A 72,089-nucleotide genomic window follows, 5' to 3' on the forward strand; every position below is an offset into this window, starting at 1 on the left:
ATTCCACAAAAGCATTATACCCGTTTTCAACAGGGTACAGGGTATAAGAAAAGAGATTCAGAAACTAGACATGACAAGATCAACTCTGCCGTTCGTCCTTTGCATGAGGATTCGAGGAAGCTTCCTTCTCCCTGTCACAGACAATTCCACAAACCCATTATACCCGTTTCGAATAGGGTACAGAGTATAAAAAAAAAGGGATTCAGAAACTAGAATGTGGCCTGCCCGGCAGTATTCAATATTTGAATTTAGTAACTGATACACATAACAATGGCCATTTGCCACACACACACACACACACACACGAGCTCGAGTTCGAGCTCCAGCTGAAGCTGAAGCTGTGGCTGTTAGTCGGGTCAGGAGCGGGCGCATATCAAAGAAGCCATTAGATGGAAATCGTTTTGCGAAATTGCCACAATAAATGCTAAAATGTGATTGTGCTTTAATAGTGCCGCTTGACATTGACTTTGACTGGCTGCCCCTCACTCACGCTCAGACTCACACTCACACTCACACTCACACGCTTTCCTTCATTCTTTCACTCAACGTGTGTGTGCGTGGCTAGACACACACAGAAACGCACACATGTAAAACCTATGCCTGCAACAGACAGCACGTGGCAGCCGGCAATGGCGCATTCGCTCCAACTCGTCCATGTTGGAAGCCAAAAATTGTGTTGTCTGCCTCTGCGAAACGCTCGCGCCTCCGTTTTTTTGTCAGACAGTGAAGCCTTTTTGTCAAGGAATTGTTTCTGTGCTTTGTTGTCTTTGAGAGGACAAATTATGCTGCATATGGGCATCAAATGATATATTTAGAATACAAAAAATTAACTTTGGGGACCTTGACAGCATTTTAATTATTTGTTTAGGTTTGTAGATCAATAAAGGTTGTTCCATTGGTTAGCTTTTGCAGTAAAAGCATTTGGTAGACTTTAAAAAAGTCATGCAAGTATGTGTATTTATATAAAGAATCAAGGAAAAACTCTTAATAAGTTACTTTAAGTGAAGCTAAAGCACGCTTATAAAGAATTTTGATCATTTCCACCTGGAAAATAGGCGGAAAGGAACATTATAAACTTTTCGTTTACTAACCGATTGGCTTCAAAATTATTTTTAACTCTCTTTATGAGAATTAATAGAAGATGTATTCCACACTTTTCGTGAAATCCACCAACGTAGGTGGAAAATGCGGGTGAAAGTTTATACAAGTGAAAGTTTAATTGCGCGCTTTCAGTTTTCAACGACTTTTAATTCGGCATAATGTCTATTTAACATCAATTTCCTTTTCAATTAAACATTTGTTTGTAAAATATAAGCTGAAATGTAGAGCTTAAGATATTACGGGCAGATTTTCATTTCACGCGGTCGGAAAATGGGTGACAAAGTGTTGTAGCAAAAAACTTGACCCGCGGTAAGCCGAATAATGCCTGCTAATCATATATTATATCCTTAAGTTACAAATTAAATAAATTATAGCTCAGTGCTCTTTCAGGTTCAATAGTAAATTATTTCCCTTCCTTTCTATTTGGCAACCATTTCCATTCTATTCTTTGTGCGCCGCATTGTGGGCTGTCAATAATCATTGTGCTGCTCATATGTGTCCAGCAAATTGCTCTACTAGATTAGAGTGTGTATAGAGTGTGTGTGTGTGTGTGTGTGTGTGTGTGTGTGTGTGTGTGTGTGGGTGTGTGTGCCTGTCATTGCGTGGGTAAACGGCAAAGCCATTGACTTTGACAGCGACAGGCGAGTTGGCAGCGATAAGGAACTCCACTCGCGAGCCAACTCTAATCGCTGGCCAGCTCAGAGCTGAGCTAGTTATGGCGTTTCAGGCCATTTATTTGATAGGGCCTGAAAGAGAGAGTCAAAATAAAATAGAGAGAAGTAAAATAAAAAATAATTGGGCATTTTGTTTGGGCCATCTATCAAAATGTATCAAAATCTCGCTCGTGCGCACAATGCGCTGACAAACGGGCCAACTGGCTTTGGCTTTAAAAGGTTTTAATGCGAACAATGGCAGACACACACACACACAGAGAGAGAGAGAGACAGACAGACTCAGCGAGCTGCCAATCTAAGCGAAAGCAAATTGAGGCGGGATAACCGCAGCTCGGCTTGTTTTGGCCTTCGCCTTGGCCTTAGACGCTTGCCAACAAATTCACACACAGCCGTGTTAATCCACACTAATTTGTTGGCCATAATTCACTGCGAGCTAAGCTGCTTCAGCTTGAAGTCCAGTCTCTCTCTCTCTCTCTCTCTCTCTCTCTCTCTGTCTCTCCCTCTCTATCTCTCTCTCTCTCTCCTGGTCAGCCTTTTGTTTTCACTCGCATTTTCGCATTCGCATTGTGATGAATATCAGGCAAATTATCCTTTTTAATTGACAGCTGTTATGTGGATTTCGGCGAGATAAAAAAAAAACGAACAGCCACAGCTAGGGCTACATTAAAGCCTGATTATGCGTTAAATTTATATTTTCGGGGAAAAAACAGAAAAAAACAAAAAAAATACCATATAAAATATGAGCGCAACGCACAAGGACTAACAAATGGGCCAAAAACTCTGGCCATTTCCTAGGGCCGTAATTTCTTGTTGTGCGCCAATAAAGGCGTCGCTCGGCTGAGGGATGAGCGCGGCTGTGAGGGGGCAGTCAACGCTGCTCAATATTATCCTTCGCAGCGCATTAGGCTGGCCACTTTTTATACTCGTTCACAAATAGAAGGCGAGCATATTGGTTTTTTGTCTGCGTTTGTTTGTTTTTCTTTCCGCCTGTCTTCAGTGTGCAGCTCTGTTGAAGCGAGAGACTTGCAATTGGGTATAGATATTCTATTATTCTATAAAAAAGGGAAGAAGCTTATCATTTTCTTTCGATATCTTCTAACTTTCTCTTCGTATCGGGTAAATAAAACACCTCCATCGTGTCGGTTATGCTATTAGAAAATTGGGTATTCTCTTAATACTATCCCTCCCTCATTACAAAACTTATTAATTTCCATTTGCAAATTTAATCTCTTGTGTTTTGGTATATAATCACATTTGGGTCTCACAATTAAGCCCCGAAAACTTCATGCAGATCGGACTATAAGCACCGAAGTTAATCAAGCAAGCAAATCTTTACGCAGGGTATCTCTTAGTGTGGCACTCTTGTTTTGTCTCCTGTCTCCAGCTCTCTTGTTTTTCCAACGCTCGCCGAAGCGATTGCGTTGGCATAATGAAGCCAGCTTCATGCTGAGGGGTAACATTTGTCGACGGGGTGGGGGGCTGGTCATGCCTTGCATAAATCAAGTGTAACTGTAACCGGGCCGACTCGAAAGTTTCGTAAGGACAATCGCTTTGGGCAAGGACGACGACAAACTAAGCCGTGGCTGCCTTACGTGCGCAGGATTTAATCGATGTACTTAGTTTATTGTTTTCAAATTGAAATTGCAAATTCAAAGCGCGCCCTTGTCGCCTCTACACAAACCCCCCCCCCCCCCCCCTCCCCCTCACAGGCCGCACAGTTCGAAATTAATGTCTGTCATGGCAAATTTAATTTCATAAATATTTCAGATATTTCAGCGCATTTTTTGCAGGTTATTAAATTGACGAAATCCGCAAGCGAACTTGAAATTTAACCTCTCTGAAAACAAAAAGCAATTCAAATTGAAATGCACAGCTAAAGGGTGTTTGTGTGTGTGTGTGTGTGTGTGTGTGTGCGTGTGTGTGTGTAGCCCTCTGTTTTATGGCAACCATTTTACGCTACTTTCGCGCACACCTTTTGCGTTTTGAGCGAACGTTTTGCTTTTTATCGCAAATGTAAAAAACTTTTCGCTGCGTAACAAAATATTTGGCGCAAATTTTCTATAAAATAGAAAAGAAAACAAGTTAAAGTGCGGCCATGAAGAGTGCTCGCCCAGCAGTTACCCTGTAAGCAGCTCGATTGGTCCAATTTCTTTCCCCAGACACAAAAGTTTCATTCTGCAATAAGTTCGGTGTCTGTTGTCCGATCGTTACGAAATTTGCAAGGCAGAAAGATAATATTGAAATAAATATATGTCCGAAAAGTTTCGACTATTCCTCCGCTAGAGGTTAGATAGATGGATGGATAGATAGATTGATAGATAGATATATATATAGAAAGATAGGTAGATAGATAGGTAGATAGATAGATAGAAAGATAGATAAATAAATAAATAGATAGATAGATAGATATATATAGAAAGATAGGTAGATAGATATATGGAAAGATAGATAAATAGGTAGATAGATAAATAGATAGATAAATAGATGGATAGATAGATATACAGATTGATAGATAGATAGACAGATAGACAGACAGTTAGTAAGATAGATAGATATAAATATAGGTAGATAGATAGATAGAGAGGTAGATTGATAGATAGATAAACAGATAGATAAGATAGATAAATGGTTATATTCATAGGTAGATAGATAGAAAGAAAGATAGATATTTGAATCTTAAACGGAAATGTTCTCTAGTTCCAAAAGCATCTGCGTTCGGCCAAGGTTCAAAGTTCTTTACTGCTTCTCCTTGTTCTCCTTTTTCTGCTTCTTCTGCACATTAACACAGCTGCAATAGACCCTCTCCTTAGCAACAATCAGTTTACAGGGTATTCACAAAAAACAAACCAGAAGCGAAAAAAATAACTTTTGCTATTAAATGAAAATAGAAATTGCTTTGGCCCTTAGCGAGAGAAAAATACAACAACAACAACAACAACAACAAAGCGGTTCGAAGCCAGCCAAGTTTTTGAATTTATTCAGTAGCAACATATTGTAACCTGAAGCAGAACTGCCAGCAGCAACAGCAACATGTTGGCCAGGCGTATAGCTTAATGGTTTATTTATAAAGCAGCAAATTTTTAACGAGTTTTTTTCTTGAGTTTTTTATGCAGATTTTGTTAATTGACCGGGCCAATTATGCTCCCGACTTTTGCCTCGTTCACTGAAAATGAGCACTAAAAAGCGACGGCTAATGGACACGTGTGTGCCACCTGTACGGTTCGCCCCGCTAAATAAACAACAACAATATCGAATATAAATTAACTTTTTACTTTGCGAGTATTTCAATTCAAAACACACATTTTGTATTTATTTACCTGCTCGAGGGTAGCTCATAGTCGAGTGCTTGGAATTGTGGCTGCTGCAGTTGTTTAAATTTTTATAGCATACTTTTGGGCGAGTGGCCCCTTGAATTGAATTGTGTGGCCACAGCGTTGCCACTTAGTTAAAATGCGAGAATACAGTTAGTTTTATTTGCTTTAGTCGAAAGTAATTGAAATTAAATATTGCGTGGACTGGTAAATAGGGTATATCGAAAATCGAATTTTAAATTCGCGAATTTTATCGAATTATATCTCATTTGCCCGGCAACATTTCTTTTTTTGCTGTTTGAACTTATATTTGATTAGCTTTTGGGCTCCTAAGCATAACTTATTACAATGAATGAAAGTGTGGCAGTCTCATCGACCTGATAGAACATCTATAATCCATAAATTAGAGCAAGGTCGTAAACAGGTGCGGAACTAGATCAGACCTCGGCTTCCCAAGGAAGTCTCTCGAGATAGTCGTACGAATTGCAATAAGACCTTTTGGTAATAAATAAGATATTCAAGTAAAGTCGCATAAAAGTGTTAAATGAAAACTAACCTAATTTAACTTATTTATTAGAAGAAAGTAAGCTGCCCACTGCGCTTCTTAAGCAAATGTCTTAGACTATCTATCAATTTAATTACTTGGGTGTTCGATCCTTAAGTTTCATGCTCAGTGTACTGACACAAGCAGCAAGCCAATAACTAAAGTAGGAAGATGATACTTAATAATATAAATATCTGAGCCACCATTTGTAACATTAACCACATTTAACTAACCTATCCATACCGATGCCAAATAATACTTATGACAGCATTGCAGTTGACAAAACAAAAGACTTAAATGAGATATTACCGTTAATTTTCTTTTATTTTCTATTACTTTTGCTTTTTTTCTATAATTGCTAAATATTTGAACCAGCGACCTGCCGCTTATATATACATATATGCTGGGACACAAGTCCCGAGGGTCGTCTTGTAATCACAAAATGTCAACCTGCCACATTTATTTCTGTATAGACTGTGAAAAATGAATAGAACTAAGGCTTGAGACAAAATCAAAATCTAGATTCAAAGAAGAGGCAAAGCAAGTTCAAGAGCCGAACCTTCGGCCAAGGACTTGCATTGGCTTTCTTTGTAAACAGCTCACAGAATATCTGAATCTCCAAAACAAACAACTGCAGACACATTCTGCTTTGACGAACCAGCTGTCACTAGCTCAGCTGCGATTTAAATAGAAGCCAAATCATAAATTATATATATAAGTATAAATATTTAGGTTTAAATTACAGCTGAAGGTTGCAGTTCTTAAATATTAATAGAATTTATGTGCTTAATCAGAGCTCGAGTCTCGCTGGAGAGTCGAATTGCCTTTGGGGCAATCATTTAAAATGTTGGGCAGGCGGTTTTCGCAATGTCAGCCACAGGTAGAAGGACGACAGCGACAAGGACATGCCGATGTGCATGTGTGTGTGTGTATGACTGTGTGTGTGTGTGGACTGTTATGTAATGCGAGGCATTTGCTCAATGATTTCAACATACTGGCAAAACCCAATAACAAATGGAGCCCTTTGTCATTTGTCTTGGCTGTCGTTGGGCAGATTTGCCGCACACACACACACAGACACACACACACACCCACACACTCGCAGCTAATCATGTGTGTGTGTGTGTGTGCGTGTGCGGCAATTAACAATTTATGGTTTTGTAATAATTCAATCTGGCGAATAGATGTGCGCACATTAATTTTGACATTGTTCGCCTGTTCAAGCAACAGTTGAGCAAATGTCGACGCGAATTATGCGAATGCTGCGACTGCGAGCTGCCCGCTTGCAAATTAAGCACATAAATTAACCAGAAGTTAGTAGCCCGACACCGAAGAGAAAATATCCCACAAAAAAAAAAGAACAGTTGCTCTTAAATGGCTGTGCGCTCCGCTTTGCGGCGCCGGCGCAGTGCGTGTGGCACAGGAGCTCTTAGCTCGTTTTTTATGTGTGCGGCAGGATATCAACTAATTTCAATGCACATTTATTACCTGTTTTTTTGGGGTAATTAGGAAATACCAAGGGTGTCGTTGTCGCTGGCCAACTTCTGCGTGATGTCCTTGAAAGACAACGCCAGGCATGCATGCGCATGCATGCATGTTGCTGCAGTTGCTGTCGTGTGGCATGCAACTTGCAGCAAAAGTTGTGCGGCAAAACTTTCGCTTTAGCCATCAATTTAAGCAGCCAAAGAAGCTGCCACCATATGTGGCAGGCGGCCGCAGGCCATATTCGAGCTACACTCACGACACTTTCCAATAAGAGCCACAAAAAAAAAAAAAAGGAAGAAATGTGCGCCATTCGATTTTGTTGCTGCAAGGCCAAAGCTGTCTAACTTAACGCCCATACGCAATGCTGCCCCATGCCACAGCCACGCCCACAGGCGGGCTGGCGACGTGGGAAAAATTAAAAGCTTAGTCCAATATGACCTCAAGTGTCAATTCATTGAAAATTTATAATTCGCCAAGCCTCAATGCGCTGACCCTGATCGCCGTCCTGTATGTGGGTGTAAGTGCGTGTATGTGTGTCGTGTGTGTGGGTGTGCGTGTATTTGTGTGCGTGTGCGCTGAGTTGGCCATTTTGGTTTATGCTTTTGTGCGCTTCCGCTTCAGCTGCTGCCGTCTAACATTTGTGGCCAAAGTTTATGTGGCTGGTGCCCTGCGGCCTGCGGCCTGTTTTATTTATTCGCCTCGAACACCTTGAGAATTTTCTCTCGAAGATTTTTCATTTCTACCTGTCGCCGACTAAAAGCGTTGAGCTGTGCATTTCTCATTGCGTTTTGGGCACTTTCATATATTTATCTTTATTTTATTATTATTTTTAGACTTATTTGGAGAGAAACGTTTTCACTTTGCAAGAAAGGTAAACATTTTTAGGAAAATTTATTATAAAGATAATCAAGACAATTTATAATTGTAAGAGAGTTTGTTTTGAACCGAGTGACTGGCCTTAAGAAGATTTCATGGCTTTAAGATAGAAAAGGAGCACTAAGACCAAAATTACGACTTTAATTGAAGGTAAACGATGACAAATTTGTAAGAAATCAGCAAAATCATCATTGGTCTGCGTTTCTCATATATCTGTGCTTCAGACTAACAAGTAGGAAGTCGCTGGTTCAAACCATTTGCCTGCGTGGCTCAAATGTTTTAGCGTCGGACTTATGAGCAAGAAGTCGCTGGTTCAAACCAAACAGCAATTTTCACTTTATATATATATTTTTACTTCATTTTTCATGCCTGAGTTTGAGTCAATGAAGTGCGAGGTTGCCGGCTCAAATTCAACAGTAATTTTCACTTTCTATTTGTTATTATTTCATTTCCCACCCCCATAACTCGGTCAAAACTCATCCGATTTTCACTAGGCTTGGCTCTTTGTTCATGGTTTGGCCTCTAGATCAACCTGGCAACTAAATCTGGCAGTATTATTTTTGGTCGAAATGCATGTAAGCATGGTACCCTCAAATATCCTCTATAGACATAGGTCAGAATTTCCCCCTACCATAACTTGGTCAAAACTCAACATATTTGCATAAGGCTTGGCTTTTTGTTCATGGTTTGAGCTCTAGATCAATAAGACATCTAAATCTGACAACATTATTTTTGGTCGAAATCCATGTTAAAATGGTACCCTCAAATATCCTATATAGACATAGAACGAAATTTCCCACCCCCATAACTTGGTCAAATCTCATCCGATTTTCACAAGGCTTGGCTTTTTGTTTATGTTTTGACCTCTAGATCAATTTGGCATCTAAATCTGGCAACAATATTCTTGTTTTTAGGTTATGTCCGATTTGCTTCAAACTTATATTCAAAGCTCTACATAAGAACTTAATGAACACCCCAACAATGGTAAATTGGCTTCCCGTTGAAACAAAACGGACGCCTGCTGCGATGGATAGTTTCTTCTCCTATTTAATAAACTCTTAAAATGACCGAAAGCAGTTTGTAACTGGGACAATTAACTCCCACGTTGAGTCAGTTTTTTACTAGTTCTTAAATACGCAAGCTTTAAGTTATAAATATGTCTGTGAAATAGATTCGTGAGTGGATTGCTTATTATTTATAAATGTATTTAGAAAATGTCGTTTCGAGGCGAAAGTAAAAGCAGCGCCAGGTCAAATTACTTCCTTTCAGAGCCCACAGACGCTGACTGACTGCAAACTGCCAATGGGGCAATGATAATGCCTCAATATAGGACAGTCAATGTGCGCGAGGATGCTTTCAAAGCGAAACTGCTTTTTAGCCAGCCAAGTAGAAGGCAACCCAACAACAACAACAACAACAACAAGAACAACAATAACTTACACACAGGCAAAACACGATCGACAAAGCCAGCGATGCCAGGACAAAGTTCGCCACGTTGACGCCGTGAGGCATCTCACCTGCTGCCGCCCTTAAGAATGCAGCACAGCTCGAAAGAAAAAAAAAAGAAAAACTGGTTAGATGGAAAAAAAGGCAGGCATAAAATTGGAATGGAAACTGCAAGCGACGACGACGACGACGACGACGATGTTTGCGGCAATGCAACTTATGCAAATTTATTGGAAAATGCTTGGCAATATTTTTGCCGTTTTTTTCTTTTCTCGTTTTTTTTTTTGTTTTTCTTGTAGCGGGGAATTTTCCTTTTCTTTTGTGCCATAACTTTTTGCATTTTATTTGTACATATCTAACGTCTTTTGCAGTACGTCTTCAATTTTATTGTAAGCGAGTGGAGCGAGAAAAAAATGCAGAAAATCGCATTGCAAACGAGTCGAAACGACCGCACAATAAGCTGTTACCAAAGAGCTGAAAACAGTTCGAAAATGTCTACTAAATTATTAAGTTAGTGACTCTAGAACTGTGAAATCCACGGCAGTCGCTTTAAAACTGCGCGCACTCTAGTTTCTAGTTTGTAGAAATAAAGATTTTTGGCAGAATATTTGTTGCCCCTCTCTGATATATTAATAGCTTAAAACAGTTCGAAAATATCTACTAAATTATTATGTTAGTGACTCTAAAACTGTAAATGGCAAGACAGTCGCTTTCAAACTGTGCGGACAATAGTTTATATTTTGTAGATTTGGGGCTGAATATTTCTCTCACCTTTTTTTAATGTATCAAGGAACGAAAACAGTTTGAAGAGGTCTACTGAATAATTATGTTAGTGACTCTTAAACTGTAAGCCCGAGGGCAGTCGCTTGCAAACTGTGCGAACTATATGAGTTTGTAGAAATCTAGATCTTTGTGATTTGCGGAAGAATATTTATTGCTTCCTTTTAAATGAATCAATCAAATATTTGTTTTTTCAATAATTCATCAATTCATCAATAATCTCTCACTCAACATTTTTGCAATAGCTCTCAAACTGTGAAGTTTTCACGCTCTCTTGACACTATTATCTGCTTAGCACAAACTGTCTCCATTCTCCAGCTTTGCATAGAAACAACTTTAACAAGCCAATATGCCCTCTTCTTACTTTACGAACAGTGTATTGAAATTGACTTGAGGGCGTGGCCGTAGTAGGCGTTACGTCTTTTTGATATGCAAGTGCATTTAGCGCAATTTTCAACGTGGGCGTCAGAGACAAAAACCTAAAGAAAATGCCAATGCGAAAAGCGCTTTGACTATAGATTCGAGTCGAAGTCTCTGGAGTGTGAGTGCTCGAGCGAGCGTGTGAGTACCCGTGAATGTGAGTGGCCATGCAGCAAACGGTGTGGCCTGCCTGCCTGCATATCTGCATATGCGTCACAGCCACGCCCCCTACACACACACACACAGACAACCTAGCCTAGTGTGTGTGTGTGGCAGAAACAATTAATCAAGCTGGAAGCAGAGCTAAGAGCATCAGAGTTCGGTTCATTGTTCTTTGAGCTTGTTGTTGTTTGTTTTTGGTGGGGGTGTGTGTGTGGGGGGGGGAGGGGTTGGGTGGTTGGGGGGGGGGGGGGGGAACATCATTAATTTGTTGGCCAATTGTTTGTTGTAGTAGTTGCTGTTGCTTTAGTTTCGGTTTTACAATGTTCACAGCATTTGCCTTTTGTCATTTTGGCCATTTTCTGCACGACAGCACAAAACATTTGTGCGGCATTTTTATATCCGCTCTCCCTCTCTCTCCCCCTTTTTCTCTCCCCTCCCTCTGTCTCTTTCTCTGCTGCTGCTTACTTAAGCTGCTTAGGCGAGTTTTTGTGCAGCTGGCGACTGCGACAGGGGGCAGGTCCTGTTGGTGCGCTGCGTAATTAATTATAACAAAATCATTTATTCTGACTTTCTGTATGCGCCAAATCTGTGCAGCATCCAATTGCTGCTGCTTCTTCTACCAGTTCTTCTTCTTCTTTTCCTAGTCTTATACCATAGCAAGGGATATGCCTTAATTGGACTAAATTAAAGCGGCACCAGCGAAAGGAACTTAAGTGGATTTCAATTTAAAGGGGTTTTGGGTATTTAAACAAATTTTAAAGTTAAAAAATTAAGTTAGATAATATATAAACAAAAGAGGTCCTTATATACACTTGAACATGATTTGAAAATGAATTGAAAGTTCCATCATTTAACTTGAACGCTGTCTATACTTGATTTGTGAAAGTAACATCGCTGGTTCAAATCTCGCAGCAAGCCACATTTTATTCGGTTTGCTTATTTGATTAATTTATTTTAAATTCTTGTAGGCTACAATATAAAATTGTAAGTAAACAAATATAAGCATCTTGGCCAGCATTAACTGGAGTGTCAAGACTTAATTTGTTGAGTGTTTCACTATCGAGCGTAAAGACGCTGGCTCAAATCATCCTTCTTCAATTGGTTATTATTCGTTAATATCTCGCATGGAATAACAAATATAATCATTGATTCATCTAGAACGCTGCCTAGACTTAGATTTTTAAGCGCAGAACTTGCATGCGGAAAGTCGCTGGTTCAAATCTCACAACAATTTTGTAATCAGTGATGGATTTATTGGAAAGTCTTGCATTGAAGAGAAATGCTGTCTGAACTTACATTTTGGAGCGTTGCGCCAGCAAATTAAAAGTCGCTGGTTCAAAACTTTAGAGTAATTTAAAATGTATTTGGTTTGCTTTTTTGATTTATTATTATAAATTTCTTGCATTGATTGAACTCTACACATAGCTTTTTGCCAGCAAGCGTAAAGTCGCTGGTTCAAATCTCGCAGAAATTTGTTTAATCATTGATCGATTCATTAAAAAGTCTAGATAAAAGTGAAAAGTCTGGAACAAATCACACTGTAATTTACCAATTAGTTGATTTGCTTGCTTGATTTATTATTATTTATATCTTTGTATGCTACAATAATTCATTTTAAGGAACCAAATGTAATCATTGTTGCTTACCCTAGTTTCACACAAATCTTTGACCCCATTTTGCTGAATCTCCAACTCCCAAATGCATTACATTATTATTATTATCTTGTTGCATTTGATTTGGTTGTGTTGTGCACCTGGTTGAAGATATCATTTGTAGCAGCTCCGAGAATTTGTATTTCGCATTTAGCTCTGGCAAATTGCTTTGGCTTTTGTTGTTTTCGAGAAGGGAGAAGGAGGCGTCCCATTTGGTTAGCTGTCAGTGAAGAGTTGGGATGCGCTCTATGGCAGGTCTTAATGGATAAACTAAATTAGGGCACTTTGCGTGCGGCTCATAATGCAGGGACCAGGACCGCCTGCAGGGCCAGATAGTTAACCATGCAGCTTGCCACATGCAGCTAGCTGCAAGGGCGGCAGTTAAACAGACACATCAATTAGCATATACGACGAGTACAGCTACTCACAGGTGCCAGCTGCGGCGGCTGCGACACCAGCTCCAAATTTAATTAGCTGCCAGTCGTCGTTATGTTGCCCCTCCTCTCTCTCTCGGCAGTTGTTGCAAGCTAATTAAAATTAGCAAGCGCTAATAAGCGTACGCAAGTGCTTGAATATTTGTCGGTTACGCGGCGTATGCGCATTGCGTATGACCTGCTGCCAAATTGCTGCAACATTTAGCAATGGGCATGAATTTGATTCCATTTGAGCTGATGCGAAAATTGCGCGCACGAGTTGCCGCCGTCTGTCTGTGCGAGTGCTTACTGTGCCTGCTAGTTGGCAAATCAATCAAATGCTTTGTGAGTAAATCAATCAGACAGTCAATTGTGCAGCGTCTGCGTCTGTGTGTGTGTGTGTGTGTGTGTGCGTGTGCGCGCGCTCGTTTGCCATGCCAGAAAGCGTATAAATCACGTATACGCACGAGTGTGCCAGTGCGTGTTTGCGTGTGTGTAAGTGTGTGTGTGTGAGTGTGTGCACAAGGTTTGCAATAATGTTGCCAAGCAATGTATACTACAACTTTGAGGCAATGCCAAAAGATACGCATTGAGAGCCAGCTTAGAGTTTTTGGTATTTATCAAAGGCTGGTCTAAATATTTGCAATTGCAGTGCAAACATTTCGCTGCCTGTGTGAGTGTGTGTGTGTGTGTGAGTGTGTCTGTTACAAGAGTTTCACAGCTATTGGCAATTAGTTTATGGCCCTGTCGCCGTCTCTGCCTCTGCCTCTGCCTCTGGCTTTATGCCAGACACGTTTTGCTTTAACTGCCTCTTAAATTATCGCACAGTTTGCATAGAAATTCAATTATTATTCAGTGCCCTGCACTCGGCGACAATCCCTCATCCCTCATTTCTGTGCACCTTTCTCTGGTTAAATTGCTTGACAATTTTTAATAACCATCATAAAAAATGCCAGGCATTGCCCGGCGGCGATTGCGTCGTGTCGTTTCGTGCCATTTTTTGACGCAATCGATCATAATACCTTTTGATGCTGTTATTAAGCTTTTAGCGCACATTAAATTTACATTACACTAAATGCTTAATGACCAAAAAAGTATGCAATGCCACACCTAGCCCTAAATGAACCACCCGAATTCCCTTCTCTCCCCCCCTCTGCTCGGACACATTCGTCTCTAGCCTGGGCATAACTTTTGCTAAGACCATGAAATTTATACGCTTGTTTGGCTCAAAGCGCCCAAATGGCTGCAGCGTGTCCATTAAACTGCGAGCAAACTTGAAAATTGATGCAACGCCGTAATACGCCCACTTTCCTGACGCCCTCCAAGGCACCAAGACTCTAACACCTGAGCGCCTCCCCCCCCCCCCATCCCTTCGTCCAGCGCTGAAAAGTATGCTATTAAAATTGTACCTGGCTAAAAGCGAAATTACTAGCAAAGCGAAAACAACAGACACGAACAGGACAAGCCACGAACAACAGGACAGCAGCAGCAAGTATGAGTGCTTTTGTCGGGCGTGCACGACTTCGAGATACCCTAGATACCTCTGCTTTTGCCCTTAATGCCAATACTATGAGGAATTAATCAAGAGATTAACTTGGTTGTAAATTGTTCGATCTTTATGAAACTTTAAGGGCATAAATATGCCAGCCAATTGGTTGTAGATACCAAAGCCCAACACTTTAGCTCGAAAAGTGTTTATGTTTCCCATATTTGGGATGAATAGGAGAAGGTAAAAGCCGGAAGGCGTCTAAAAGTGAAATATTCTAGAACTAAGAACTATACAAAAGCCTACTTACAAAATTTGTTGTCTCTGGCTCTTGTGAGGATCAAGTAATAGTCTAAAAACAATATCGATAGCAATTTCTATCGATTTCATAGAAATAAGGCGAGCTATCGATAATATGAAACAAACGGAGGAAGAGCCATGCTTAAAATGTTAAATCCTTAGCTCTCACAGGCAGACAAATGGGCAGTTAGGTATACAGATCGACTCAGTTCATCATGCGGATCAAGAATATATATACTTTCTGTCCTCCATCTGCCACATTTGCATAAAAAAGAAACGCATTCTACCCCTTGAACCCACTTTCCATGGGTGCAGAATAGCGTATTTAAGGGTTAAGCAGAGAAAGAGTAAGAGCCGCAGACACTCATAAAAGTTTTACATATTAATGAGCTTTCCATATTGACGTATACGAAGTTACGCATGGTGCCCAAAAAAAGCATGAAAACATTAGACGAACTTTCAACTTTCGAGCAATACATGAGCTGGCAATAATATGCTGTTAGAAAACTTGCTGATTGAAGAGAGCCTGGCTAATGACTTAATATGCGTGCTCTTAACTTGTGTGTGGAAGTACAAAGTTAAAATGAAAATAAAATAGAAAATACAAAGTTAATAAATACAAAACGAGAGAGTAAGGATTATAATACCCTCTACAAGGGTATATTAAGCATTTGACTAAAGAAGAAGACGTAAACTTCACTAAATTAGCTTTGAGAGCTTTTACAGCTCATGTGCGGCAGCTCGACTCGCCTTTCCAGCTGCTAGACCTAATATTGGACACTTCGTTCATCATATATTGAACTTCTTTCCCTTTTTATGATGCTTGTTCTTGCTGCTCGAAAGTTTTCTGCAACTCTCAATTGTTGCATTTTTTACTGAATTTCTCAGGAATTCTGTTCCTCAGCCGTAAAAGTCCCCGGACTATGATTTTTATACCCTGAACCCATTGAAAATGGGTAAACAGGGTTTAATGTATTTGTGCAAATGTATGTAACGACCTCATAAAGTATATATATTCTTGATCAGCATCAACAGCCGAGTCGACCTAGCCTTGACTTTTGCTGTAGGTCCTCCTAGTCCCCGCGCAGATCGAGTTTGCTTCCGATATTCGATAACTTGCCCCGTTTCCGAGTAATCGATAAAAATCGATATCGAAATCCTGTTTTTTGAGCAATTTTGGTAAATAATAAGAACTAGAGTCACCAAACTTGACATGTGGCTTCAAGAATAGTATATATATATCAAGTATCTTTCATTTTATACCAATCGCCAGTTGTAAGAAGAGGGTTCAGGGTATCCCCTAGTCGGGAGCTCCCGACTAGAACCTCTTACTTGTTTTGTTTGCTCTCTCGCTCTTTCGAACCAGATACGCATTCATTTCATGCAGAACATGAGGCTTCCCTCAGTCTTTGCGATTGAATATTGCAAGGCTTTAATATTTTTTGTGCCTCAAAATGAAATATAAAGTTTATTTAAATATTCGCTGAATACATTTGTTATTTGAGCTGCGCTTAAATAGAGCTGTGTTTTCAGTTTTTTCATCCCAAATGATATTAATATTTCCCATTGAAATCAATATGAGAACGTAATAAAAACGCAGCCTTTGTACTTTAATAATTATGTAAAAAGTGTGCGCATATTTATATAGTATATATTTTTTAAAAATTAAAAACAACAAATGTCGAAAAGTTGCGAATATTAATTTTTAACAATGTTTAACACTCGAGTGCGCACTCGCAAACAAGTTAAGGCAGATATATATATAACGATTTTTCAATATAAAATGCCAACAAGGTCGATTTCGCCTTCGCCCTGCCCCTCTCCCAGCCCAGTCCCCCCCCTGGCGTGCGCCTGTGCCTGGTCTACTGCCAAGTTGTGCGCTGGCTGCCATTTAAGCAACGTAACTTGAAATAATCGAACTCATATATAATCCGGGGCATGCAACTTTCAGTTCCCAAAACACCCGCAGCTGCCAGCCGCATGCATGGGAATTTACACACACACACGCACACACACACTCGCACACACACACGCCAGATAGACAGCCTTGTGCGGGTGTCTGTGTATACTATATGTATATGTCTGTGGTCCTGGCTGCTCCTTAGCATAAGTAATAAATGTACTACGCCGCATGAGAGAAATCGCTTGGAATGGCAGCAAAATAAATTATCGAGCTTCGATTTCACTACTCACAGCCATATATACCTAACCCCCAGGTCTTTGCCCCCCCCCCTTTGCCACAACTTAAACTATGCCGTGCCAGTTTTATTCTCTATTTTATGATATTTTCAGTTTTTTTGCTTTTCACTTTTTTACATACCCTGTACGGCTTTTTGATATGTACGCTATGCAAATGCAGTTAATAGACGGAGACTTTCCTACTATTAAACAATCCAACTATATGTCCGTGTATTGGATATGTAGGGATAAAGGCTTCGATCCAAGCCTATATGGGATTTACGAGAATCTGTCTTATTATTGGAGATGTAAGGATAAAGGCTTCCAAGCCTCTATGGGATTTATTTATGTGTACAATTTTTACATGCATTTAAAGCAAATATTTGATTTACAGAAAAGAATGAAGCATTTCTCTAGATGTTAATGCAATACATTAAAAGTAATTACTCGTCCAAATCGGAGCTCTGAAAGTCTGTTTATTAATTACAGGGTATCTGCCAGTCCAAACAATTATTGTACATTTTTTTTAACCTTTTTTTAGCTATGGTTATACAATTGATATGTACAGAGCAACTTTCGACCAATCGAGGCGCTCGCTGTTATTTTCAACTAAGTTAAACTTAAATTACACACACATTAAACTTTAATAAAGCATGAGTGTATGTGTGCGTGTGTGTGTGTGTGTGTGTGAGTGTGGAAATTTGAGATGAGGCCTTGTTTTTCAATTTGCCAGCTTGTTTGTTTGCTCGCTTGCCTTTTCAAACATCGGGGTTAGCAAAATATTTGTTTGCGCATTGAATTTCACTCGCTCTGTCTCGCTCGCTCGCGCTATCTGAAGGCAAGGCACACTGGTCAGCAAGGTCAGAGCTAAGCGCATATTTCATAAATTTCAATTATTGAACAATTGACAAAACGTTCGGTCCGCGCTCAAGGCCGACCTAACAAATTGCACAATGTACGGCGGAAATGGTACAAGAAAAAAAAAAAGAAATTTATATAAGCCAAGCAAAAGCGTTGCATACTTTTTGGAGCCAGGCGACAGCTGCGCCTGTGTGTGTGTGTGAGTGTGTGTGTGTGTGTGTAGTCGGGGCAGGTCATGTCAAGCAAATGTTCAACACTGTCTCATTAATCATGCCAGCCTCTGCATACACACACACACACAGACACACACACGCAGCTGCTGCAGGGTTCAGTTTTCTTTGCGCCTCGGTGTTTTTTTTTTTGTTATTTTTTTTGATTAAAATTCAACTTTTGACTCATGCATTGTAATGGCTGGCATCATTTGCTTGCCGCTGCCACTGACCACCTGTGCCCGGTCAGCGAACAAATGTTCCACACACACACACACACACACACACACACACACACACACACGCACAACCATATATGCATACCCAGCGTCGAGCTCGCTTTGTGTATGCACGTATCCAGCCTAACACCCTTGGGCCAGTAATCTTTCAACTACAAAAAAAAGAAGAAGACTAGGAATAACAAAAATAAAATTAAAAAACAGTTTTCGGGATCTACACAACTTAAATACCCTGGAAAAATGCAGCAGCTTGTATTCGATTATTTTAGGCAGACTCTTGTGCTCGTTTCCCACAAAAATTTGAATAATAGATAAATATATTTATTTTATTTTTTTTATCTCAAATTTCTAGCAGCAATATATTTTTTGTACTTTTATCATTCTCATTTCTGTATTTAATTATTTTCTTTTTACTCTATTTTAGAAAATATCTTTTTGTGTAACAAAAAAAAAATACAATTAATCTCTAAAGAGTTAAAAGGGGTAAGTTTTTCTTAATATTATTTTTCATTTAAGACTTTGCCTAAGGCGTGCTTTATAAACTTAATGAGATTTGAACCTACAAGCGGGAAGTGGCCGGCTCAAACCTAACGACAATTTTCTTATTTACTAAGTTTCTTTTTATGCACAGAAAAAACTCACTTAATATAATTGTAATAATATCTAAAGCAAGCTTTTCGGAGACTTTTAACTATTTTTTGCTCCCAAATTGGTTTCTCATATGCTTCGCAGCAGACTCGCCTCGCTGTCTTTAGTTACAGGGTATGCAGTATGAAAAGGTTCTCGCTTTATTCATACTTTGTGTGTATATATTTTGTATTTTTTTTTTTTTTTTTTTTATCAACAAACTAAGAACAATTTGAACTTTTAGTATGTTTCTGTGTTTCTTTATTTATTTATTTTCAGTTTTATTTTTATTTTGGGCACAACGAAACGAATTCATTTATTTCAAAATACGGTATTCATTTTTGTTGCCTACTTTTTTGGTGGGAGGCGGCGCTCGGCTGTTAGGGTCCGCTCGTCCATTGTGCGGCTGTCACGTCCGTCATCAGCATCAGCTGTCAAAAGCTGGAAAGCCGACTACGTGCCGTGTGCTGCCCTTGCCTGTGTGTGTGTGTGTGTGTGTGCCTGGGCAATCCAAATGTTTGTTAGTTTTCATTACATGCCGCACACTTTTTTGTTGCTCACTCAAATTGCCATCAAGTCAAGTTGAATTGTTTGCATTTTGACAAATGAAACTGTCCACATTTTCGGTTCCGGCCAGCTGCTAATTATGTAATTAATTTTGGGTGGGGCACTTTTCTAATGCGCTTGCAATCGATGGCAATCGAACTGCCAAAAGCCTGCACCAATATTTGTGCTGCACTCGCCATTGACCACAGAAAGCATTTGCCAACCAAATGCGAATGGAGAGGGGAAAAAAAATCATTTGATGTGCAAATACTTACGCAAAAGCTGAGGCAAGAGCATCAATTGTTTGCTATGCTCACAGAGCTCAAGTGCAGACAGCGCTGAAAATGGACACGTGCCACATGCCACATGCCACATGCCACATGCCACTCTCCTTTGCTACTCCCAGCGTCTGCAGCTGAATCGGAATCTCAGTCTAATGACTTTGGCCATTTCCATTGCCAGCTAATTGAGATAAAATACAATTTAATGCGCATGCAAATGGTTCATTTTTTTTGCTTCGCCCCTCATTTCGTTCTCAAAGTGGAATTCGTTCAAATTTCGCTTTAAATTGTTGCACATTTTCTATCCCTCACATATTTTATTTACTTTCCCTTTTTATCTGGGAATCTGTCTCTGGTCACTTTCTTTTGCATACTCTGTGAATAAAGCCAGGCTTTGCTTTTTCTTGCCATGCTTAAGTATCTATCCCTTTCTCCATTCCTCCTATTTTTCTATCTCTCTTCAACTCCATATATCTATCCCTTTCTCCATTCCTCCTATTCGTCCTATTTTGCTCTCTCTCTCTCTCTTTCTTTAACTCTTTCTCACTCACTTTTGTTAAGTCTGTCCATCTCTCACTCTTTATGTCTAAATGTTTTTCTTTCGCTCGCTTATTTTCTTTTGTCATTCCATCTCTCTCTTTCTTTTATCTCTATCTGCTTCTCTCTCGTTATCTCTCTCCCATTCTGTCTCTGTCTGGCTCTTTCTCTAGCTCCTTATCTCTCTCATTCATACATTCTGTCTCTCCCTTTATGTCTATCTCCTGTCTTTTTCATTTATATGTCTCTTTCCCTCGCTTTTTCTATCTCTATCTCTATCTTTCTCTCTCTCTCTCTCTCTCTCTCTCTCTCTCTCTCTCGCTCTCTCTCGCTCTCTCTCGCTCCCTATATCCATTCCTCTTTCTCTACCTTTCTCTGTATCTTTCTCTCTCTCTCTCTATTTATATATCTTTCCTTCTTTTTCTTTCGCCCATAGGCTAATATCTAGTACTTACCCTATCCCTTTCTCTTTCCCCTTTTAGCTTACTTCTGTAAATTTCTGTCTCTCTCTCAAGTCCATCTCTCTAGTTATAAATCCCCTTTTAGATTATTTCTTGTTATTTTTACATCAACCTCTGGGTCCTAAGCCAAAAGTGTCTGCATCTTTGTCTCTCTTCTCTCTCTCTCTCTCTCTGTCTCCCTCTGTCTCTTTCTGTGTTGCGCTCAGATGTTTTCCCATTTATTTATTTTATTTAACTAGAGTTTGGCTTAGAACAGATTAATTTGCATTTATATACTCTCATATGTATCTGCCTTAGTTTATTAAATCTACAGCACCTGAAGATATTTTTGTTTTGCCAACCAAAAAGAAAATGGAAAAGGAAAAACTTTGCGATATTTTAGCAGAGCCAAGTTTTGCAATAATAGTTTTGGGGTTTTCTGGTTAAGTGCAAGAAGTGGCAGCCCGAGCTGTTCATAAGCTCCAGCTTGTATGTTGCATGTTGCATACTTTTAAGCTTGCGGCACAAATGAAGCCGAATGCGAATGCCGGAATATGTGCCTGGCATATATGCATAGCCGTAGCTGGCAATATTCTAATGTACTCCTTAGCAATTATGTGAGTTTGCTGTGAGTTCTGCCAGCCGCATTAACAACAGCTCATCGTTCAATGTGTCAATTGGTGCAACAACAGCAACAACAACTCTCAACTGGCAACCAGCTGGGGCACGGCAACAGCAGAAAGCAACATCAGCCACAACAAGTTTTCCGTTTTCGTAACCACATTTCCCAATGACAACTGATACAGAGCGCAACTGAAAAGCTGAAAACTGGGCAAAACATAAAACATAAAACTGACTGCAGTATCACTTTCCCCTCCCCCTAGTTCCTCCTCCCCCCTCTCTGGCTCTGTGTGTTGCAAATTCTCATGATGCATTTTACAGGCAATATTTTACATCCACAAGTTCTGTTCTGTTCTATTATTTTCAAAGCTGTAGAAATGCAGCAGTTGTCTTGTTCCATATCTCAACTAGTCAGCCACAATTGTCTCTGTGTGTGTGTGTGTGTGTGTGTGTCTGTGTGTGTGTTAGCCAAACTAACAAGCGGCAAATCGCTTGCCACCAACCGCCGCAACACTCTCTCCCCCACACACTCTCTCTTTCCCGCCCCTCTCTCCCGTTAACCGCAAACCGAAAAACCGTTGGGCACCAATCGCTGCGCATTGCGGTCAACAATTTTGATTGTTTTGTGGCCAAGTTAAAGTTAGCCTGCCAATATCTAAACTGTGGCCAAAAGTCTGCCCCCTTCCCCCCCCCCCTACGGCTCGGCCTCGTTTTCGGCTTTGAATTTACACAGATTTTCCCAGCAGTTGCTTTTGTTGATTGTCTGTAGCTTTGCCTCTATTGGCACGCCAATCAATGGTAAATAAGCATAACCAACAGTAAATCTATCCACCTACATACGTAGCTATTCATAATAACAGAAAATACCCTGTAGCTGGCATTTTAAATGGAAGCTCCAAAATGATTTTCTTTGTTTTACAGGATTTATGGTAACGTCTTTATGTCTTTTCTCTTTTCCATAACCAGAGAATTTCTTTGGATATGAAAACTTTTAAGTATATTAATAAAGCATATGAGTTAAAGGAACTTACATACCAACTATAAGGTTTCCAGCTCTGATAGATCTTGAGATCGTCGAATACAAACGGACAAATAGATAAGCTTGTCTTTAATGCTTGTTCTATTGTTCCAGCTCACAAACATCTGTGTATTGTATATATATTTAAGGTAAAGCTTATATTTTGCTGGTCTTCACATACTTTTCCATAATTGTATGCCAAGGTTTACCAGGTTCGAACCTCAGTGGCTGAAGTCGCTGGTTCAAACTCAGCTATTGGGCGAATGCATAGACACATAATGGAAACATTATTCGTTCTCCCGAGTAAGGTCCTACGTACCTTGGGTGTCTCAGCGTCATACTGGCAAGCGAGAAGTCGCTGGTTCGAACTCAACTATAGGGCGAATACATAGACACTTAATGGAAACATTATTCATTCACCCGGGTAAGGCCCTACATGGCTTTGGTGTCTAAGAGTCGGACTGGCAAAAGAGACGAATACATAGACACTTAATGGAAACATTATTCATTTGAACCGGCTAACGCCTGGTTGCTTCTTCCAGTTTCAACATATATTTTTACCACGAATCAAGCTCGAAATAGTTAAAGAATTGTAAGCCGAAAGAATTGTTACAAACGTCATGATGCATGCGGTATACCCTGTGTAGAGCCCAATCGCAGCTGCTGTTAAAAGCCTTTTGCCAGTTTTTTTATTTTATTTTATTTTTTTTATTTTTTATGTTTATGCTTGCGCGGCGCAAACTTTTAGCTTCAGCCAAAATTCGGACTTTCGACTGGCGTACATTTTATGCACTTGCAATCAATTTGCGCCCATAAATTCCCCTTGCCCCCACCCTCTCTTGGTTCTACCCCCCCCCCCTGCCCCACTCCCCCACGGCGCTGTCAGTCTGTGTGAGTTGGCCCCGTGTGGGGCGCATCTTGTGCACGTCTGCGACATGGCCAAATAAAAGCTAAAAGCAAGCATAATGGTGGCTGCTTACAACCCTTTGCTGCAGCAAATAAAAATTTATGAGCTTCAGCCAAAAGGAGGAGGCGGGGTTCAAGGGTTGCCGAAACCCTCGGCAAGAAGAAGAAAAACGAGCGCAAATAAAATATTGGCTAATAATCGCATAATAATACCAAAAGGATTCGCATTTGGCACAGGCCAGCGGCAGCTTTGCCATTATGTGGCATGCCCAGGGGATACACACACACACACACACACACACTCACACTCGCACACGTTCTGTAATTTGTGTGCGACCACATTGCGTATACGCAATCCCACTCGCTACGCACTGCGAAAACATTTTCACTGTGGCTTCCTGCGCTACTTTGTGGCAGTTAATAATGCCGCTGCTTTATTGGCCAGCTGATGGGTGATCAGAGGGTGGTGTGGGGGAGGGGGAGGGTGGGGCGGCATGCTTGTCAGAGTCGCTACTTTGGCATTAATAATGACAACTCGTTTACTGCCCCCGCATCAAAATGTAGCTCAATGTCTGACTTACAGAGCCATAAGCTAAAGCTCCACAAAAGCCAGCGCTTATTCAGGCAACACCCCGCCCCGTCTGCCCTCTGTCGGCAGCCGCCCCTCTTCATCCTAATTGTTGTGGCAGCAACTGCGGCAAGTGTATAAAATAAAATGTTACCCCTGTGGCAGCTGATAAGACCTTGTCTGCCGTGTCTGTCTGCCCGCCTGCCAGTCCGTTAAACCAGCGCCAAGCTGCAGACGCGCGTTGCGTTTCAGTGCAGCGTCTCCCTCCCCCCTCACTCCATCTCCCCCCCCCCCCTGCCCCTGCCCCCTCGCTCGTGAAGTGCTGTGCACAGGCAAGTGCCTATGCTCAAGTTGTTGCTAGCTGAGCGGCCCTTAAAAGTTATACCCCCGATTATAATGCAGTCCTTGGCGGAGCCTAATGACTTTCTCATCATTTTCGGCACTTACCTGAAGCCGAGGCTTTTCGGCTGTAAACAAGGCTAATACCAGATTAAAGTGGACCGTTAAATGGATTTTCAAGCAGCTTAAATATAATTTTTTAATTTTAAGACTGCAACCAAATTGTTTGCCATCAACTATTTCGATTAACTCAAGGGGTTAAACGCCGATTTTTTAATATCAATTTAACAAAAAGCAATTCTTTTGATTTTCACAACAATATTGTTATCGATTATTGCATAATGTTATCGATTGACAACCAAAAAACAGGCTTAAAATCGAAATGAAGGTAAAATATTTTCTTTTACATTTTTCAACATACAAAAATTCATTTCCTTTAATAACTTTTCTAGGGCCGAGGTGCTGAAACCTCGGGTTCTCGATAACAATTTTACAAATTGCAGTAATCTCTATTATTGACTTTGCCAATGTTATCGATTGTTAAAGTTGTAAAGCCAGCAGCATATCGAAATAGGGGTGACATTTTTTACTCCTCCTACTACTTCGATAGGACCAGGGTACAACAGTTCTACAAATTGAAATCTTTTCCGTTATTTACTTCTTTAATGTTATCGGTTGTTAAAGTTGTAAGGCCACCAATTAAAATTGTTTACCTATCAAATAACTTCTCCTTTGACTACTTCGATAGGACCCGGGCTTAACAGTTTTACAAATTGCAAGTTTTTACTACGATAATGTTATCGATTATTGTTGATGCAATACAAAAAACATCTACGAAAACGAGAAAAATTCATAATATATTTTTTAATTCGCCAAAATACTTAGATAAACTATTTTGATAAGCGCAAGAAACTATTATCTAGGTTTTTCGGTAACAGTATTACGACTTACAATTTTGAAGATTTTTGTTACGATAATTTGATCGATTGTTATAGTCGCAAAAACTGTTAATCTTTTTGTATATAATTTTTTAACTCAACAAAATACAAAATCGATTTATTTATCGAATGCAAGTTTATCGACGATAATTACGACGATAATTTCATTGATTATTACAAGCACAACAACAAGAAGAGCACAAAGAAAAAGACTTACGAAAAGCTCTGAATATTTAGCTCCCCCCTTGTACCCGTCGTACCCCTTCTACTCCTTGCCCTCAGACGAAGGACCCCAGATAGGAACTCCGGAGTTAAGCGCCATGTATAAATGCGGTCACACTTATGCTGTATTCTATTGCCTCTTCTCTTTTAATAGCCTCCTTAGCCAAACAGCAGCATTTTTTGTCTGTGTAGGACTAATAAAATGAAGCTAATGTGCTTATGTGTGGTTTATAGTTCTGAGATTTCTGTAATCCCTACATAATTTCCATTGTGGCATGCAACATGTTGAGTGCCTGCCTGTCGCTACTTCTGCTTCTGCTGTTGCTAGTGTAAAGTCAGTTCGTGGCATACCTAATTCCACTCGCAGTTGTTGTTGCTGCTGCTGCTGTCATTGTTGCACCTGCCAGCTGCAACTTGAGTTTAACTTGCAAGTTGCAACTTTTAACGGCATTTTAGCTGTTGATAGTCCAAAAGTTGGCAACTGGTTTTCTGTTGTTCAGCAGTTATCGCTAAGTTGCGGCATTGACTGCGCCTTTGCCTGGTCGACTAGTAGCTGGTACCTTAATTAGGACGCAGTTCATACCCCCCTCCCACTGCAAGAGCCCCTTTCCCTTTCCCTTCCACCCCGGACAACTGCCAGTCATTTCATGCTTTGGCTACACGCAAATCGTTAGCTTGTTTACATTTTAGCCATGAATTTTTGATGCGGCTTTGGCTCAAGCTTTGCCACTTTAAAGTGTGGCATGTAAAGTACAAACAAAAATAGAAAACGGTAGAAAATCTCAGTCGGGTGTAAACGACTGCTTAATACTCTTTTACAGTGTAATGACAGCTTAAGAGATTTGAGGAAATAAGCTGTCCTGACAAAACAAATAAGAAACTAAGTAAACGATTATAAAAACTAAGACTTTCCCCTAAAGTTGAACCAGCGACTTCTCGCTTGCTAGTTCAACTCCTCAACAGCTTAGCCACACAGGCTCTAGATGTCACATTTCCAAAGGACAAATATGTGACTGCGTTGTTTTTGTTGTTTCTTTCCCGATTTGCCCCACTTAAACCTCAAATTATACATAACCTCGTCTTACTCAGACCCAAATGGAAGAGTTTCAGTCTTTAAGCTCTTGCGACTTGTTCAGTAAGTATATAGAGTATATGTGGGCGAGGCTTAAAAAGTTTGACATTCCTATTAGAGCTCACAAAACCAATATACTCCCTTTCGCTTTGCGAGCGAGCATAAAAAGCGGAAAAACACACATTTCATAAACACACGCACACACGCACAATATGTGTCAGCCGGCATATGCTCTGCGTTAAGGTGATAGGCGGGGCGGGGCGGGGGGCGTGGCTTACAGCAGCGGCCACATGCGGAAATCACTAAAGGCATTTCCTGTCGCAGCGCCAACAAATGCTGTAAAAATCATGAGAGCAGCACGCAGCTAACATTATGTTTGTTGTTGTTGTTGTCGTTGTTGTTGATGTCGTTGTTGTCGTTGTTGTTGTTGTTGTTTTTGCTGTTATACCTATGCAGAGATATATAGATAAGCCGCGCACGATAAACGTGCTTAGCGCTGAGCCGAGGTCAATGGGTCGTCGCTTTAAATGCTGCTTCTGCTCCTGCTCCTGCTGCTGTTGCTTCTGCTGCTTACAGCAAATGTCAGCCATACTTGTCATAATATGGCCACACTACAGCACACACACACGCACACACCCGGGCCTTGCCATCAAATGCCGCAACACTTTGGCGCTCTCGCCCGCTTTCTCTTCGAGTCTGGCATTCGAAATGATGCAAACAAACCTCACAAAACTCAAGACTCCTGCATGTGTGTGTGTGGCATATTTCTAAAAGATTCTGACACATACACACACACACACACACACACGCCCATTCTGGACGCAGCCATGCAAAATATGCCGACATTAAATAACTTCAATCTACTCTAAAGAACTTGTTTATGCTGCTTTCCCCCAGCTCAGCCCCGAGGCCCCAACCACACCCCCCCGGCCCGCTCCGCCCCCTGGGCTATGGCTAGGCGCGCTTTTTGACATCTTAGCTAGCAGGAATTTATGTGGGAATCTGCCTTGTAAGTGTGTGTGCGTGTGTGTGTGTGAGTGTGGGCAGTATTTGTTGTAGCATACATTTCAGCTAGAGCTTTCACTTGAATAGTTTGTATACATGTGTCTGTGTGTGTAGACACATGTATATGGCTTTTAAGCAGCTGCTTCTTGTCAATTTCTTCATCTTTCTCTTTGTCGCAGTCTCTTTTGTGTAAGCTGCGATTTGCATTGCATCAGAGGATTTGCCATGTCCAAGATGTGATCACTGCAATCCCTGCTTCCCGCTTTGCGGATAACTTTCCTAATGGCCTTGAGTGCTGACCAGAAAGCAACGAAATCAACTCTCGACGACATTTCCAATGTAAATTGACAGAGTTTTTAGCCCAAATCAATATTGATTCTATGCAAATGTGCATGCATGTGTGTTTAATGCGAGCACAGAGGGCAGCCCGATCCACAGCTTTTAATATCTAGTTCTTTATATACTTGGGAAATATTAAACTTTTCAATCTTCAATAAAGTAAACAAACTTAAACTTTTCATTAATTATTTTTTACAAATTTTTGACTTATCTCTATACTGTCTATCTGACTGACTGATTGGTGATCAATGGTACTCTCAAATATCCTATATAGACATAGGTCAAAATTTCCCACTCCCATAACTTGGTCAAATCTCATCCGATTTTCATTGGGTCTGGCTTTCTGTACATGGTTTGGCCTCTAGATCAATTTGGCATCTAAATCTGGCAACAATATTTTTGGTCGAAATTCATGTGAAAATGGTACCCTCAAATATCCTATATAGACATAGGTCGAAATTTCCCACCCCCTTAACTTGGTCAAATCTCATCCGATTTCCACGAGTTTTGGCTCTTTCTTCATAGTTTGGGCTCTAAATCAATTTGGCATCAAACCCGGGAAACATTATTTTTGGTCAAAATTCATGGTACCCTCAAATAGGTCAAAGCTTCCCTCCACCATAACTCGGTCAAAACTCAATAACTATTTGGCCAGCTTAACTAACACTAACTTCTCAAGCTACCCTCGCTCTAAAAAATTGATTTTAACTGCAAGCTAATTTATTAGTTCAAATATTTTCCTCACACACGCAGCAAAGCGTTTAAAATAAAGCATATTTAAAGAAAAAGCGACATTTACATTTCGTATACGTAATTAATTTTATTCATGGAAAATTTTATCGTTAGCAAAGAAAAGAAAGGAAAATATTTGTGGCATGTGAAAAGAAAAGCGACGCCAAGGGAGCTCATTTAATAATTCTCTTAAAACTAAACTTATATTTAAGCATATATAGCAATTATTTATATATATATATAACTGTACAATAGAATTGCCCAAAATTAACAGCTGGAATTTTGGGACACTTTATTTGGCACAACAATTGACTAAAAATAGAAATTTTGGTTTTTACTGCCGTATGAAAATATTTACAATGAGCTTGCAAAATGCTGCAAATTTACAAGTGAGTGTGAGAGAGAGAGAGAGGAAGAGTGAGAGAGAGAGAGAGCAATGCACTTTTCAAGCACTTTTGTTGTCACGACAAAAGTGTACAAAGTACCAAAAAAAAAAAGAAAAAATAGAACAATTTGTATTTCTTATGCCTTCTGCTTGGTCGAAAATATAAAAATTACTTCGTTTTACATTTACAAGCTGGTCTAAGGATAAGTATCGAGCCAGGATGTGTGTGTATATATGGGGAAAAATGGGTCACGCAGTGCCCCGACAAGCAATAACACTTGACGCACGTTCGGACCGAGCGGAACGTGCCCCAGACGCAGCCACTCAGGTGGTTTTGCTGTGGCAAACACCCAAAAAAAAAAAAATAAATAATAAAAAAATACCAAAAAACTAGACGAAACTCTCCTGACGTGTTAAATTCAATTTCAACGTCGTCGCCGGCAAGGTCCTCGTTGTCCTCGTTGTCCTTGTTGTCCTGCTGCTGCTGCTCGCTTGAGCCTCGGGCGTCTGGTGGCTGCTGCTAAATGCTGACCCATCGGCCACGCCCCCGCCCCCGCCCACGCCGACGCCCACGCCCAGCAGCATCTGCTCCCGCTGATGTGCTTGAAGCAATTGTCGCGCCAGATGCGAAATGTCGCCGCTGTAGCCGCCGCTCTGATCCAACTGGCTCGAGCTGGACGAGCGTCCGGCCGCTGCCAGGGATTGTCGCAGCAGATCCGGTAGATGCCACTGCTCCAGCAGCTCGGCGCCGAGCTGATGCGAGTCCTGGACAAGCCGTGTCAGCGTATAGAGTATCGCCTTAATGCTGCGCCGCTGGGCATCGCATTCGGCACGTGAGTCGTAGGTCTTGTAGAATTCCGTTTGGTAAACGGACGTGATGAAATTTATGATGATGCCATTGGCCAAGTGGCTGTGGCACTTCTTGTTCAGCGACATGTTGTGCAGCATCCCAACGATTTGCTCCTGTGTGTGTGTGTGTGTGTGTACAACGATAAAAGGACACAAAAAAATGTTGATGAGCAACAAAAATAAAGAAAAGGAAGCAGAGAGAAAATGCTCACAAGCAGCAGGCGGTCAATCTGCCAGTGTGTGTGCGTGTGTGTGTGCGGGTGTGTGTGTGTGTGTGTGTGAGTGTGTCTGTTGAGCCAAAGGCAAATGAAAAATCGTGGCCAAGATTGTGAAAAAATTGCTTTGCAAATGCACAAATAAATTTTACGAGCTACAAGCAATGCTTTCAATAAAATTGCTCACGACCAGGGCTGAAGAAATGCTGAATGGAACTAGTGTAAACAAATAGTTCCAAATATATCTTCAATTTATTCCCAAATTTTACATTGACGCTGCCTGAGAATGCAAAGTGATTAACATAGGCATAACTTAACCAAAGGAAATGAATCCAAATGACATCCACAATGCGAAATGGAACTAGTGCAATTGGAATTGGAACTAAACGAAAGCAGGACTGGAACCGATTCCGAAAAGGAACTGTAAATTGTATAGAATGAATTAAGCCTGAAATGGAAGCAGGAATGGAACCTCAACTTGAAACACACGATGAATATCCCAAGGAATTTACCAGAACGAACCAGTAGTTCACCAACTAGTTCCCCAGCCATCGTAGGCCAAGAGCTACTCCGATTGAAAGACTGAATGGACTTTGGCAATAATCAAGCTTATTAAAATAAATGGCCGCGGACGCATGAGATGTTCGCATACTAGTTCATACACTAGTTCCACAGCTAACCAGTTCCAGTTTGAATCCTAACCATAAAACCACTTTAACTACTTTGAATACCAGGCTCTGTCAGGACTTAATGAACACCTCAAGCCGCCTATTCGAAACATCCCAGATGGAACCAGTAGTTCACACACTAGTTCCACACTCAGCATAGCTGCTAGTTCCACTTTAACTATTTTTTATACTAGATATTAGGCTCCCCCAGAACTTGGCAAACTCTTGCAAAAAAGTTCCCAAAAACCAGTGGTTCACGTACTAGTTCATACACTAGTTCCACACTCAGCATAGCTGCTAGTTCCACTTTAACTACTTTGAATACTAGATATTAGGGACCCCGAGGATTTGATGAATACCTCAAACTACCTGTAACAAAGTTCCCAAACCGAACCAGTAGTTCACTTGCTAGTTCACACACTAGTTCCACAAGTATCTAGTTCCAGTTTGAGTACTAAGCTTTAGGTTCTCCCTGGACTTGAGTAATACCTCAATCTACCTGTTTTGAAATTGTCAGAACGAACTAGTAGTTCACACACTAGTTCCAAAAGTATCCAGTTCCAGTTTGAGTACTAAGTTCTATGTTCTCCCTGGGCTTGATGGATACCTCAATCTATCTATTACAAAATTACACCAGTTCACACTCTAATTCACAAACTAGTTCACACACTAGTTCACACTAGTTCCACACCAGTTCCACACACAGCACAACTGCCTACCAGCCCTGTCGTCCTTTGGGCAAAAAGCTACTTACATAAAGAAATACGCTGATGCCGCTGCCCTGATGCTCGAGCGTTGAAATCAGCTTGAAGATGGCCTCGTTCGACATGATGGAGTAGTGCGAGGTGACCTCCATCCGGCTGAGATTGTTGAGTGCTGCGGCGCACAGCAGCAGCGTCTGTTCGCAGCAGTCCGGCTGCAGCAGATCCGCCAGCCCGGCAACCAGAGTCTCGGCGCAGTCCCTTAGCCCGGCCACACGATGCTCCGGCCCGTGCCAGCTGGCCGTGATCTGGGCGAGCAGCGAGACGGCCTCGCGTCGTTCGATGGCGCCGCGCTCCTGACTGCCGCCGCCCGGCTGCAGTATATCGCGGACAATCTCGATGCCGCCGCAGTTGCCCAGCTGGGCGATGGCTTGCGGGGCACAGCAGAGCGTGGCCAGAGCGCGCAGCGCCAGGGCGCGCACCGAGCTCAGCTTGTGATCGAGGACGATCAGCAGCAAGGCGCGCACCGCCTCGTTCTGGACAAAGGCATCCGCCAGCGAGCCGAAGCCGTCGTAGTCAATGTTCATCAGCGTGGCCAGCATATTGATATTGGCGCGCAGCAGCAGATCGCAGCGGCTCTGCTCGATGGCCACGACCAGGATGCGGGCGAGCCGCTCAAAGATCAGCCGCAGCGTGATCAGCGTATGCCGCCGGAGCAGCTGCACATCGTCCAGCAGCGACTCCAGATTGATATAGTGCTGCCTTTCCACCGAATAGCGCGTATCCCTGCCCACCGTGCGTATCTGCTCCAGATGCTGTTCGTAGCGCCTGCGCTCCACGCGCGCATCATTAAAGAAGATGCTGCGACGCTCCAGCACGCCGGTGAACTCCTCCAGATGCAGCAGCAGCTGCGTGGCGCCCGCCAGCGCCTCCGGCAGCGACGTCGTCGGCTGCGTGGCGCCGCTCAGGACGCGCTCGCAGCGCTCGAAGTGCGACTGCAATTGGAGCGCCTGCTGCTGCAGCTGGCGCATCAGCTTGGCCACCGCGCTCGTCGTGATCGTGTAGTTCTTGTACGCCTCCTGGGCAATCGATTTGTGCTGCAGCATGCACATGACCTCCGGCTCACAGTTCCAGCGCTGCTCCGAGCGCCAGCTGTGCGCCGCCTGCAACTGTGCTGCCGGCTTCGACTTCGACTTGGGCTTGGGCTTGGGTTTGGGCGTGCTGGTGCTGGCCGTGAAGCAACTGCGCAGCGGCGACAGCGGCTCCTCCTCCTTCTCCTCGTGCTCTCCAATCCGCTCCAAGCTGCCAAAGGTAACGGTTTCGTTGTTGTAGGGCGGCGGCGCCTCGCCCAGGTACACGGTCTCGTTGTTGTACGGCGGCGGCGGCGTTATGGGCGTCTCCCCGTCGCTGGCCGAGTGCTCCTCCTCCTCCTCGGCCGCCAGCTTGGCGGCTTTGCGCGCCAGGCGCTTGCGTCGTCGCACTGCAGGGCGCGGGGGCGTGGCCGGGTTGATAGTCAACTGCTTATCGTCGTCAAGCTGCAGGCTATCCAGCTGCACAAACAGGCGACTGTGACTCACCTCCAGCTCCTCGAGATCCTCATCCGCAGCTGTCTGTTTGGGTGTCGTCTGCATTCCGCTGAAGGATATGCGACGCGTCACGCTGACCAGCGGCGAGTAGAAGGACGAGTTGCCCACGCGACGGATGACAGTGGGCGGCGTGGCCACCGAACGTAACGATGTGGGCGAGGCAGTGGGCGTGCCGCCATCCGTGGCAGCCGCAGCTGTTGCCGTCTGGCTATTGTGCTGCTCCTCGTTGTCCGAGAAGCCCGAGTCCTGCGGGCGGCACAAACAAAAGCAAGCAAATTTTGAGATTAGCGCACAGATAACGTTAATTGGGCGTGTTTCCATTTAGCGGAAGGGTTAGGAAATGTATATGGAACGAGGTGGAATGGAATGGGCAAGGCACATTAATGAAAGTTGTAATATTTATTTATTAATATTAAAAAGGGAAATAAATAATAATAATAATCAGAATAGAAGTCAGGAAGGAACGTTGGAATCAAACGAAATGTTAGTTTAAGATAAGTAAGAATCGTGAAGATGTGGAGGATATTTCAGCTGAAACGTTGGAATGAAACACTTATATTATGTATTATTCCAACGTTATATTTCCCTTCAGCGTTCCAGCTATTTGGGGGCTCAGCACACGGAATATACACGAAATTTGTGAAAATGAAACTGGAACGTTGGAATGAAACATAGCTTGAGTTAGATTAGTAGCGAAAATAACCATTTAATGGTAAAAGGATGGCTTAAACATGGGTTAGAAGTAAATTTCAGGAATGAAACATCACTTAATTTTGTTTGTTGAAAAGGTTTTAAAAGAGGAAATAGAATAAAATATAACATGAAATCCGTTAAAAGTTAAGCAATAAAATGCGAAAATTACACAGAAACGTTGGAATGAAACATCATTTAATTGACAAGAGTAAACTAAGTTTATTTCAGTGTTTCAAAAGAGAAAATAAAGGGAAATTAACAACGATTTCGGTAAAAATAAAACAGGAACGTTGGAATGAAACATCACTCAAGATTTTTAGGGGGAAAAATGACCACAAAATGGCGAAAATGTGGCCTGAAAGAGGGAATGGAAGGAAATATGACACGAATTACGATAAAGACGAAACAGCAAATCCTAAAAAGGAATTAGGAACATTGGAATGGAACAGCACTTGAATTAAATAGAGGAAACCAAATGACAAAATGAACTAAAAATGTTTTAAGAGAAGGAATAATAGGAAATAGAAAACGTATTCGCTTGCAAGAAAAACGCTTCGTTTATGGAAATGGGAAGACGCGCGCTTAATCTGCATTTTGAGGGGCTGCTGAAAATATGTACATATATATTTTGATAACGCACCTGACTGCGCAGACTGCCGGGACTGTCGTGCTTGTGCCAGGACATCTTGGAGCTGTTCTGTTCATCGTCCACCTCCTGTATGCTGGACAAATTGCCAGCCTGTTGGCCCAGATGCCGCTGCAGAGCGCTGTCCAGCGATGCGGGCTGCGGCTGTGCCATCTGCTGGTTGCCGACTTTGTAATTGTAATGCGAGTAGAGGCCGCCGCTGGTGAAGCTGCTGCTGCTGCTGCTGCCCGTCTGTTGGCTATCGGAGCCCCACCAGACCTTGCTGTAGCTGCGCTGAAAGGACATGCCTGCCGCACAGATAACGCAAAATAAAGAGAGAGAGAGAGAGGAGAATGGGAAAAGTTGATTATCATGCAAATCAGTTGTGTGTCAATCATTTAATAATAAATTGCCGCATTTTGTAGAACCGCTTTAAATTCATTAAATTTAATGCAATTGACGCCCGCTTCATTTACTTTCAACACGCCCCCCAGAGGCGAACGCCCATTTGGCATTGGCCAAATGTCAACAACTTTGCCAATGGCCCGAATAACTTTTAAACCAAACACGCACAAGGTAAATAAGGTCTGGACCAGACACACACACACACACACACACACACACACACACACACACGTATAGAGATACACCCACACATACAATACATATATTAATATCCGTTACAGAAAAAATTAAATTTCCGCCCAGCGACACAAATCATTATTTTAATCAATATACTACGTCTGACTTTGCGGCTCCGGGGCACTCTGGCGCTTTTTTGGGCGCTCTGGAGTTCGGCGGAGCTTTGTTGTTTGTTTGTGTGCGCGTTTGCTCAACTAACTGACCCGAACGAGATGTCAGTTAACACAATTTAAGAACAGGACAGACAAACAAAAAAAAAGCTACGGTGAGAGATAAGCGCGTGCTTGAGCACGAATTGCGTGCGTGTTCGTGTGGGAAAACATTTAAACGAAAAGGTGGTTAAAAATAACAAAGCAAATTGGTTTTAAGCGCGTATTCATCAGAAACCGAAACTTAAAATAAATATTTATAAATTCCCTAATTACAATCAATAAAAAAATATGTATGTAAATATAAAATATTTGATGATAAATTGAAGAAAATTTGAAGAATTTGGCTTCATGAATGAGTGAAAAACTCGTGTTCGTGTCGTGTTCATGCCCAATATATATCAAGCACGAAGCCAGCTAGTCTGGTATTTTGTAGTAAAAACAGGTATCTTTTTAATACGCCGCATTTGGTCACACTTTTTGTGTTTATTTCAAGCAAATCGTGCTCGTGTTCGTGTCGTGCTCACGCTCAATATATATCAAACACGCAGACAGCAAGTCTGGTATTTTTTTAGTAAAAAACTAGTATCTTACTAATAAACAGCATTTGGTCACACTTACTGTGTTTATTTTATACAAAACTTGCTCGTATTCGTGTCGTGCTCGTGCTTAGTATACATATCAAGCACGAAGTAAGTCCTTCTGGTATTTTGTAGTACAAACAAGTATGTTATTAATAAACAGCACTTGGTCACACTTTTTGTGTTTATTTTATACAAAACTTGCTCGTGTTCGTGTCGTGCTCGTGCTTAGTATGCATATCAAACACGTAGTCAGCCCTGAACAGAACATTTGTTTAAGGTTTTAGTTTAGAGAAGGAGGGAGTGGAAAGGGAAGGGGATGTAGGGAGGGGGGTTTTCAGAAGCAGGCTTAATGCAAAGTTGCTGTTATCAAAATGGCATTTGACATATGGCAGACATAATGAGGCCAAAGGACCACAGCACCAACAGATTCCCAACTCCCTCTCTCTCTCGCTCTCCCTCTCTCTCTCTCTCTCGCTCTGTCCCGCTCGAGTCTGTCCAAATGTAGTACATATATAATTGTGTTATAATTTCAAAGTAATTGATGTGATGCCAAATTGTGGCCAGGTATTTATGCAGATTTTACAGCCCAAATGACTCTTTGCCAGGCCGAACCAGAAGCCGGACCCGGACCTGGCCCGGATCTGTCCCGGCCAGCAGCTGTTTGTGTGCCGTAGCTGTAAATGCAAATGTTGGCCAAAAGCATTTACGCTATATTATGCAAATGAAATAAAGTAATTATGCCCCGCACATTTGCAAACATTTTTTGGGGTTTATGCGACTCGCAAATAATTTTTGCGGCTTTGCCGCGTTGACAGCAAAATATACATATATCTCTGTGCATAGTGTATTCGAATAGTTTGCTTCTGTTTGCGGCTTTCGCTTGTTTTAGCCTGGTTAACTGCTTTTTCGGTTATTGTTTTTAGCATAATTACAATGTAACAAACATTTTTGTCTGGCGGCTAAAACGCAGCAATTGCCACCAAATTGCATTTGGCTGACTGTGGCAAAAAGTATGCAAACATTTTTCGACCATCTCTTTTTTTTCTGTTTTTTTGGCACTTGCGCAAATATTTACAAAGTATATTTCAGCAAAATACATTTAATATTTGGCCATAAAAAACGTTGAGCGCAAATTTAATGCAAATTTCGTATTCCGTATTTCGTATTGCTGGCTGTGTAAATATTTACAAATAAAATGCCCAAATGGATGCACTCGAAACAATAAAAACAATCACAAAATGTAAAGAAAAGCCAAATTGAATTAATAAAAGCAAATGTTTTGCTCGAGCAGCGCGTTCAAATTCAAATAACATTTTTAATATCAATTATTTGCAAGCAACAAAAATATCAGCAGTAATATATACATATATATATCTCATATATATGTATAAATAAATATATCTGTTGATCTAATAGAGTTATTCTCTTTAAACTTTGTTATTCTTCCTTTTCTTGCGATTCCTGAACTTGAACTGGCGACCTCTCCAAACATTTCCTCTTGTTGCTTTCTTTTTGCGTCTGATAACAAATTAAAAAATAAAAATTATTGCTTAATTTGAACTGGCGACCTCTCTTGTGTCTGATAACAAATTGGACAAGCAAATGTAGATATTAAAACTATTGCTTAATTTGAACTTGCGACCTCTCCAAATATTAATTATCGTCGCTTTCTTTTGTGTTTAATAACAAGCCGAATAAACAAATTTAACTAAATTAAAAGTATTTCTGAATTTGAACTGGCGACCGCTCGCGTGCTGGTCCGACGCTCAGACATTTCTTGTATGCCTTTTCATCGTATTTTCTGTCAGTGCAACGTGGCTGATTATCTGCACTGACCCTGTACCCATTGAAAACGTGTATAAAGGGTATATTGGTTTTGTGTAAATGTGTGTAACAGGCAGAAGGAAGCAGATCCGAGTCCATAAAGTATATATATATTCTTGATCAGCATCAAGAGCCGAGTCGTTCTAGCCTGAACCTATAACACGCTTCACGACTTTGTCCGATAATCGATTACTTTGCAAGCAATCGATAAGAATCGATATCGAAGTCCTATTAAGCTTCTGAAATAGTTTATTCAGATCAAGTATCTTTCATTGCCCCTGGTAGAAGAAAGTGCAGGGTATTCCCTAGTCGGGCACTTCCGACTTAGGCACTCTCAATTGTTAATTTTTAACTTTGCGCACATATTTATTTAATCTATTAAATGCTATTAAATCATAGTTTGCATTAGTTATGCACAGAATAAATATCATTGATATTTGTTTAACAAATTAACAAAGGTTTTGCGGGCCGATTAATTTCATTGTTTGAGCTTTAAACATTTATTGAAATTATTTACTTCTGCTTCGGCTTGCGCAATAAATATGGCGCGATTGCCGCAACGCTTGCAGCAGGGCGATAAAAATTAACGGTACTTAATACCAATATGGAAAATCATTAAGTGATTTATCGACGCACGGAGAGAGAGAGAGGGAGAGACTGAGAGAGAGGGAGTGAGGGAGAGAGAGGGAGACAGCTTAATACAAATGAGTGAGCAGCAACAATATATATATCGGGGGGCGATTAATATTTGTCAGCGCACTTAAAGCACTTTCCGGATACAAAGCCGGCAAAAACAAAGGGTGCTGTAGTTGAAAATGCCCGACTAGGAGATACCCTGCACACGCTGCTAACAACAGCAAATGCAGCTTGAGTTGAAGTGAAAGTTACTTGATCTGTAAAAACTATTCTGGGAGATACGTGTCAAGTTTGGTGCGGGATTTGCGCTAAGAACAGAATATCGTTATCGATTTTTATCGATTGCTGTGAAACTTGGGCAAGTTATCGATTATCGGACAGGCAAACTGGGGATGCGCTGGCACTAGGAGGACCTACTTTCAAAATTTCAAGGCTCCAGCTCTTGTAGGATCTGAGATCGACCCGCTTATACACCCGACCCGCTTTTGCTGTTGATCAGGAATATATATACTTCATGGCCTCGGAGATGTTTCCTTCCGGCTGTAACATACAAATACACATAACCAATATACCCTTTTTAACACCTATCCAATGGGTACAGGGTATGAAAAACAAAAGGTATTTACGCACGTGAAAATATAATAATAAAAGCACGTGAAGGATATAACTTGTTATTGTCCGGCTACGACTACGGGAATTACGCGCATAATATCCGACTTTTATGAGGCCAGAAAAAAAAAAGAACAAACATTTAAGGTCTGCAATATTTTTGCCAGACTAATTTCGTCACGGGACGGGAATAAAACTGGGAAAAACTTCTACAAAAAAAGTTAAAAATTAAATATTTATAGATTTTCTTAAAGTAATCCACTTTGAGCTTATTTTAAGAGCACTTTGCGACTTGAGTTAAACTAAATGCAATTTTTTGCGCATTTTCTTTAACGAAAAAGTAAGTTAAATATATTTTCCAAATACAGCTTTCGGGTTTATATCGATCTTATTCGGATCAAAGAACTTTCTCACACTTCATTTTGTTAATAGTTTTATTTATTATTGATAAACATATAGATATGTACAGTTTCGCATCCTAGAATACAGTTAAACGCATTTCATAATACAAATACAGAGTTAAACAATGTCAAAATTGCGGCTAAACAAAAAGCATTTTCTACGGAAATTTCCAGCAAATTTTTTCCCCTAATACAAACGCAATAATATCATCAAGAAATACGAGGAAAATTGGAAAAATAATATTGTATATAGAACACAAATAAAAGGTAAAAGGAAGAAAAAAATAATTGTAAATTTTAATAAACGGCAAAGAAAATGGGGAAAATCTTTTGCACGTTTCGAGCACACACCTGTGTGTAACTGTGTGTGTGTGTGTGTGCGTGTGTGTGGGGGGGGGGGGGGTGGGTCAATTAACAAACGCGCCACATAAATTTCAATATCGAATACACATATTCGTTTTTGGTATTTGTTTAATCAAGATAAACGAGCGTCGCGCCTGCCACACGCAGCACACACAGGTGAAAAGCCAGCACCAATGTGTGGATATGGATATGGATACGGAATATATATATATATATATAGGTGTGTATATGGGAGGAGGAGGTGCTATTCGGGCGCCGCTTTGAGCATCAGCGTGGACGTGTAGCTGTGCGCCTGGATTTGCTTCGTTTTGTTTGTGGCATGCAACACGCTGCCCGGCTTGCCATTCGCCAGTGCCTCCCGCTCCGGCTCCAGCTCCAGCTCCAGCACCTCCACCTCCACCTCCTTCTGCTCCTGCTTCTGCTCGACATAACCGACCGTGGTCACCTGCACCGTCGTCTTGGTCAGGTGCAGAGCGCGCTGCAGCGACGCGCGGCGACTGTCGCTCAATCCGTTGCGCTGATCCGGCTGCAGCTGGAGGCGCACCTGACCACCGCCCGCGTTCGACTCCTCGTCATCGCTGTAGTCGTCGCTGGTCAGGGCGGCGCTGCTGCTGCGCATCGAACTGTCGTAGGAGTAGGGCGACTGGAGGCGCGGATGCGGATGCGGCAACATATGGCCAAGGCTCGTGCGCTGCTGCAGCGTTGTGGTCGAGGCGCCGGCGGTGATGTCCTCCTCGGAGATATCATCAAAAGCGGGCGGCGGTGTCGACATGCCCGACAGCATGTTCAGCGCAACGGGACGCGCCGCTCCGCTGCCGCTGTTCGCAGGCGTCGCCGCAAGGGTGGGCGTGCGGGTGAGCGGGGTGCGCAGCTGGGTGGCGGATGTCTTGCGCTTGGAGGGGGAATGTTTGAGCGGAAATGTGGGCGTCTTCTTGAACACCTGCTTGCCCATCGCGTCCTGAAAGCGTTTCGCATAGAACGAGGGCCGGCACACGGACACCGTGTCCCCATTATACAATATGCTCTTGAACGTATGCTCCAGCTTCTTCTCCAGCCGATACGACTGCAGGATGTCGATGATACCGATGTACAACATCAGGCGTTCGTCGTTCTCCGAGCGGGCTGGTATGCCGCCCTTGGGCTCGTCCACGCCCTCCTCGAGCGTGGCATCCAGATCGGCGGTAATCGATTCCATGGCCGTCGAATGGGCCACCAGACGTTGGCGATTCATGCTGCGCGTCCGATTCAGACCCGCCGCCGCCGACGCCGAGGTGCCCGGTATGGAGGCATAGGAGGAGACCGGCTGCAGCTGGTTCAGCTGATCCGCCTCGGGCGCATCGTCGTCCGTGGCAAGCGGGGCAACATTGCCGCCGCCCTCGCGTCGCTGCAGCTTGGCGCGCGCGTTGCGAATGCGCTCCTCGCGCTTCTCCTTGGCCGCAATGTCCAGATTGTGTATGCCCACCAGCAGGGAATAGTCCATGATCTGGAAGCTCTCGAGCACCATGCAGTCCCGCTTGATGGTGTTCATCAGAGCCGTATAGGTGTCCGCCTCCAGGAAAATGCCATTCGGATGATGCTCCGCAAAGTCGAGATCCTTGAAGGTGGGACTCGCCTTTTGGCGTTCCGCCTTGGAGGCCTTGCGCCTAAACGTCGAACCCTTCAGATCGTATTTGGCGTGCATCTTAATGTCCGACGGCAGCAGATTGTTCATCGCCACCAGCCGCACATTCTTCGAGTTGTAGTGGAAACAGTAGAGTCCAAAGAATTTGGGCAGCAGCGTGCGCGGATTCTGGGAGAGATTCATATAGTAGCCGGGCAGCAGTTTCTGCAGGAATTCGCACTCCTTCTTCTGCACCGTCTTGATGATGAACTCATCGTCGTCGGTCAGATAGAATATGGAGCCCGAGGCGCCCGGATTGGATAGTTCGCGCATCGGCGACGCGCACATCGACATGAGAAAGTCATCCGGTTCGATGTGAAACAAATCTCGGAAATAACGAAACGCTATCGGCGCATAAACCTTGAACCGGAAGTCGCTGTAATGATGCGCCGGCGTCAGCGAGGAGCCATCGGGCGGAAAGGCGATCGTCTCCATTTCCCAGAAATCGTTCATCAACAGATCCCGCTTCGGCTTATTGGCCAGACTGCCGACCGTATGCTGTATGCCCAGCTGAATGGAGCCCATTATCTGCTTCGACTGGATCTTCTTGTAGGTGACCTCGCCGCCTTCGGCGACCCGCCGATGACCGATCTTCTTCTCGTGCCGGCCGCCGGTGGTCGAGGGATTCCGTGAGACCGTTGCATCCGGCATGGGCAGCTGTGTGGCCGCAATATAGTTCTGCTCCTGCTGCACCAAGGCCAGCGAGTCGAGTCCGCCGTGTGCCGCCGCCGCCTCTTTGAACAGTTGACGCGACGTGCCGGCCGCCAGCGGCGTCGGTGTGCTCGGCGGCAATGCGGGCAACACCTGCAGCACCTGTTGCACCTGCTGCGGCTGCTCATGTATCGAGTTGACCGAGCTGCCATTGTTGTTGTTGTTTTTGGGCGTCAGGAGCAGCGGCTGCAGCTGCTCCAGTTGCTCCTCCGTGGAATCGGCCGGATCCTTGCTGCTGCTGTGCTGCTTTTCGAGCGGCTGCAGCTCCAGCTGGATGTGTGTCTCCATTTTGCTGTGGTAAATTATATATTGATTAGAGTGGAGGCAAGCTACAAATGTGGCCAATGGCAATGACTCTCAAACTGTAAAAAAGCAACGCGCTCGCAACTGTGCAGCTCAACTGTTGTGTGTGTGTGTGTGTGTGTGCCTGTGTCTGTGTGGATGATTAAGCTCGGATGTGGGCTAAAAAAATATATATGTCACGTTTGCAATTGCACAATAAAACCCCAAGTACAGTGCACACTCGTAACAAGCAAATCAAGGTCGAACTACAAAAATGCGAAAAAATTATCTCGCAATATTTAAATTAATTTGTTTACGCTTTTTTCTAGCTTTATCGTAGCGAAAAGTAAAACTATTATTTAATGCAAGCTAAATTAATTTGAAATTTGTTAAGTTATTTATTTTTTTTATATAAATTGCATTATTTTATTCGATTTAAAAACAAACTATTAATTTTAATGCAAATTTAATTTATCTTAGTTTTTCTTTTAATTTTCATATAAATCGCATTTGTTTTTCATCAACAATTTATTTTATAATATTTTTTTTATGTATTTTTATTAATATTTTTCGAAATACATTTTATTGAAATATTTATTATTTTACATATACAAATTAAATTTATTTTATATATTTTTATTTTTGACATAAATTGCATTAATTTTTTTCCCTAATCATATTTTAATGAAAAAAAAATTATTTTTATTGAATTGATTTTTTATTATTTTTTATATAAATTGCATTAACTTTTTCGGATCGACAGTTATATTATTACTTTTGATTTAAGTTAAATTAATTTTAAATTTGTTTTTATTATTTTTTTATATGAATTTAATTAATTGCCTTTCTATTTTTATTTTTATTTTATTTCAATACTTTCCCTTTAACTACACACAAATCCTATTTATAAATACTTTTCAATTGCATGACTTTTATATTTTATTTATATTGATTTATTATGCAGCTGCGTTCGTCATAGCGTACGTGCACTGTGCATACATATAAATTAATAAATAAAATCAGCTGCAGTTGAACGGACAAAGCTGCATTCGATTTTCTGCTCTGTTTTGCGTACTTCTTCTTTTATTTCTTGGGATTTATTTCCCACTTGACTTACTCAGCAGCAGCTGGATGCGAAACCCCCTGCCCCTCCCCCCCCCCCCCCCCCTACCCTGCCAAGCCGCGCCCAACACCTAATACGTTGCTTATCTTTGTTTACACAATGTGCAAAAGAAACGACAACAACAACAACAACGACGAAAACAATTGCAAACAATTTTATCGCACGCACACAGCAAATATGAAGCGTGCGCCGTGCATGTCAAACTGTGTGCCAGAGTGTGGATCTGTTACGGTTTACAGCTAACAGCGCAGTGTAATTCAAACTGTGATTCGCTCTTCCATTTGTCATTGGAATTTCATGGAAATGTTTTGCAATTAATAAACACAAAATGCCAATAAAAATCAACAATACACAATTTAATTGAAATTATGGCAACAAGCCATTATAACAATTGTCCGTAGCTAAAAACATTTAAATATATGTATTTTGATTTAGAAATGGAAAGCAAATGTGCACAAAAATAAACTTTTACGTGTATTTATTTTTGAACTTTTTGTCACACACGCTCTTCAATTATGTATATTTGGCATTAAAAAAAAATAACGGAAAGTTTTTCCGTATTATATATTTCATTTTTGCTGAATGAATATATGTATGCATATAGCATATAGATATATATATGTATGCATATATCGTGAGTGTTTTATTGGCCTAGCGAATGCCAAACTGTGGGCGTTAACTTAAGCAGCGGCTGGCATTTTATCTTATCAGAATCCGCCGAATGAGAACGTCACAAACTCTATTAAATAACATCATAAATTATTGCAAAACAGGTTAAGTAACAGTTAACAGAGCCCAGAGTTAACAGAGTTTGACGCCTAACAGTCATGGAAAATATTTGATTACAATTGTTTTGCCGTATTTGTTGTTGCTTTGTTTTACACACACAATTTATGAGCTTGCAATTAAACGCGTTGCCTTTTAGTTTTCTGTTGTTTTTTTTTTTTAGTTTTTTGCCATTTGAATAAATTTATTAGCGTACTTACACACAAAAATGCTCTGGGGGAAACGCCGCCAAAGGTCAAACGCACGCACACAACAACACAACGTTTTCGTATAAAGCGTGCCTGTGTGCGTGTGTGAGTGAGCAACAAGTCGCTGCTGCTGCGCTTGTATTGGAAGTGGTCTCGTCTAGCGCTCCAACTCGTCTGCTGAGCGGTGCGAGTTCTTCGATTTGGCTTCTCTCTTTTATTTACGCACACAAATGCAAACAGCTCTGCTGCTGCGCTGCTTTTAGCTCTGGTTCCTGTTGTTGCCTGCACGATCAGAGAGAGCGTTCTTTTTGTTGTTTTTTTTTTGCTTTTCTGCTTTTCTGTTATTGCTTCTTCTTCGTCGTTTCGTTTTGTTGTAGTTGGCGTTGTTCTTGCTGCAGCTTCGCTGTTTGTTGTTAGATTTCCAGTTGATAAATTGCTTTCATAATTTACAAAAATCCAACAACAATTTCAATGAGTGACTGTCTGGCAGTGTCTGTGTGAGTGTGTGCGTCTGTGTGTGTGTCTCTGATGACGTCGGCGCAGCGGCAAACAGCAAATTTCTTTTATGTTTCGCGTAGCAGCGACTGCGGCAGCCGCATGACGACCCCGAACGTCTCGCGCAGCCCCTAGAAAAATGAAACTCACTCGCGCACACACATCTATACAACAACAACAATTTTCTAGGCACTCGATTGATATTGAACACAAAGTGAAATCTTTTCTCTTTTCCTTTTCCCTTTTTTATTTTTATTTGTATTTCTATTTTTCGATGGAAGCGCCGCAGCCCAGCTGGCCAAGTCATACGCGCAGTGTGAGTCAACTTTGTAGAATGAAGTGTTGCGCTGCGTCGAGCGGCGGTTCGCTTGTGGGTTAGAGCAGTGCAGCTAGCTGTGCGCGCGCGACTGAGTCAACAGGCTAGGCCAGGCCGTGCAGTGCTGTAAAATGTGCCCACAAACAGTGTTGCGCTACATAAACAACTGCTGGCGCCATCTAGCTGTCGGCGTCAAATAACGATCAACAGCCCTGTCGATAGACACTGCGAATCGCACGTTAATTTTTTTGAAATGCCCCAAAATCTAATTAAAATATATATCTATTTGAATGACTGTGTGTGATTATATGTGTGCATGTGTGTGTAGCGAACGGTAGCTAAAAGCATTTTGCTTAGTGCGGCTTAACTAATTAGATTAGGCCGGCCACAAAGTGTGCCCTGAAGCCTGCCAAGCAACGCTGCCAAATGAAAGCCGCCGCATTTTGTGGTGTTAATTTACAGCAACAATTTAATGCGCCTCATTAGCAGCGACTGCGGCCGCAATTTTCAATTGATTAAGAAGAAGAAGAAGAAGAAGCAAAACAAATGGGGGATACAGCAATCGATATTTGTGACCAGTGATGAGTAATTTTAATAGAGGCTCATTAAAAATCCAACGAAAACACGAAAGAAAAACGTCTCATTACAAATGCCCAGCAGCTCAGACGGGGAACAACAATTGCCACGCCCCCCCCCCCCTCCGTCCCCCTGCCACTCCCTTGACATTACACGTTTTGTGTATTAACAATTAAAGGTGCCTGCGCGACCAGTGTTTAAAAGCGCTCAAATTTATGCACATTCCGAATCGCTGAGCTGTTCAATTGTGCTGGGCGGGCTTGGTCAGTGAGGGGCTAGGTGGAGGAGGGAGGGGGGAGGGGGAATTTTACTTTTCCGTGTGATTGAAGAAAATTTCATCCATTTTGTTGGCTCTGCTTTGTTTAATTAGCGAATCGCTAGGCAAATGTGCCGACAAATCAAATTCATATGCAAATTACAAATATTAATAAAGTTGTTTTGCTATTAGATGCCCCCCCCCCCCCCCTCTCTTTCGCCCACTTTAAACAGGTTTTGAGTTAACATCGTTTTAGGGTATCGGATTCCATACTCAGCTAGATTCTCGTTATGTGCTGCGGGAGCCTAATTAATTGCGCTTTATCCAAATGTTGACAAATGCAAATCAAACATATTTATGATTTGTGGACAGTCAAATACCCTGTAATTTAATTATGACTAGTCAGCCAAGCTTTAGCTTTTGTTTTACAAGTGAAAAACGTGACAATTCCACACGCAGGCGTGGAAAATTCGTGGAATTCTCGAAGATCTCACGTTCTTTTCGTATTTACTGCGTCTTCTGTGTGTACTTTTACAGGGTATTCGGCTCATAATTTATGCAACATGCGTCGCAACAGAAGCAGCTGGAACGGCGACAGTTAACGGCACTTTTCCTATAAGCCAAACACAATCGAGGCCTCAGACCAAAGACGTCTTAACATGTCGCTTGAATTTTGATATCACGTCGATAACAAAAGCGATTCCCGATTAATTACGAATGTGTTGAATAAATTCTCGTAATATTCGTATTTAAAAGTTCGTTGCGTTCGTCGCACCCAAATGAAAGGCCCCACAATTATTTATGGAACTTTTGAATGCGAGCATTACAAAAGAAATTAAAGCTAAAAGAGTAGTTTTGTCAAACTTTTTACAGCATTTATCCCAGTTTCATTTCTTTTAAATAAGCTGATGGAAAAATAAGCAGGCTGCATTTGATGAAAATCATGATTTCATGTGAGAAAGTAAGCAAAAAACTTCTGCTTAATGCAAACAGATTTAAAAGAGAATTATTACGACACAGGTTTTCTCTATTGATTTGTCTTCAATTTGTAGGCTTATATGAAAATGCGGGCATGTGGAAGTGTTGTAAAAGTATCTAATAGTAGGAGAAGTCTTCGAAGTCGTAATGTTTATGTGTATCTTACATCAAGGCTAGCTGATCAAGTTTTCTAAATGCAATATCGATAAGTTGCACAGTTTTACAGAAATCGATAAATATCGATATACCGAAATCGATAAATACCAATAAGAGCTGATTAAGTATTTATATTCGAATTATCGATAAGTTGGACAGACTTATCGGAAGCGATACATATCGATAAGTGAGAGTTGATCAAGTGTTTATAACCGAACTATCGATAAGTCGTAAAGCTGTTCATGAATTCGATACATAACGATATTTGATAGCTTGAGAGCAGTTATACCGAAATCTTTAAATAATGACATTTGTGAGCTGATCAAGTGATATTCATCGAACTATCGATAAGTCGCACAGTTGTACCGAAATCGATAAATATCGATGGAGCTATTGATTTGACTTTGAGTATTTACAAACACTTAGATGCCTTCTTTAAGACCTTAAAATATCATAAACATCGGACTGTAGACAGATTTAAGCTTTAACTATTCAAAAAATTCGATTGACAGACAAAAATATCTCAGCTGCGTTTGCTGCGCTAATGACAGGGTATCTGCTAGTCGAGCTAAGAGCTCACTTCTCTATTCAACTGCTTTGATAATTGTTGTTATTATTTTTATCAAATCAAATATATTATAGATTGCATGCCAGGCCGAAGATGGAGACAGTTTCGACTGGCTTTCGAATCGGATTTACTTAATTAATCGCCAGGTCAATTTATGAAGCCGCAACAGCTTTTAAATAGTTTTGACATCAAGTGGCCAATGATAAATAAAATAAAAATAATGCAAAATGTGCAAAAAGAAAGAAAAAAAGGAAATAAATCGAATTGAATAAATGCAAAATAAGCGCAATAAATTTTAATCGCTGTGTTAAGCATTTGCCATTTGTCGGTTCCGTTTGTTGTTGCTGCTGCCAAAACTGTTTCGCTTTTCATAATTGTTATTATTATTTATATAATTATTATTATTAATATTATGAGTGAAAGGGGGCAGGGCCCCGCCTCGCAGCTGTTGCACTGATTATAATGCAAATTATTTATTTAATGCGCTGCACAGAAAATTCCCCTTTTTTTTCTGCTGCTCTTTTTCTGCACTTTTTTCTGTCGCTTTTTATTCTACTTTTTGCGAATTGCATAATTAATTGTTGTCATTCAAGTGACAAACAATTAAATAATAAATCAGTTTTTAAATAATTGCGCAATTATGTTAAATGGACACGCGGTCACAATTCAAGAGTGCGGGTGAAAAGCAAAACTTCCTCGTGTTTAACACTTGACTCTGTGAACCGTCCGACCCCAACATTTTTTTTTTGCTCTCTAGAAATTCAATTCAAGCTGTGATTCATATGAAAGAACATGAATGAGGCATATACTTATGTTTCGACAAGTTTAAATACCCTGCACTAATTTATTCAGCTTTCGTTTAGCTGAGCGTCGAACCAGCAAACGGAAAGTCGCTGGTTCAACTTATGCTAAAATGTTGCATTTTTACATATTTATGTTTTAGCACTAATTCGGCAGTTTTAACTGCACCTTTCTTTTGGCTCAGCGTCGAACCAGCAAACGGAAAGTCGCTGGTTCAACTTATGCTAAAATGTTACATTTTTGTTATATTTATGTTTTAGCTTGTTTTTATGCACCAATTCGGCAGTTTTAACTGCAGCTTTCTTTTGGCTCAGCGTCGAACCAGCATGCGAAGATCGCTGGTTCAACTCTTACAGAAATTTGCAATTTTTATGCAATTATCTATTCAGTTTGATTTGCACTAAGCAAAAGGCAATCATTGAATCTTCCCTTCGGCTAACTTTTGTAAGCGTCGAACTAACAAGTGTGAAGTCGCTAGTTCAACTTCTGCAGAAATGTTCAATTAGTATATATTAATCAATAAAATTGCATTCTATGCACTAAGAAAAAGGCAATTACAATGCATCAATTTGGAACATCACGTCGCATTCCATCCCAAAAGCCTGATACCCCACCCACACGTAGGGTATTCGAAAAATAATAAGAAAAACTCGTAATTGAATTACGCTTTTTTGTAATTGCAAACACATTTGTAACAATAAACTAATGTAATGCAACAATAACAATTGCCAAATGGCCGTTAAATAGAATTTTACTGTTTGCCAATGCTCGAAATTTATGACACATACACACAGAGCACAAAGCAATTCGCCCAACACTGGCGCACTGACTCAAAGCACATTACTCAACACTGGAGCGACAAGCGGCCAAACAGAAGGCTCCTATTACAATTGCCAGCCATTGTTCAAGTTAGTTATGAACACTTGGCCAAATGTTAAGGCCAAAGCATTGTCAATAGTAGAAGTACCCCCCCCCCCCCCCCCGCTCTCTTCATGCCTCCTGCCCCTGCGACCCTCCCCAAGCATTCGATCCATTTAGGGGCAACGCGCTTGGCATTTTCAATGGAAATTTTAATGAATTCGCCTCGAATCAAACATTAATTCTCTATAATTACCCACAATCGACAATCGAGAATCGAGAATCGAGAATCGCATCGGTATTCGCTTTATGGAGCGCCGAACTAACGGTAGCTAATGCTCATTGTCATTGATATCGAATCGGATCGGATGGGATCTGGGCGGATCTGAACGGATCGGATCTTGGCCAAATGTGAATGTCGCTCCGTCGCACAGTTGACTGAACTTGCGACTGGTTTTCCTTCTGTGTGTTCCGTGTGTTCTGTTCTGTGTTGCATGCCACTTGCTGTCGCCGCCTTGTAATCAACTTAAATAACGCCCTGACATGGTCAGTTACGGCAGCAGCAGCAGCAGCAGCCGCAGCAGCATCTACTCTAAATGGCTGCTCTTTAGCAGCAATCAGTGGGAATCGCGTGTGGCATGCCACATGCCGCTGCTGCTGCACAACAATTTGCTGCCAGCCAACTTAATCAAAATATCAACAATTGCAATTCATTTCGCGCAGATAACAACAAATTGTTTATAAATTGCAATAACTTAAGATTATTCACGACTTTCAAATTGATTAGGTGCCAAATGTTCATTAAAGGGGCGAAATTATGAGTGCGAGGGTTCTTTAAAAAACTCTTTCGATTTAGTCTAAATATTCCAAAGGTTGCAGATGTTTATTCATGGAACTCTCATAATTTCAATACAAATTCGAGAAAAAGAATTATAAAAATTCGTATTAATTTTAAAGAAAAATTAGTTCATAATAAGAAAATCAAAATTAAATTCTTTTTGGCATCAGTTTAAATTTTGACAGAGCTATAAGACTTCACAATTTAGAATAGTTAGGATGCATAAACATTAAGCGAAAATATTGGTTCTAGATTGTTAGAGATCTATCTATATATCTATTTCTATCTTTACCTCTATCCCTGTGTCTACCTCTATATTTATTTCATTCTTATTATCTATCTCTATCTCTGTCTCTAGATTATAGAAATCACACCAAACATTTAATTATAGTATTAATCTTATTATAGAAGAAATATATATAACTTTTGAAAAATTTGCACTCTTGTCTATGTCGAATTTTTTTGGTAAACCTTTTTTACATGAATTTTACATGCATCTTAAAAAGACTTAATTGTAAATTGATCTATTTAGCTGTATAATTAGACTAAAGGTCTAATCATAATCAACAAGCTATTCTTCAACAAAATCGTTTAGGTTTAGAAAAAGTTGTGATAGTTTAAGATTTGTGCCCTTAACCATATGGATTTTGTTAGGTTAATATTTGTACACGAACTTCGACAACATTTTTAGTTGTTTAAGATAAATGTAGAATGGATCTAGAGCTTAAATCATTAACAAAAAGACAATCCTCAGCAAAATCGGTTAAGTTTTGAACAAGTTATGATAGTTTGAAATTTGTACTCATAATATCCTTTGGAATTTTTACATGAATTGCGACTAAAATTTACTTATAGAATGTATCTACTTAGAAGCAGAATTAATGTGGAGGTCAGATCATAATCAAGGAGCTATTTCTTTTAAAAATCGGTTCAGTTTGGACGAAGTTATGATAGTTTGGAATTTCTATCCGAGATCCTATGGATTAGATTCTTAGATCCTTTAAGGATTACAATGCTTATTAATTAATTAATTAAGTAGATTAAAAGCAGAATTAATCTGGAAGTTATGATAGTTTAAGATTTGTATATATATAATCTTTTGGATTTTCATTTGTTACATGAATTTCGACAAAATATTCCCCTTCGAAACTTAAAAGAAGAATCATTCTAGAGATTTAATCATAAACAAAAAGTCATTCCTCATCAAAAGTCGGTTTAGTTTAGACCAAGTTCTGACAGTTAAAAGTCTGGGATAAAGCCACACATCTGTTTTCGGGAAGATTGCTTTTTATATAGTAGTGCTAAAATCCGTTCAAGCTTCCTCATTTCGCAAAGCATCTCCATAATAAGTAATTCCCATTTCCAGCAAGCTTTTTGGCTTAGTCAACTTTTTTCTGCTGCAGCTTCTGGCGGCTACTCATGATCGGAGAGGGGAGAGAGATCGTGGAGGGGGTCACATATACATACATACACATATCTGCCAGGCTATCCCCGACGCATTTGGTTTCTCAGAGCTGCGTATGACTCATGGGATCTACGGCAAGTTATAAACCTCACAGAGAACATAAAGTTATAATAAAAATAAATAAAAAGGCAAACAAAGCGCGCGCCCCAAACATGACGATGCCTGAGTCATAAACGGGGGGGGGGGGGGCGGTGGGTGGTGGGCGTGGCACAGCGGGTCCTTCGCATTGCTTGTAATTACACCGATAAGAGTGGAGCGGGAGGAGGGGAAGGGGGGCAACTGTTTTAATGAGGGGCGTCTAAATAGAAGGTACATTAAATGTTTTTATTTTCATTGATAAGCTCCACAAATATGCATTTTACGCGTAAACCCAAGCACTTGCTTATTGGGGTCAGGCATAAACGTAAACTTGTCATAAATATAGGTACAGTAAACACTCTACTGACGGACAAGATAACTGAGTAGGTATCTACAGCAATTTCAATAATTTGTAATTTTTTTGTAATTTTTGCGCGCTTAAAAATCAACCAATAATAAATCTAGATACAATCTACAAATTGTGATTACGTTTTCCAACACTCTTTTCCTTTACGTGTATTTAAATAAGTGGATGTTCGCTCCAGTGAGCTCTCACTGTATTAGCTTGATGGCAAACTTACCGTTATTGTTGTTGTCGGTTATCGATAAACAAAGTCGAGGTAATCCCAAGTTTATATTGCCGTTGATACGGAGGGAAATATGTATTTTAAGCACGTGTCATACGAATATGGTACACAAAACACAACACATTAAACAGTAGTGTGAGGGAGGGGGGTGTTGGGGATGGTACACCCACAAATATATATATATATATTGTAAATAGTTTTACACTGTGCAACGGTAAACAGCGAGTTGGACACACGCACACGAAAAGACGTAAAACCGGGTGAATGAATTGTTGTGAATGAAACGCGACGATCGCAGCGTTTGCGTCTGCGTTGTTCGAACGTTTGCGGCCGAATGACTGTGCCGAGGCGTCAACGTTGCTAACAGACAGCGCTGCCGTGTGAAAGAGCGTAAGCCACTGAGAGAGAACCAGAAAGACACAGAGAGAGAGAGAGAGAGAGAGAGAGCGAGAGGGCACACGCGCTATCAGCCTAAGCGCAGCTGCTGCTGCTGCGCCCAGTCTGCCTCTGACTCGGGTTCTGCGTTATTGTTGTTGCTGCGCTTGCTGATGTTGTTGTTGTTGTTTGCTTATTCATATTGTACACAAAGTTCGCATAATGCAGCGCATTGTTCGCCCCATTGCTTGTTGTAGTTGTTCGTGGTGGTTTCTGGTTCTGCCGTTGCCGCTGCCGCTGCTGCTGCTTCTGCTTTCTTGCTGTGTTTCTTATCACACGCTCTGCCGTGACGTATGGCACAGCTGTGTGCGCTCACCTAAACCGGTACCAAATGTGCAGAGAGCACAACAACAAAGAGAGTGCGAGCGTGTGAGCGTGTGATCTTTGCTCTCTCTCTCTCTCTCCCTTTCTTATACTGGGCATGCGCGGCATTCCATTCATTTTTGATTCTCAGCTGTCGTGATTTTCTTGATCCCTTGAGTTGTTGTTGTTCTTGTTGCTGTTATTCTTTTGGCTCTTCTTCTTCTGCGTCTGTTCTTCTTGCATAATTACACAAATTTTTGGCGCTTATTTTTGCGTTGTGTCATTTGCACACGTTAATTGGGCGGGCTGCGAGGGCTGCTCGAACAGTTTGAATAACTCTTTTACGAAGCGCAGGCATTTCCGTTACGAAATATTGGTTGTTATTGATAAGTTAACGGGTCTTGCGCAAGTTCTTAGCTCTGAATGGCTGATTAGATTCTCAATAGTTTATGGCCAGTTGTGTAAACATTTAGGTAGCTGATCAAGCAGCCAGACATGAGTATATACATATGTATGTATGTATGTATGTAGACGAACGACTTTCGTCACTTTAATCGACTTTTTCAGCTCTTCACGTGCCCCACTTTAGGTCTCAGTCCAAACGAATCGACGTCAATTAAACAATTGAATACTCGTAATAAATATTATTATGACCGCCGCCCATCTGACAACCGCAAACAATTAAAGCCACCCACGCTCGAATTTAAAGCAATTTTGCCAATTTTATAACAATTTTCAGCTGGAAAGCGCGTTCTCGAGTGCGTCTGCGGGCGCGAGTGCGTGAAAGTAGTTAAAAAGCAAGACGCAGAGGGCATAGGGGGGGGGGGGGGGTAGTGTGGGTGAAGTAATCACCGAGACATATGCAGGTGTATGTGTACGTGTGTGTGCGTGTGTACGCAAGCAAATTAAAATTGAAAACAAGCGAGAATGTAAAAGACAAGAGAGTGCACGACTCGCGCATACCCTGTAAAAAGCTTAGACTGAAGGTAAATTATGCAAATATAAAATAGTTTGAGTATATAATTAAAATACATAAATTAACTAACAATTAACTGTTATTTATTCTAGTTTAAAGCATTTATTAACATTATTTGTTCAGTTTAATCCTTAAAGTAAAATACATAAATTACAAATTATTGTATTTTTATATATTCTAGTGTATAGCACTTTTTATTATTCCTGTTTGTTTACTTTAATCTCTTACGAGAAAAACACAGATTCTTTATTCTAGTTTATAGCGTTTATTATCAATATTTATTTCCTTAAATCTTAGGGACCTCAAAACTTATTTCCTTATGAAAGCTTCCCTTCAACTGTTCTTTAATTTTAAGATATGCTAAATACTATTATTTAATTTAGTTTAAGGTTTTTTATATTAATTTACAGTGTATATAAGACGTCCATTCATCAAATTTGAACTACATGTTAAATTTATATCCTTGCCGCTTTGGACTGCCGAGAGTTCTGAGAGACGTTATACCCCTCATAGCTTTTCTATAGGGTATGGCAATTGTTGTCGTTGCAAGGAAAATAAACTTTGCAACAAGAATGTCGAACTATTTACAAAGAAGAGAATCGTGCAGAGCACACACACACACAAACACACACACACACACACACACACACACACACACATACGTAGATACATTCATATGTGTGCAGAGGAAGACACAGGGCACATAAAGAAAGTTCAGAGTGCACACGGTGAAAGGAATTTCGTTTCGACGAGCAATATAATTTGTCAGTTCAAAGACCTCTGCACGTGAGCGCAACAACAACAGGGTTAGAAAAGGATAGCAAGAGGCAGAGGAGCACGGGATGCACACACACACACAGACACACACACACTAGAATCTACGTGCATATTTCGCCCGAGATGTTTACACTGAGAAGGAGAGAAGAGTTAGAGGAAGAGGAAGAGGAAGAGCGGTAGACAAATGTGCCAAGTGTGCAGACGTGAGCAGCGCTCGAGCCGCGGCCCGTGCCGTCGCCGTGTTCACGTGTTTTTCCTCCCTCGCCTCGCCCACATAAAAAATGTAATCAATGTATTTTTGTCACGTTAACGAAATTTAGACTGCCTGCAACAGAGAATGCAACAACAACAACAAGAACAGTTACTCTTGTGCCTCGAGTGCAGCTGCCTTCACTCGAAGAAAAACTCGGGTCGAGTTCGTACCTCTACGTTTTTCCCATACAAATTGCCAGCAATTTTCATTATTCAATTCTTATAACTCTTATTCCAATTCAAAATTGATCCCTAAGCCTAAAAAAGAGGATAATTTCTTTATTTAAGCAAAAAGTTTTTCTTCTACAAGAATTTTAGTACTTGAAATAAGCATAAATCCTTCTCAAAAACTATTTCTATTTGAATTTTGCATTTAGATTTTTCGTTATAGGCACAAAAATGCTTGAATTAAGTTTTTGTTTTACAATTTTAAACTTGCTTTAAACAAAATTTGCGCTTGATTTATGTTTTTTCATATAAATTTCTATCACATTTCATTATAGAATTTTTCAAAAAAATAAGAAAACTCTTAATTTAAGCAAAAACTTCTTTAACCAAAAACTTGCATGCTTGAACTAAGCGTAAAACCTCCTCAAAACTCAAAACTTAGATATTTCGGCCCTAGAACAAATATGCTTGAAATAAGATATTTTTTCACAATTTCCAACTTGGTTTGAGTCAACATTTGCGCTTGACTTAAGTACAAAATCTCTTGATGTTTTCTGCGAGTGTTTGAAATAAACATAAATTCAGCTGCTGCAGTTTCTGCTGTGCCGTGCAAATTTTGGCAACAGCGCAGTCGAAATCCGAGCGCACAAAGGATTCGGTATTAGGTACACACACACACACACACGCACACACACATACATGAAATGTCACTGTCGTTTGCTGTAATTATCCTGGAAACTCAAATTGAAACTCAACCAAAATGTCGCAGCTGCCTTTGGCTCGAGCGTCCGCCCGTCTCCCTCTCTCGTACGCGCGCTCTCTCTCTCCCTCTCTCTCCCCCTCTCTCTCTCTCTGCCTCTCTCGCCCAATTCAATTGCTCAATTGCATGTTTGTTAGTTCATATAATACCCGCTAACCCCCGTCCCCGTCCCCTTGGCTGGCAGTGATGTGTGCCTTATGCCACGACTTCCGTGCACATTCACCCCCCGTGCAGCAACATGAACTGCGACTGAAGAAAACTTAAGTGCATCATGCGGCAGCGTCTGCCAGCTGTCTGCACCCCGGACTCAGTTGCCCCGCCCCTCACCACCTCGCCGCGCCTCAAGTAATTGAGTCGAACGTTATCTTCGCTGATGTCGCAACTATTTCGATATGCTGCATTGGTAAATTTATGAGCAGCGCATTTGCTTTTGCCTTGGCTATTTATGTAGGATAAACTAATTGCCTAACGGTACTTTAAATGCAGCGCACACAAATCGACCTATCGATAACTCGACAATTGCCCAACGTATCTGCCTTAAGTTTGGCATGCGAGTGCCTTGAAAGTTTCGGGGTAGACAATGCAGTTTAGTTGGGATAAGAAAATTTGAAAAATGAATTTGAGTTTTTTTATGAGGGTAGCTTTCCAGCGAATTGCTATTCCACTTCCAATTACCATTCCAACCATTCCAAGATTTATGTGACTTTTAAGCAGCGTACTAGGCTTAAAGATATGTACATAAGAATCTTAACCTATCCATATCTATTTGAAATTCTAAAGCTTTTCATAACTACTTCTGCTTAACATATTCCTAGATCAGCGTACTATCCTCCACTACTGTGGCATACCACAATTTATAATTATATCTACCACTCTGTATGTTTTAAGATATGTACATGAAATTCCTAACCTATCCATATCTATATGCAATTATTAACCTTACCTAACCCAACTTCTGCTTTACATATTCCGCTTAAGCTCAAATGAGCTGCGTACCATTCTGCACAGCTGACAAATACCGTAATTCTATCAACTACTTATCTCAGCATACACTGCGATAACTGACGAAACAAATCCCAAACATTCTTCAAACTTGTGACTCACTCGCGCTTAAGCCAAATCTTTCGTGTGTCAGCGAGACCAAAAAAGCAAAAAAGAAGAAGGTAATTAATAATAACAGAAAGCGAGAGCGAGAGAGAGCGTGATCTGTGCCGTGATTGAATCACATCACATCATCCGCTCTCCCTCCCTCTCCCTCTCTCTCCCTCTCTCTCTCACTGGCTACCGTTTTCGTTGAGTCAATTTGTGAGCAAAAAGAATAATAAATAAAATGCGCTTATAAGCTGCAAAGGTATCGATATCTCTTTCAGTGCGGCGTGCAATACGACTCCTTGAAGGCGCCTCGAATTGCATATTATTATTATTTTAGCGCTGCTTCAGCGTTTTGCAGTCAGGCGGCGGCGACGTCTTATCAGCAGCGCCGTCGCTGTCTCTGTGTCATCATAAAGTAGAATGGTGAAAGAGGGGGAGGGGGCAGAAAGAAAAAAAAAAGCCATGTGCCATGTGCACTAAAGAAAAATAATTTAACGACGCGAATCGACGCCCCAATGAAATCAAAAACAAGCGCAGACAGCGATAGCGACAAGCAGCGACGTTGACGTCGACAGCAGCAGCGACAGCGACGCAGGCAGCAGCAACAAGTCGCAACAGCGACAGCGTCAGCTTTGTCGCTTGTTGTTTACCTTGTGTCAGTTGTCAATGCAGCGTGAAAAAATGTGACGTCTAAAGTTGCACAGAATTTAACTGTTATCAGCGTGTGTTTGTTTTCGTCTCGTTGCCTTCCAAGCTACCCCCTCTTCCACCCCCTCTCTCATCCCTTCACACATTGATATGTGTTTGCTTTTGTCGCGTAGCCGCAAGCTTAGCAGAATGTGCAAACTCTTTAATGCCGCCGCTCTGTTAAGCAATTAACTTGGCAGCAAGTGCGCAGCGCTGAATATCATGTATGTTAAACTAACAGAGAGGCCAGCTAACAGCGATATTTAACAGCTAACAGCATACGATCTTGCTGGAAAGTTCCAGCTGAAGTCAGCCCTTGGCCGTGTGTACACTCTTAGCTTAAAGCTTTGTCTGGCTGAATGCGCTCAAGTGGGGCTTATTAAGTCATAGCTTAAGCCAAATCAAAGTTCACAAGCACTTGACGCCCGCATAAGTATGCAACACGCGGCTGCATGTATTAAGTCTGTTGTTGTTGTTGTTGCTGCCACATCCGCTTTGTGTGCACAGCAGAGTAATTTACTATTTTAGTAGCTTACACACAGAGACACACACTCTCACAGACGCGCGCGCTCTCTCGCTGCTTTTGTTTTAATGTGTGCGAGCGAGTCGGCCTGCTGTGCGCTTCACTTGAGGCGCTTTGTTGCTTAAACTTGTGTTGAAAAATCACACAATTTACAAGTGTTGAGCAACAACAACGCTGCTGTGGCCTATCTGCCACAAGACAACAACAACAACAACAACAACAACAATGGCAACAAGTTAACAATGCAGCGGCTTTTATATTAACAAGCGCAGGCAACAAAAGCGTCGGGCGAGAAAAAAAAATAAAATAACAATGTTGACAATGACGCAAAACAAGCGAAAACATTGCATAAACTTGGGCACACACACACGCACATGCACACGCACACATGGCGTGGGCGTGCGTGTGTGCGCGTGTGTGTGCGTGTGTTGGAGTGTTGAAATTTATGCTGTGGAAAATAATGCGATGGAACTTTAAGAACGACGCGTATAACGCTTTTTTCGCTGCTGCCATTCTAGCTGCTTATCGGCGTGTGTGTGTGCGTGTGTGTGAGGTCTTAGTGCAATGCGTGTGTGTGTGTGTGTGTGTGTGTGTGTGTGTGTGGATTATGTAACAACTCGCTGCATTTGAACAATACGGCTCGCTTTTGTTGTCGCAGACAACACACCAAATTTTTCTCGACTTTTTCAAGTTTATTCACGCTGCAGCCAGGCATGTGCATGTGTGCATCTGTGTGTGTGTGTGCATGTGTGTGTGTGTGTGCATTTGTGTGTGTGTGTACAAAAGCCAAAATATTTGAACAATTTGCGCTGCAGATTTGCTTTTGCCAGCTTTTGCAGCCACAAAGCGCCGCTAACAGCCTTTTGCTTTACGTCGCTTCCGCTAGCGCCATCTCGCTCGCTCCTGCCGCTGTCTCGCAGTCTCTTCTAACGCGCTCTCTAATGCCTGCGCTGCTCTGGCTCTGCCCTTTTGCCTTGCTCCTCCTTGTCGCCTTGCGCTGCACTCGTTTAGCATCGTTAAGCTTTCCACTTTCCGCTTTTGTGTGCCGGCCACATTTTTCGTGCTAATATCGTTAAAATGTTATTACAACGTAGTTTTTGCTTTAAATTTTGTTGCACTTTGCACGCCTCTCTCTCTCTTTACCCCCCTCTCTCTTTCTCTGTCTCGCTCTCTCATGTGCTAGTGCTGTAAAATTATCGTTAGTTTTGTTCTTGGCCGCACTGCTTGCTGGATTTTCGCTACATCGTGTAAAATTAATTGAATGCAGCTGCCTGCGGAGCAGATGGCCAGCCTGAAAACTCGAATCCTTGCTCTGAATAGTTAAGGGGCAAAGAGGAAGAGGAGGGGGGGGGGAGAGGGGGTCTGGCAATGGGGCATATAATTTAGATGCTCGCCATGTTGGCAGCTACTTAAAAGCGCCTTCTTGCTCCTTTTGCCTCCTTGCCTCCATTCACTGCTTGCAACTGGCGCGGCGAGTGCTTTGCCAAATCGTTTGGGGGCAGAACTTATTAAATATTTATAGAGTTTCGAATCGCCTAAAATATTGCTGTTGTCGTGTGTTTTACAACTAAATTCGTTTTTTATTTAGCAGAGCTTTACATTTTTTATAATTTAGCAAAATAAGCATCAATAAAAAGTGGTTTAAAGTCGAATCGAAAGTATAACAAAAACACATAAATAAGGTATTTTAAAAAGGAAAACAGTGTTGAATAATGTATCAAAATTATGAATGTTATTTAAATGAGCAGTATTCAGTAATGCAACAAATTTCTGATAAATTTCTGATAAGAATAACAAGAGCTATAAAATTACACATAATTGAAAAGAAGTGTTGATTAATTTAACAAAATTACGATTTTATGCCCAAAACTGTTCAAGCTTAAACATAATAACAGCTGTATAGCCGCATATAGGAGAGTTATTAAAAAAATCAGTGTTGAGTAATGCCACAAATGCCTGATTAACTGTCAAATAATGTCCAAGCCTGAGAATAATATGTACAAAACGAATATACAATAAATAGTGTTGATTAATGCAAGAAAATTATGATTTTATGCCCAAAAAGAATAACAACCGCTTTATAGGTATTATCAAACAAAACAGTGTTGAGTAATGCATTCAAATTCTGATTAACTGCCAAATAATGTCCAAGCTTAAGAATAACAACAGCTCTACGGTAACACATATAAAAGGTATTTGAAAAAAACAGTGTTGAATAACGAAATGATTTAATGCCCATTAACACATAATTATACATAATTACACATATAAAAAGTATTTTAGAAAACAGTGTTGAGCAATAGGATGATGCCCAATAATGTTCAAGCCTTACTCTTAGTTCTTTTTTATTTCAAATAAATAAAAAGAACATTTACGCTTATCATAAACGAATGAATGCTTCAACCAGGTGCAAGCAGCTCAAGTGCTTCGGCCTGGAATGTGATTATCTCACCTGATTTTGATTTCCCACTATGCGTGTTTGCCTTAGGCAAACCCCAAGCCAAGCACAATTCATAAAAAATAAACTCATCCCTTTTGTACATATTTAGGTATACACGATTTATGCCAGCTTATCTTATCGGTTGGCTCACGCTCAGATCTGATTAAATGCATTGAAAAACGTTGCTCAGGCGAGTTTTTCCGTTTCCCGTTAGGAGGCAGCAGGGCAAAGAAAAAAGTAAGAAAAAACGAAATGAGAAAAAAAATATTAAACATGACAAATATTTGTTTACGCTTCAAGCTGCAGCTTTTAAATGCTCGCAGCGATAAGCGTAGATACTTTTTCTTATTTGCTTGACTGGCTCCAAACACACACACACACACACACACACACGCACAACCAAACGTCCGCTCGGCAGAGGCATAAACATAAACTCATATATATACATACATATAGAAAGTCGCAAATCTGAAGCCTGAAGTGAGTTGTGGCTTGGTTTAATAAAGTTTAGCAAATATTTGCACGCATAAAGCAAAGGCAAGCATATTTTACTCGGCAAACGAGCCAAGTTTATGCACTCGGATTAGTGGTATGTGAGGGGGGCGGGGGGAGGGGATGGAGTACTGCGTATTGCCAGCTCAGTTTCGTATTGCATATTCCACGACCTTGAGACGGCCGCCTTCGCCTTTGCAATCAGCCCACGCACTGCACTCATGATTAGATTGCGACCTGAGTCCGTTCGCGTTGCGTGGGCGCCGCTGCCGAGTTGCGTGTCCATTGCGCTTCATTTAACTAGAAGTGACGTCATATACATCAGAGAGTCACAGGTAGAGAAAGAGTCGTTGAATAACGCAAGGCGAAGAATTCGAACCACTGAGTAGCAAAGTTGAGGGTTCAAACCCGCAGACAAATGTCTGATTGAAGCGATTTCATACAAATATTTGAACTTAATTAGAAGTGTCCGCGATGGAGATAGTGTATAACAAGTGGTCGAGGATTCGAACCACTGAGCAGCAAAGTTGGGGGTTCAAACCCAATTCTTGATTGATGAGGTTTAATAAAAAACCTATTTTTTAGCATTTAAGACTAGAAGTGTCCCCGCTGGAGCCGCTGATTAACGCGGGTTTAAGGATTCGAACCAATAAGCAACGAAGCTGAGGGTTCAAACCCGCAGACAAGCGTCTGATTGAGGAGATTTTATTAAAACCTATTCTTTAATGGCCAATGAATGAGAAGTGTCTGCGTTAGAGCCGCTGAACAATGTGAGCCTGAGGACTCGAGTAAATAAGTAAAGAAGTTGAGGGTTCAAACCCAGAGTTTGATCAAAGAGATTAAACAATATCCTACTTTAAAATAATCTTTGTGTTTATGGTCATAGCAGAATTACTTTAAACTGTGTATATTACCGACTGTAGAGCCGCTGAAAAATGCGACGTTAAAGGTTCGAACCACTGGAAAGCGAAGTTAAGGGTTTAAGCCCGCAGGCGAGTGCTAGGTTGAAGACATTTTATTAAAATCTATTTTTAAATAACCACTTAATTGGAAAGATTTGCTTTAGAGTCAGTGAACATCGATTCGAACCGCTGAGCCACGAAGTTGAGGGTTCAAATCCAGTGTTTGATTGAATAGACTTAACAAGAACTTATTCTTGAACAACTTTTAAGTCTATGGACTGATTGTTATGCAATTTTCAATACTTATAGATGGCATTTTTTATATTATATTGGCCTTAAATATATTCTTATATGAAAATAGAGCTTTCAAATCATAATAAACTAGCTCTAGAATATCAATTATATATGACATGAGTATGCATTTGCATAGGTTTGGCAAACCCCATTTTAATGCACTTTACAGGGCATTTCAATAAAAATAATTTATTCTGAATTAATTGTATTTTCTTTAACTTCCAGGACATATTGCAGCTCAAGCGGGTGAGTCGAAATTATTTCTATAATATTATTTAAAGTTTCTTTATGTTAAATCAAAGAAGACTTTTGTAATTTGGGCTCAACTCTTCTCTCTTCTTCTCGTTTCTACTCCCGTAAAAAATATTCTGTTACCTAACTAGAGTTGTCCTTGAAAAGGAAGATATGCATTAAAATAAAAATGGTATTTAGCAGGAGTCGTAAGCGTGGCATTTTTGCCTTTTGCTTTTCAGCTTTTCCCAAGAGCGATGAAAAGTGAACTATTAGCCAGTGGGCCATTACGAGAAGGCGCTCAACTGCGACGCGGCGTGTGGCAGGCGGCAACACGTAACGCCTACCCGTGAGGGATATACATATATGTATATAGTATTTGTAGGGATAAATATCTGAACACATTCCCGACCCGTGTGGGCGCTGCGAAGCGTGGCAACAGACGGCAAAGGACACGCGTCCTTCGAGGGGTTTGTGCCACATTTCTGGGCTTCGCTTAAAGTTAAAGGAAATTAAAATGAGCACAGCGCCAGCTGCGGCCCTTCTTCTTCTTCTACAACTTGGACTTTATAGTTGACTGAAGAGAAAACTATTCAATTGCGGGCATTTCTTTAGCGGCTTATCTGGCCGGAAAGGCGGCGGCGGTTCGATGCTTTGACAGATGCACGGCCAAAAATGCAAATGTACCGCTTATCAGCTAAAAGCGAGCTTTGTGCCACACACACACACACACGCACACGCACATACACTTTTAACTATTGTGTGTGCGTGTTTATCTTTTGGTTGCCCGCAGGTTTTGCGCTTCTTGGAATTCGTCTGCGCCTATTTTGGAGCCGGCCCTTTCATCAATCAAAAGTGCGTGAAATCAAAAATGTATGCCTCATTGGCAGTTGGGGCACACGCTCGAACGCATTCGCAGATAAACCCGCCCGAAAGGACCCAATAAAATCGAGTAATATGTATATCTACATGTGCATATATATATATATACAGTTACTTGTGTGCATATATCTACGTCTGACTAGGCGGAGGTGCAGAAAACCGCAAGGCAACAAAAATATAAATTTTACTAACCGACAAACGCACAGTTACAGCTGTAGATACACATATATATAGATGCAGCCGCAGATATAGATACATAGATACACGCACACTGCGAGAAAAGGGGGCGTAAGAAATGTTTTACTCAAAACTATAAGGGCAAGAAGAACAAGAAATTTTACTTTCAAGCTCATTTTAATCACAAATAGACTTGAAATAAAATATAAAAATGAATCAGCAAGCATATGGGAAAAATTTAAGAATTTATTTGCTCGAAATAAGCATTAACAATCTCGTTTTAATCTTAAATATGTTTAGAATAAGTAAGAATCATACTTTGTTTTAAGTATATAATACTTAGTTTAAGAAATAACTCTTAGATAAAGTGGTAGATACCTGATTTTGGAATTGGCATGCGAAAACTGAGCTTAAAACATTCTCATTTTTAAGAAACGTTTCTTTCACGAAATAAAAAGTTTTGGCTCAAGTTAAAAAAGCTTTAATTAAGAATTTGCTGGCTGAATATTTACTTTAACCCATCAAAATGGAAGCAGCAAACTTCCTAGGTTAAGATTTGCTTTTAGGAGTTTTGCTATTATAACAAAATTGCTTGAAGACTTTTGTGCTTAATTTAAGTTATTTGTGGCTTAAATTAAGACAATATTCTTGTTGCCACTCGCTGAGTGCAGTTATAGATACATTCATGGATACAGCTCAAAGAAAGCAGACTATTTCTTAGATAAAAATTTGTATTAAGGAGTTTCGGTATTAAAACAAATACCCTTAAAGCATTTTGAGTTGAATTTAAGTTATTTGTGGCTTAAATTAAGACAATATTCGCCGAGTGTAGTTATAGATACATTCATGGATACAGCTGTCCGGCACAGCAAATGTTAACCACGCAGCTTTCGCTGTGACGAGTGGGCGTGGGCCATGTGGGCGGCTGAGCCTTGGCCACAAGTCAGCTGCACGCTCCTGCTGCCCCCCGCTGTTACCTTGCCACCCCCCCCTCACCACCCCACTGCCCGCGCCCTGCCGCAGCTGCTGCCTGTGCCCACCTGGCATTAAAATTGCATGAACTTGAAGTTGATTTGAATGTGGCGAGCGTTCAGTTTGCCAAGTGGGTCACATAGGCACATGCTGAGTGGGTGAGCATAGGTGTGTAGGTGTGTGTAGGTGTGTGTGTGAGTGTGTGTGTGTGTGTTGAAAAATGTATCAGGCTGTGCTGAAGTGCAGCCAGAGACCACATGCTCGTATTCCCAGGCTCTTGTGGCGCTTGTCACGGACAGCATAAATTCCTCTTGTATGCCACAACGCACCTCGCCTCCCTCTCCCCCCTCTCGCCCCTTTCCCTGCCTAAGATCCAGCAGAGCATTGATAAGTCCAGGTTGGGCTGATAGCAATAGTAACGGCTTTTTCTGTTTTCGTTTTGCTGCCATAGTTGCCACCACTTTTGGCCATGCAGCATATTTTTTTTTTATTTTTCAACCCCTCTCGCCGAAATCAACGCACGGCAGATGTGCGTCCGCGGCAGGACACGCTCGGCGGCGCAGGACATATGCTATGCCACATGCGGGACGCGCCACCTAAGCTACCTTCCTCTCTCTCTCTCTCTCTCTCTCTCTCAGTCACGCACATGCCTCGCTCTCTCCCCACCTCCCTCTCGCTCTCGGGCAGTTCAACCCTAGAGCAAAATATTGCTTGTTTAATTATAAAACGCAGCGGCGCCTTGTTTCACCCAAATTCATATTGTAATCATTATTTGTTCTTGTTCTTGTTGTTGTCGTTTTTATTATGATTGTATTTGTTATACCCTGTACTCACTGTAGCAAGCAGCCGGAGGCAGCTACCTGGCAACAGTTGAGTTAATCTCGGGGACTAAAAAAGCTGGAGACTTGAGCTGTTGTGTAGATGATAGATTGCTCGGCTAGTTTCTAGGAAATCGATAAATATCGGTTTTAGTTTGGGCCTTTTAACGATATCTCGAAGCTTTTAAAAGCTAAAAATACCAGGCTGTGGGTTCTCGTAGAGTATACACAGATCCAGCATTTTTAACTTATCTGAAAGCTTATTTTAGATATTTAATCTTAATCTTTTAAATAATTCCTTTTAGATATATCAACCTGGACTTTGATATATACAAACATTTCTATATCATATTTAAGCCCTGACTATTTCATAGATATTGGCCTATAAGCCCCAGAGTTAATCAAGAATATAATAATAATATTCCCAAGCAGAGTATGTGCCAAAGACAAGAAGCAGCAATGCGGCATCAACTGCAAAGGCTTGCCCAACAGGGTATCTACTAGTCGAGCAAGCCCGACTCCCTGAGCACTCTAATTATTTTTATTTTTTTTTTTGGTACAGCCAGCCCTTGTTTTTCCTTGTACCTTACAAATTTTTCATATGCTGCGGAAATCCTTTATGCAACTTTAAAGTGTTTTTGCATTATTTTCAATTTTCTGCAGTTGTTTTTGTTGTTGTTGTTTTTCTTCTGTTTGCACTTTGCCCAAATATTTGTTGCATCTATAAAAAATGCAAATAAATATGCATACATGTTAAGCAAAAATTGTTGGCTTTATTTGTGTGCCATATATTTTTTTGCTCCCTCTCACAATTTGAAATTTGTTATATGCTATCGATGGTAGGGCAACATATTTGAGGAAAAATATTATAAATAAAATAAAGCATGTATTCTGGCCATATACAAGCTATACGTGGAGTTCATGGTAACTCGCAAATAAAAGCGTGTTGGTTCCAGAGTTCTTTTGATTCATTTTATTAACAAATAATGAAAATCTGACAATAGATATTTATATATACATATACATATATATTAAATTTCAATTTAATGAAATTATACAAGCTATTCATGGGAGCCTCAAACGTAACGATCGGTTAAAAGAATATCTTTATACGTGCCACGGGCACGGCCGGGGTATACCCTTAAATATCCCCTATAGACATAGGTCAAAATTTCCCACCCTCATAAATTGGTCAAAATTCAATGGATTTTAATAAGGTTTGGCTTTTTCTTCATGGTTTGACCCTAAGATCAATTTGGCATTCAAATCTGGCAACATTATTTTTGGTCGAAATTCATGAGCAAATAGTACCCTCAAATATCCCAGATAGACATGGTCAAAATTTCCCAAGCCCATAACTCGGTCAAATCTCATCCGATTTTCACGAGATTTGGCTATTTGTCCATGGTTTGGCCTCTTAATCAATTTTGCATCCAAATCTGGCAACATTATTTTTGGTCGAAATTCATGTAAAAAATTGTACCCTCAAATATCCCAGATAGACATGGTCAAAATTTCCCAAGCCCATAACTCGGTCAAATCTCATCCGATTTTCACGAGATTTGGCTATTTGTCCATGGTTTGGCCTCTAAATCCATTTGGCATTCAAATCTGGCAGCATTATTTTTGGTCGAAATTCATGTAAAAAATTGTACCCTCAAATATCCAATATAATTAAAAATGTTATACCCCTATAACTTGATCAAATCTTATCCGATTTTCACGATTCATGACAAAATTATAATACAGGGGTATAAAAAAAGCCAACATTAGCTAAATCTGCTAAATTGGTAACTGTTTCCGGTTAGCTTGAAAAAAGCTGAATGGTCAGCAATGAGCTAAGTCGAGGCTACTTTTTGTGGTCGGAGATATTTCCCCTTAAGTTACATATTTTATACCAAAATTATAATACTCTTTGCAAGGGTATAAAAAAGTATTATAGTTTCAAGCCTGCTCTGGAAAATTCTTTTATGCAACAGTTAAATTTTCCGAGCGATTACCGTGTGTTAAAATGCCTTTCCACATATTTCGCAAAAAATAAAAACATTCTCAGTAGGAGCATAAATATTTAAATTTTCATTTGTGCCTCAAACTTAGTTCGGAAAACGTGACAAAAATGTGCTTTGATTTAGCTCGCAGCATGTGGCAAGTTAGAGAAATGCTCTCTTTGTGGTATGGGAATTAATGCAATTCCATGAATTTACGATTGATCTACTTTGAGTGGCATTCGGAATATAGCTTTGAATTTATCTCAGCACAGAAGCAGTTGGGGCCGTTTCGGTAAATTGCATTTGAATAATGGCATAACAGTTTTTATTGCGGCAAATCTGTTTTTTTTGTTTTTATTTTGCAATCAAGCTGCAATTTAATAAATTTCTCTGGCAAATCAATGAAAATGCTGCTTGCACTGAGTTGCAGTTGGCCACAAAAGGCATTTCGATTGTCTTTTCACCTGTTTTTCTCGGCCATCAACTCGAGGCACACAGGAATTTTTGTTGTTCGTTTGTGCTGCTTACAATTTTTTGCAAAATATTTGAACAGGTTGGAAGGTTGGCCGAAAACTGAAGTTCCCCTTAATGTCCTGAACTCATTGAAAATGGGTAAAAATGTAACAAAGCTCTCGCTGTGAATGTGAAGCTACAAAAGGGACAGACTTGAAATTTGAGGAATTTAAGAAACGAACCAATCATTTTTTGTAATGATATCTTAACATATTCGATAGGTATCGATAAAAATCGATTTGAAGACTTGATTTCTTAGGCATAACTCAAAAATTATAAGAGATATATGCAACATATTTGGTATGTAGGTTCTTTGATGATAAAAAATACTTCAGTTTTTATAAACCTAGCAAAATTCTCTACAAAATAGAAAAAAAACTATTTCTTAGAGTTAGGACCTTGGACTTTGGTATGCACACCCTTTACTTTGCCACATTTAAGCGCTGAAAATTTCATAGAGATCGGACCATAAGGTCCGAAGTTAATAAAGACTGTATATCTTATAAAGGGGCTTAGGGAAGAAGAAAGCAGGCGGCTTGTTTTTGATCCCGTTTTTGGTGCACACACACACACACGAAGAAGAAGAAGAAGCTATCTGGAATGCTCGTAAGGTCGCTAGAACTCTTGCTGTAGCTCAAAGGTTGAGGCTCATGTCAACAGCTTAAACGGGCTAAAAATGATTTGAATTCCTTTTTCTTTTTGTGAAAGTGTTAGGCAGCAACTAGGTAACTAGGCTCAGGCTCAGGGCTAGCTGGCTGTAGCTACGCATTCATAGACTCATTCATTCATGCATTCATTCGTTCATGCTGATTCACTTAGACAACCATTCCACATTGGCCATGCAAATCCCCGGGTAGAGAGACAAATTTACACCTTGGGTGCAGTTTGCAAAGCCCTCGGGGATAATCCGCATTAGTTGCACAATGCAGATGGCCGTAGCATATTGTTAGGGCTTAGTTAGTTTACTCCCTACACTTGCCACTCGTCCACTTGCCACTCGGCCAGTCAGTGAGGTTGGCCAGGACATGGACACGGTCGAAGCTACGCAAATTGAATCGTGTTTTGGCCGCATTTCATTTGGCATTTGTCAAATGTCCAAATGTTAACCTCAATCGCCAGGCGAACGATGTCGCATATATATATGTATATACGATATATATATACAATAAAATATGTATTGCATATTGCAATTTTAATTTCTCAATTCATTTTGTGTAGTCCTGTTCCCGCTGCACTTCTTTGCCTTTTTGCCCGAGTACAGTGAGCACTCGGTGCAGCCACAGGAGTGCCACAAATAACAAATTGCTTGTCATTGGCCAACAGCACTTGCAGCAGCCATCTAGTCGAGCCGTTGCTTGTCTCCAGTGTGCCGGGGCCGGCCACATTGCATTTACAATTTCAATCTCTATTAAAATTCATTGAATCCCTGGCATTAGTTCCAATCGAAGGAACAGTGTGACAAACTCTCTGACAACTGCTTGAAATGAACTGGCGGTTAAATTGAAAGTGAAACCTAAAAATTTAACAATTTTGTTTACAGCTGAACTCCTTGATCTTCAATTTCAAAATGATCCTTGATTGTGAAATATCTGATATATACATTCAAATTGAGTAAGGTTTATCTTCAATTGTCCATTCTGATCATCAAATGGCTAATCATTAAAACTTTGATCGTCATTGAAATATCTACAGTTACTTCTCGATAGATCTACATATATAGATCTTAACAAAGCATAATTATATATATGACAACTGATCTTTACATTATCAGTTAGTCATAAAATTTGTTAATTTTGGTGTACTTGGTCATTAAACCATTAAACTTTTAAAAAGGGAACTGATCTTCATCAGTTTGATCATCATTGAAATATCTGCGGGTACTTCCCGATAGGTAAAGATACATGAAGATCTTAGCACAGGATCATTTTATATAAACTGATCTTTCGATTGAAAGGAAGGAATAACATATGATCTTTTCTATAAACTTAGTCTTTAAACTAACTTATTTGTAGGCAAGAAACTGATATTCAAAATTACAAGATTATCTTGACCTTCAACTGTCACGATCACAATTTCAATAGCTATATAGCTATAGCTTCCTTCCAATGAATATAGATACATGCAGATCTTGACAACGAAACATTTTATATAAACTGATCTTTAAATTTGAAGGTAGGCATAACTTTTGATCTTTTTAATAAAGTTGATCTTAAAACTGTATATTTCGTAGAAAATGAAACTGATCTGTAATATAAAATTTCTGCATCTGTAAACTTGATCGATGTAATTTTAAAGTGATCTTCATAATTACTGTTCACACTAAGCACCTTGCATAAATGTTAATCGTGTTATAACGCTCTCAACAAGGGCAGCATTTTACTCCATATAAAAATGATCTTCATAGAAACTGATCAGCGGAAAAGACTTGATCAAGCTCAAAGGATTTGCCCTAATATAGACTATTGTCAACTGATCAGTTAGACTGATGTGATCAGCCTGATCTGTCGTTCAAAATAAAAAACTTAACCTATATATGTAGATATGGTATGCAGTTCTATTCAGCAGCTAAGCCCAAGCTCTTGACTAGTTCGGGCACCTTGCGCCGCTGCAGCTTGTCATTGGAGGTCTTGGGCAAGGCCTTAAGGAAGTAGACGCCGCCGCGTATATGATAGGCCCCACTCAAGTAGCGCTCCACGATGTTGCGCACTTGATCCGCTGTCAGTTTCTGACCCTCCAGATCGGAGGTGCGCACCACAGCGCAAGCTGTCAGATTGCTGGATACCTCGTTCGGTATGCCGAAGACGCAGGCCTCGCTGACGCCGGGCAGGCGTAGTATGAACTCCTCGATCTGCTCGGGATAGATCTGAAAGTTGTTGTACTTGAAGACGTCCGTGTCGCGCGTCTGTATGTACAGGTAGCCCTCGCTATCGAGGTAGCCAATGTCGCCCGTTCTCAGCCACTGGCCGTCGGGACTGAGAGCGCGCCTGGTGGCCTCCGGATTGCGGTAGTAGCCCGCCCATTTGTAGCGCAGGCGCGCATAGATGATGCCCACCTCGTTGATGCCCAGCGGCATGCGCAGCTTGTCCAGGACGCGCAGCTCCACATTGCGCATAACCTTGCCCTCGCTGCCCAGCGGTCCGCCCAGATTCTTGCTGATGCCACCCACCTCCGACAGGCCGTAGCCGACCACGAAGCGCATATTCCCGATCAGCTCGTACATGCGCCGCGAGACGGCCTTGCACACCTTTGACCCGGCGCCAATTAGCACGCGCACCGAGTCTAGCTGAGCTCTGATCTTGAGCACATCGTCTTGGCATTTGGAGAGCAGCGCTATCTGATGCGAGGCCAGGAACAGAAAGGTCACCTGATGCCGGGCGACAACCTGCAGCATATAGTCCACGGTGTACGGCCGATGGGTGATGATGCGCTTGCAGCCATTCAGCAAATTGGCCAGCAGCATGTACGTGCCGGAGATCCAGTAGAGCGGACTGAACGAGAGCACGATCGTGTCCCGGGTGTAGGTATTCGGACTGCAAGAGAGTTTCCGGTTAACAAGAGATAGCTTTCTGTACATGGAGCCACTTACTTTTTGCAATTGCAAATCAGGCTGCGATGCGAACGTGTCACGCCCTTGGGCATGCCCGTCGTACCCGAGGAGCACACAATGAAGGCGGTGTGATCGCCATTCAGCTTGGGGCAGGGCACATAGCTGCGGAAGAGAGAAAAGCAGTAGCCCTTCAGTAAGCAGAAGTCAAGCCTAAATGCATAACTTACGCAGCTGGTGCTATGCACTCCTCACGCAAAAGTTCGCTGACATCGCGCACACCCTCAATGTGACCGTTCACCAGGTAGATCAAAGCCGGCTTGGCCAGCTGCTCGTTGACTGCCTTAATAATCGCATAGTTCTCCACATCGCAGAAGATCAGCTTCGGTTCTGTGATATCGTACATGTACTTGACGGTCGCTGCAGAAGGAATTTCTTCAGTAGCTGATCAAGGAATATTTCTTGTAAGTGCCGTACCCTGATCGAAGTCCGGATGCAATGGATTGATGGGCGTGCCGCAGAGCATGGCCGCAATGGTAACGCCCGTCAGATAGGTTGTATTACTTGCCGAGATGCCGACGACATCGCCGCACTGCAGACCCAGCCGCTTGAAGGCCTGCTCAATGATGAGGCCCTGTTGGGCTAGCTGAGCGCCCGTCAGCTCCACGCCCGTAATATCGCACTGCTGCAGCACCTTGTCCGCATTCAGATTTAGCACACGCATCGTCACCTCGCCGAGCGTCATTTCGGGCCCGTAAAATTCCTTGCCCCGCGGCCCCAGCCAGGTGCGTGTGGCGGCATCGTAGTGTACCTCACAGGAGGCGTTGCCAAACATCTTGATGGTGTGGCGATTGTTCTACAACTAAATGATTTACTGCGTCTC

General features: G+C 41.2%; 3 protein-coding genes across 3 annotated transcripts; all 3 read right to left on the reverse strand.

The window, feature by feature from the left end:
• Positions 1–28,463: 28,463 nt before the first annotated feature.
• Positions 28,464–52,320, reverse strand: insc (inscuteable). The gene is made up of 4 exons (XM_064690973.1): positions 51,975–52,320; positions 34,066–34,358; positions 31,200–32,978; positions 28,464–29,676 (listed from the first exon to the last, which is right to left on the reverse strand). The coding sequence occupies exons 2-4, from the start codon at positions 34,354–34,356 to the stop codon at positions 29,104–29,106; spliced, it is 2,643 nt and encodes an 880-aa protein (XP_064547043.1). The 5' UTR covers positions 34,357–34,358; positions 51,975–52,320; the 3' UTR covers positions 28,464–29,103.
• sktl (skittles) lies at positions 39,686–44,835 on the reverse strand. Its single transcript, XM_064690950.1, is given in 3 exon segments — positions 39,686–40,000; positions 40,003–41,921; positions 44,021–44,835. Coding segments are annotated over 2 exon segments (2,085 nt in total). The 5' UTR covers positions 41,918–41,921; positions 44,021–44,835; the 3' UTR covers positions 39,686–39,830.
• A 17,493-nt stretch (positions 52,321–69,813) lies between the features above and the next one.
• Positions 69,814–72,057, reverse strand: LOC135434400 (luciferin 4-monooxygenase). The gene is made up of 4 exons (XM_064690977.1): positions 71,684–72,057; positions 71,437–71,626; positions 71,249–71,371; positions 69,814–71,192 (listed from the first exon to the last, which is right to left on the reverse strand). The coding sequence occupies exons 1-4, from the start codon at positions 72,039–72,041 to the stop codon at positions 70,217–70,219; spliced, it is 1,647 nt and encodes a 548-aa protein (XP_064547047.1). The 5' UTR covers positions 72,042–72,057; the 3' UTR covers positions 69,814–70,216.
• Between the last annotated feature and the right edge of the window lie 32 nt (positions 72,058–72,089).

This window comes from Drosophila montana, unplaced genomic scaffold, assembly GCF_035044405.1.
Source record: "Drosophila montana isolate Dmon_TW-CO22-7 unplaced genomic scaffold, ASM3504440v1 contig_3319_1, whole genome shotgun sequence".
NCBI classification, from domain to species: domain Eukaryota; kingdom Metazoa; phylum Arthropoda; class Insecta; order Diptera; family Drosophilidae; genus Drosophila; species Drosophila montana.

Bases quoted from the DNA above. Each gene is read 5' to 3' on its own strand.
- insc (XM_064690973.1), bottom strand. From the start codon at position 34,356: ATGTCCTTTCAGCGCAGCTACAGCAAGGTCTGGTGGGGCTCCGATAGC. The intron at 32,979-34,065 runs GTGCGTTATCAA...TGCCGCCCGCAG, and splicing joins CCGGCAGTCTGCGCAGTCAG to GACTCGGGCTTCTCGGACAA. The intron at 29,677-31,199 runs GTAAGTAGCTTT...ACACACACACAG, and splicing joins GCATCAGCGTATTTCTTTAT to GAGCAAATCGTTGGGATGCT.
- LOC135434400 (XM_064690977.1), bottom strand. From the start codon at position 72,041: ATGTTTGGCAACGCCTCCTGTGAGGTACACTACGATGCCGCCACACGC. The intron at 71,627-71,683 runs GTACGGCACTTA...TTCCTTCTGCAG, and splicing joins GCATCCGGACTTCGATCAGG to CGACCGTCAAGTACATGTAC. The intron at 71,193-71,248 runs GTAAGTGGCTCC...ACTCTCTTGCAG, and splicing joins CTGATTTGCAATTGCAAAAA to TCCGAATACCTACACCCGGG.